This window comes from Schistocerca piceifrons, chromosome 8 (genome assembly GCF_021461385.2).
Source record: "Schistocerca piceifrons isolate TAMUIC-IGC-003096 chromosome 8, iqSchPice1.1, whole genome shotgun sequence".
Taxonomy (NCBI): Eukaryota; Metazoa; Arthropoda; class Insecta; order Orthoptera; family Acrididae; genus Schistocerca; species Schistocerca piceifrons.
In genome coordinates, this window is record NC_060145.1 from 85204882 (window position 1) to 85276970 (window position 72089).

Below are 72089 nucleotides of genomic sequence, written 5' to 3' on the forward strand. Positions count from 1 at the left end.
TGAGATCTGGACATGGTGGAAGATGGAAAGAATAAGTTGGATGGACAGAGTAAAAAATGAAGGGGTACTGAGAAGAGTGGGAGAGAAGAGACAGTTACTAGATGTAATAAAGAGAAGAAAAAGAAATTGGATTGGGCATACATTAAGAAAGAATGACGGACTGATAAAAACAGTTTTAGAAGGTTATGTAGAAGGGAAAAGGAAGCGAGGAAGGAAGAGATTCCAGATACTGGATGACATGATGGACGGTACAACATACAGCAGCCTTAAGAAGGAAGCAATGGATCGCAGAAAATGGAGAGGCAAAGGACCTGCTAATATAGCAGATAACTGATGATGATGATGAGAAATGAAATTACGGGAATGCATTTGTCTAGGTGACATATTTAAGTGATTAACATTGCAAGATCATTGGCTAATGTAAGCGCAAGATAAGCTACTGCGAGCGTGAAATGCTGATACATTAGTAACTGGTGTAACAGCCTGAACGTTGAATGCAAGCAAGCTAACATGCTTGCATTGTATTGTACTGGTGCCGGATGTTTGTTTGTTGAATGGAGTTCCGTGCCTGTTGGACTTAGTCGGTCAACACGGGGACGGTGAATTCTGTTTGTGAATGACGCTAGAGTTGACGACCGATGATTTCGCGTAGGCGCTCGATTGGAGTCAGATCTGGTGAGTCAGGAGGCAAAGGCAACACTCTCTATAGCACGTTGGGAAGACCTGGAATGCTTATCATGAATGGCAGTACAACAGGTCGAAACACGAGATTGACGGACAAATTTTCAGTCAGTGTGTGGAATAGCCACGAGAATGCTACTGCTGCAATGCAGTACCGCACCCCAGTCCACAGCACCGTGTGTAGGTCCAGTGCGTCCAACACGCCGACAGGTTGTTTGCTGGAACTCAACCGACCCCCTTTTAACCGTCACACGGCATTCACTGCCACCGAGGCAGACCCAGCTTTCATCGGAAAAAACAACAGACCTACACCCCGCCCTCCAACGAGCTCTCACTTGACACCACTTAAGTCACAAACTGCGGTGGTTTTAGGTCAGTAGAACGCACGCTAAAGGGTGTCTTGGTCGGAGCTGTCCGTAAAGTAACCGATTTGTGACAGTTCGTTGTGTCACTGTGGTGTCAACTTCTGCCAAAAATTGCTACTTCAGATGCAGTAGGATGCGCCAGAGGCATACACGGAACACGATGGTATTTCCTCTAGGTAGTGAGACGTAGTCGTCTGGAGACTGGTTTTCTTGCTACCGTACATTTTCGTGACCACCTTTGGCAGCAATCATGTACAGTCGCTACATTCCTGCCAAGTCTATCTGCAGTACCGCAGATCGCAGATGGGACATCCAGCTTCTCGTTGCCTGTTACATGCCGGACGGGGTGGCTTAGCGGTTCTAGGCGCTACAGTCTGGAACCGCGTGACCGCTACGGTAGTAGTTCTAAGTTCTAAGTTCTAGGGGATTGATGACTTCAGAAGTTAAGTCCCATAGTGCTCAGAGCCATTTGAACCATTAATTATTTTTTTTTTTTTTTTTTTGAAGGCTCAAACAATGTAACACTTGAAAAGCAAGGAACTATAATTTTAAAGCGGCTGAACGCCCATGACTTAAAACACCACTAAAAACAATTCAACTTTAATTCAAAACCAAAACCAAAACCAAAATGAGCCATACAGTTACACACAAGAGAATATAAGAAAAGGCAGTGCAGCTAACGGCGCTCAGAAGTTTTGGGGAGTTGAAATACTAACGTTCACTTAGGTGAGACAGGCAGTCGGCCAAACCATTCTCGATCCACCAACAAGGTAACTCGCGTTCCACTTTACCAGCACCAAGCGGGAGTTCAATCCAAACGTAAAAGGCATGGACGCCCACAACCACACACCGTACTGGGTAGCAACACGGTGAGGAAAGGACACTTCCTAAATTACGTCAACGGCCAGGGCAGGTAACCGGAACGTTAACGGCCACAAGGCAGAAAATTCCACTGATGCACTTCAATTGCAAATAACCAAATACAGTTAGACTCAACTGGACGGTGGCTGAACCTTCACCAACTCGAACACACACGTTGTTGCTCGTGGTGATGTCCCCAACAGCCAACGACGAGAACCAAACGGCACAATGTGAACAGTCTTGAGTTGCTGGTAAATTAAATCCAAACTCAACTTTCGTGTCCAGGGTCGGTGAGACCTTGTAGCAATGGGAACGGACCCACACACTCTGACACTGCGTAGAGACTGCCAGCGGGCCCCGCCAAACTACGGCCCGCGGAGATATCTTTGCTGCTGCACGCCAACCGACCGACTCCATACATCAGCACGGAGACAACACAAAAATAACTGAGCAGTCGACATCACAAGCTACACACAGTTTCACGAACACTAGCACAATGGAATAGACAACCTAACGGCAGCGAGTGTGCAATAACAAGGACGAATCACGAGTCGGCACGCGCAGGCAACCAATAAGCGATCGCCGGCCAACATACACGTCGTCCGACATGATGACCGATCGACGACCAACCAATGTGGTCCGCGCTCAAGTGATATGTGTCGGCAACGGTCGGGCGGGTCATGGCTGTCGGTACCTCACTGCAGCCGCGCCCCGACTGAACTTCTGCCGCGTCGTACGTCAAACACTGCCAGGTCCGAACTGCACTGCTAGCGCCTCCCAACTCGCTGGCAGATCCGAACTAACTCCGAATACACGGCAACAGGATGAGGAGGATATTAGTGTTTAACGTCCCGTCGACAACAAGGTCATTAGAGACGGAGCGCAAGCTCGGGTGAGGGAAGGATGGGGAAGGAAATCGGCCGTGCCCTTTCAAAGGAACCATCCCGGCATTTGCCTGAAGCGATTTAGGGAAATCACGGAAAACCTAAATCAGGATGGCCGGAGACGGGATTGAACCGTCGTCCTCCCGAATGCGAGTCCAGAGTGCTAACCACTGCGCCACCTCGCTCGGTGTACGGGAACAGGGAAGTAATAGCAGTCAGCAAAGATAATACGGCCAGGGCTTATATCGATAAGCGCCGCTGCTGCCGCTCACGGGCAGGCAAGGCGGCAACTCAGTGACACCAGTAATTGAAATTAACATAAAGACGTGGTCGTACGGTAAAAACAGGATGTCAAATGAGATGTGGCACGAACACGAGCCAAGCACGGCTCAGATATGACTTTTATCACCGAAGTGTATCAGGTAGCTTTAATGGCTGGCCGGTGTGGCCGAGCGGTTCTAGGCGCTACAGTCTGGAACCGCGCGACCGCTACGGTCGCAGGTTCGAATCCTGCCTCGGGCATTGATGTGTGTGGTGTCCTTAGTTTAGTTAGGTTTAAGTAGTTCTAAGTTCTAGGGGACTGATGACCTCAGCAATTAAGTCCCATAGTGCTCAGAGCCATTTGAACCATAGCTTTAACGTACAACTAATACTAACTGTATTTGACTACATGTGATGGGGTCGACACACCAACTGGTCACCAAAGCTCTTGGCATCTAAGACTTTTAAGCACCACAACAGTTCTGCTCTTTCCTCAGTTTCTTCAGCACTGAAAGAAAGACGGATGCGCAGAGATGAATGGATTTCTACGATGGGAAATACTGGTTTAGGTGACCTCTGACAAGCGTTTTCACAAGTGAAATATGCGAAAAATGATAAACAGAAATCTGAAGCCTGACCCGTGATAGAACCCCAGGCTTCTTGAATATGTAGTCTTGTAGTTTGTCGCTAAGTTACTCCGTTGTTGTGGTCTCCAGTCCAAAGACTTGATAGCTGTCCTTGCTACCATATACCGTGCCAGCCTCTTCGTCTCCGAGTAACAACCGCAACCTACATCCCTCTAAATGTGCTTACTGTATTCATCTCTTGGTCTCCCTCTACGGTTTTTAGCCCCCAGCTTTCCCACCAGTACTAAATTGGTGATCCCGTGCTGCCTCACGATCTGTCCTACCAACCGATAACTTCTTTCAGTCAGGTTTATCACAAAATTTCTCTTCTTCCAAGTTTTATTCAGTACTTCCTCATTAGTTACATGATCTTCCCATCTAGCCTTCAGCATTCCTCTGTAGCCCCATATTTCAGAAGCTTCTTTTGTCACCTTGTCTACATTATTTATCGTACATATTTCACTTCCATACAAGGTTACACTCCAAACAAATACTTTCTGAGAGGACTTCCTGACAAATCTATACTTGATGTTAACAAATTTCTCTTCTTCAGAAACGTTTTTCTTGCCATTGGCAGTCTACATTTTATATCCTCCCTCCTTCAACCATCATCAGTTATTTTCTTCGCAACTCATTTACTACTTTAAGTGTCGTATTTGCTGATCTAATTCCCTCAGCATCATCTGATTTAATTCGACTACATTCCGTTATCCTCATTTTGCTTTTGCTGATGTTCATCTTATGTCCTCCTTTCAAGACTCTTTCCGTTCCATTCAACTTCTCTTCCAAGTCCTTTGCTGTCTCTGGCAGAATTACAATGTCATCGGAAAACCCCAAAGTTTTTATTTGTTCTTCATGGAATTTAAGTCCTACTCCAAAATTTGTTTGTTTGCTTAATCGCTTCCTCAGTATACAGGTTGAATAATATCAGGGATCGTCTCCAACCACTGTCTCACTCCCTTTTCCACCACTGCTTCCCTTTCGTGCCGTTCAACTCTTATAACAGCCATCTGGCCTCTGTAAAAATCGAAAATAGCCTTTCGCTCCCTGCATCTTATCCCAGACACCTTTAGAATCTGAAAATGAATGTTTCAATTAGCATTGTCAAAAGCTTTCTCTATGTCTACAAATGCTATAAACGTAGATTTGCCTGTCCTTAACCTATCGTCTGTGAGAAGTCGTCGGTTACTATTGCCTCGCATGTTTCTACATTTCTCCGGAATCCAAACTGATCTTCCCCGAGGTCGGCTTCTACAAGTTTTTCCCATTCCTATGTTGAGGATTCGTGTTAGTTTGCTCAGACGCGACCTATTAAAATGAGAGTTCGGTAAGTTTCACACCCGGCGGCAACTGTTTTCTTTGGAATCGGAATTATGATATGTTTCTTGAAGTCTGAGGGTATTTCGCCTGTCTCATACATCTTGCTCATGAGATGGAATTGTTTTCTTATGGCTGGCTCACCTAAGGCTATCAGTAGTTCTAATGGAATTTTGTCTACTCCCGGGGCCTTTTTTTGACTTATTTGACATATTTACCCTCTGATCTTCCATTTCGATAATACTACCCTCAAGTACATCTCCCTGATATAGACCTTCTACCTACTTCTGTCACCTTTCTGCTTCCCCTTCTTTGCTTAGGACTGATTCTCAATCTGAGATCTTGAAATTCATACAGATGGTTCCCTTTTCTCCAAAGATTTCTTTAGTCTTCCTGTAGGCAGCAGCTATCTTACCAATGGTGATATATGCTTCTACAACCTTACATTTGTCCTTCAGCCATTTCCACTTAGCCATTTAGCAGTTCCTGTCGATCTCATATTTGAGACGTTTGTACTTCCTTTCGCTTGCTTCATTTTTTGCATTTTTATATTTTCTCCTTTCATCGATTAAACTCAATATCTCTTGTGTTACACGAGGATTTATACTTGCCCTCGTCTTTTTATCTGCTTGATCCACTGCTACATTCACTATTTCATCTCTCAGAGCTACCCATTCTGCTTCAACTTACTTTCCACTGATCTTGCAGATCGTCCCATAATGATCTCTCTGAAACCATCCACAACATCTAGTTCCTTCAGTTTATTGAGGTTCTATTTCCCTGGATTCCTGCCTTTTTGCAGTTTCTTCAGTTTTAATAATAAATTGTCACCATAGTCCATATCTGCCCCTGGAAATATATCAAAGTTTAAAATCGAGTCCCTAAATCTCTGTCTAACCATTATGTAATCCACCTGAAACCTTTTGGTGTCTCCTGATCATCTCTTCCACGTATACAACCTTCTCTTCCGATTCTTAAACCCAATGATAGCTGTGATTAATTTATGCTCTGTGCAAAATTCTACCATGCGGCTTCCTGATTCATTCCTTTCCTCCAGTCTATATTCACCTACTGCTTTTTCTTCTCTTCCTTTCCTACCATAGAATTCCAGCCCCCATGACTATTAAATTTTCGGCTCCCTTAACCACCTGAATAATTTATTTTATCTCATATATTTCTTTTATATCACACATTTCCTCAATCTCCTCCTCATTTGAAGATCTAGTTAACAGATACACTTGTACAGTAGAACCAGAGTCAACTATAAGTGTTACAGAATTTTAAATCATAAATTGACGCAAAGTAATAAATCAAGCGGGGTTTAATGTCCTATTACACATTTACATAGCAAAAGTTCGTCATTGGAACAGCGACAAAAAGGAATTCAAAAACGATCTTTGTTATAAAGACTTCTATAAAATTCCATTTAGGTCATCAAGAGTTCAAAATATTCACCATCTGCTGCAACATACTCTTACGGTCGCTATTGCAAGCATTTTTGGACAGACTGATCAGATCCCGTTAATATCGTTGTGTCCGCTGCAATAGTTGTAGAAAATTGCACACATACCTCATTTATGCCGTTACCACAGAGAATAAACTCTAGTGAAGTTAAATCAAGCAAACGGGCAGGCCAGCTGGCTTCAGGTCCTATCCAGAAACTAGGTAACAGATGGATGACTGCTTTCCTAACCACAAGGAGGCAGTCAGAGAGACCTCCGTTGTTATTGGATCGCATACCACATTTCGTCGAATTTCATGTGCTGCTCCCTGTTGGAGAGAGGGTATCATTTCTCCAAGAAATTCTGGACGCCATTATCTTAGGGTTTCTTCACTGATGTGAGTGATAATTATATAGTCTCCAGAGTTGACAGTCCACTTCCTCTGATGTTACTTATTTACTTATTTTACCTTACAGGGGCAAAATTTGAAAAATGAGAGTGAAATACGTTATGTTTACTTTATACACAGAACTGTTATTGTCTCCCACATACAACACGCGGAGTGCGGTTCTAGGCGCTCCAGTCCGGAGCCGCGCTGCTGCTACGGTCGCAGGTTCGAATCCTGCCTCGGGCATGGGTGTGTGTGATGTCCTTAGGTTAGTTAGGTTTAAGTAGTTCTAAGTTCTAGGGGACTAATGACCACAGCAGTTGAGTCCCATAGTGCTCAGAGCCATTTGAACCATTTTTTTACAACACGCGGAAATGCCAAGATGAGAAATTTCGAGAAAACGGAACTAATACGAAGGCTTACCGAGAATCAGTCCTCCCATGCACCATTCGTGAGTGGAGCAGGGAGACGAGTCATTGTGGGCAGAAATACACTGAGGTGGCTTGAAGAATGTTGATGTAGACGTAGAAATCTTCAGACTACCCTTCATCGTACTAAATACTGGCCTGAATTCATGCCTAAGGACACCACCACAATCTCTGCAAGATGCTTCTACTTCGAGACCCTCAGAAAACAGAAAGCACGAATTCGAGAAGTCTGCTTCTGGGTATGCGTCACAAGCCAATTTGGGAGTCTGTCTCGACCATGATGTGATCCAGGTACAGTCCTCCAGGGTCCACAGGTCTTTTCTAAGTACTTTTGTCCCTCTTGTAGTTTTTTAACAGCATATTCGCTATTACTATCTGAAAAGTATTGCACAACTCAGTTGCTCAATCTGCTCTGTCAGTCTTATCACGTAGCCCATAATATCAACATAATTTTGAATTCCTTCCCCTACCACAGCATTCCCATTTCTAATGATTATTAGAGTATCATCTACTTCAAATACTGATTTGATCGTTCAGCGCACTCGTATACGATCCCTACCTTCGCATGTAGTGCTTATGGCATCGTCATGTTGGTCTGAGATGTGGCAGTGACGTGTTATGTCCCAGTATACGCTCTTTCCAAATCTACCGTTACATAACCTTGCTATTTCAGGAGAAGAATAAATGGTTGTAGGAAATATCATAAATATATGCTTTGTGGATTTTATAATTTGTTCAAGCAATCTGCCCCTAAATCAGACAATTTGTTCAAGACTTCAGTGAATTTTCATTTGTTAGGACATCAGGATGCATGCAGGGTAGTGGCAGTCTTCCTCGGCCAACTGTCACATGAGGTGCACACGCAGGAAACTCGAGTCCGCCAAGTGGACGCTAGGCAAATCCCAAAGTGGGGAGAAAACAAAGTGTCCTGAACGTTCTGGAAAGTTGACGTAGGAATATTTTGGTCAGAACTTGAAAGGTGAGACGCAGTTTCATTGTGAAGACATCTCTTAGCAAAAGCAGGACGAACTCGTCTGTGGCCCAGAAGACTGGAGGGAACAAATTGTTGACGTATTCCAATCTCTTCTGGTTCACGTCAGGAGCGAGCTGTCGAGGCACCCACTGTGCATACAGTTTTCTGTGCCGTAGTTCTGCAGTGATGCCCTGTACATGCACTCGCAGTAGACCACACTTATATGTGATACTCGGCGATTTTCTTTCGTGAGCTCGTCAACCTGACTCCCACGAGTCTGTCGGTTGCCGTACGCGGTCGACCAATCCAAGCTCTGCCACACACGCTGAGATTGGCACCACCGTTCCCTTCATTACGAGCACGAACAGCACATGTCACACGCTACTAATGCCGGTACAATCATCACCTTACAGAGCTTTCATTCTCCTTTAGACACCAGTTGGCGGTACTTCAATTGTAGGCATGTTTTCTGCGGCTAGCAACGATTACATCACGCTGTTTGTCGCGCACCGTCATAGTTATGTTACATGCCGTCATGTTACACGCTACAATTCTAAGCTCTCTTGCGGCACAGTATTGCAACTTGGGTCAGCGAAGCGGGAATGTCGACCAAGCAATATTTTAACCTATACTGAGAACAGAATAAATTATTCGGAGGCATTACTTTTCAACACGCCCTTGTACACTCAAGAGCCAAAGAAACTGGTACTCCTGTCTAACATAGTGTATGGCTCCCGTGAGCACGCAGAGCTGCCACATTACGACAAGGCATGGGCTGGACTAAAGTATGATGTAGTGCTGGAGGGAACTGACGCCATGAAGCCAGCAGGGCTGTCCGCAAGTCGGTAAGAGTACGAGGGAGTGGAGATCTCTTCTGAACAGCACCTTGCAAGGCATCCCGGATACGCTCAATAATGTTCATGTCTGGGGAGTTTGGTGGCCAGTGGAGGAGCTTAAAATCACAAGAGTGTAGCAATTCTGGACGTGTGGGGTGTTGCATTGTCCTGCTGGAATTGTCCAAGTCCGCCGGAATGCACAATGAACATGAGTGGATGCAGGTGATCAGACAGGATGCTTACGTACTTGTCACCTGTCAAAGTCGTATCTAGACGTAGCAGGGTTCCCCACACCATTATAGAGCCTCCACCTGCTGACACTTGTCGATGACCCAGCAAAAAAATTTGCAGCAATTTGTGGAAGGGTTGCACTTCTGTCACGTTGAACGATTCTCTTCAATTGCCGTTGGTCCCGTTCTTGTAGGATCTTTTTCCCGCCGCAGCGATGTCAGAAATTTGATGTTTTACCGGATTTCTGATATTCACGGTACTCTCGTGAAATGGTCGTGCGGGAAAATCTCGACTTCATCGCTAATTCTGAGATGCTACGTCCCATCGCCCATGCACCATAATAATATCACGTTCAGACTCGCTTAAATCTTGATAACCTGCCATTATAGCGACAGTAACCGATCTAACAATTGCACCAGACACTTGTTGTCTGATATAGGCGTTGCCGACTGCATCGCCGTATTCTGCCTGTTTGCATATCTCTGTATTTGAATATGCATGCCTATACCAGTTTCTTTGCCCTTCAGCGTACATACTGCTATTGCACTATTTTTTATTTGCATTATATAAATTACATGCTTATCAACTAGACAGAAACAAATTATATAGAACCTTCTTAACAGTTGTTAAGAATTCATTTCGCTGTAACCTTAGAGAAATCTTTGTATATTATGTTCTTTATATTATTTAAAAATACATTAACAGCTGTATACCAATAAGATTGTAACAATGAGAAGCCTTTGCTGTTAGATTTAGAAGCATCCGACACACCTTTCATTTCAAGGTCGTGGGTTAGTCTGTCATGTTAATTAAATGAATAAATGTGGCACATTATTGCAGCTGACATTCTGGTCGCCATTGGGTGTGTTAATTTAATAGTAATTGAGTATATTAGGAGTCGAGGCTCTAAGAGATATCAAAACTGTCCTGACGTTTTACTTACTAAACCGCTAGTCGCAGCTTATTTAGTTTGATATGCCACTGGGGTTTCTAGATCTTCAGTGTTACTTTGGGAAGATGACTGCTATAACGTTGCTTTATTAGCTTGGTAATTACGTAGTAAATAATAAACACAAGCTAATCACTTAACTGGCACCATGTTTCTCTAGTACGAACGAAATTAACATTGCAGTGGAAAGTATCTGAAGACATTATCATGAGGCTCCATGTTGACGACAGTAGCTTGCATTTATTCTTACGAAATGTTTTGTTGTCCACGGTACCACGGTATATAATAATCTGTGGATTTTCTCCTGAAAGGGGGGAGAAAATGATGATCTAACTCTGGACATGAATCGCGCACTCGGAAGCTTCCGTTTCGAATTGAGTGAGAGATAGGCAGGTCTGGCTGTGTAACTGTAACCGCTGTTACCTTAGATTTAGCTCTTTATGGTTTGTAAAGCTTGCTTCATGAATCTTTTCTCAAAATCGAAAGACAGGGTTCCATGTCTCTTCTCAAATCCCGCTGGTTCATCTGTTACTTAAGTGACGCACAGTATGGAAGGGAACTGTTCGAGCACGGAAAGTTAACAACGCTGAATTGACTTATCACAGAAGCATTCCTAAATTGTCTGCAGCTTTTGGATAGTAAGTAACAGGAGTCCGAACACCTAAAATTTTTAAAAGAATTACAATACTACGTTTCATAATATCTCCATAGGCTCTAATTTTTGTATGTGCCCGTTGACAGTACACTTTCAATGCGCTTGAACAGTCAGATTTTGCTGCTGCTGCTTTTGATGCAATACGAGTGTGTATTTAAGTATCAGATTAAGTGAGCCGATATCATAGAGAAAGAGTCGTTCTGAATGGCGATAAAACGAAATGTGTACATTTACACCTAATTAGAAGAAGATAAAATTTCTTAGGTAAACCGTTCAACACAACAACAGACATGAAGGAGCGCAAAATGGAGTGATAAGCATTGCTATCAGCACTGTCAGTTCTGGTAAACAGAGCGGAACGTGATAATAAGACACAGATAACGAGGAAGTCTATGTTGTGATGATAAAGCAAATAGGGAATGAGAGTGTCATCATTATGAGAGCATTTCCACACGTGCTCATTCTGCTCTTACTTGAAAGACATGTGCAGTCATCAGAAACTAGAACCTGCAAGAAACGATGACTTGAAGAATACTGTTCACGCGTAACTATTACCAAACATTCATTTTTGAGACTAAAAATGTTGAGGATATGTGGTTATAGTACAAGAGTATTCTTTGACGCTCCCTAGACAGTTATGTGCCTCGTGTTTTGATAGTCATATAAAGTGGCCAGTTATAGAACACTTAGAACGTAGGATAATGGAGCAATTTTTTTCTGACCTTCACAGAACTTCTTCGTGTGTTGGCTGATGATCTTCGTCTGTTCATTTGACATCACCCTCCTAAGTTGCGAATTCCGTTGCTGGACAGGAGCCGGCCGCGGTGATCTCGCGGTTCTAGGCGCTCAGTCCGGAACCGCGCGACGGCTACGGTCGCAGGTTCGAATCCTGCCTCAGGCATGGATGTGTGTGATGTCCTTAGGTTAGTTAGGTTTAAGTAGTTCTAAGTTCTAGAGGACTGATGACCACAGATGTTAAGTCCCATAGTGCTCAGAGCCATTTGAACCATTTGTTGGACAGGAAATTTTTTCAGTATTGATCAGAATTCCGAAACTTTCCCTGTTCAGAATGGTGTCTTCTGCGACGTAAAGTTTCTGAAATCTTTTCTTGTTACTTAGAGTACGAGCTCTATACAATGTCCTGACTTACTGATTCACCATCTCCCACAGCAAACCATTAAGGATAAAAACTTGAAACGTGGAGATGGTGTTAATCTTATATTGGCATCGTTCAATAAGGGGTTTTCGAAATTCCACTCCTAAGGGATGAAATAGGGCATGAAGATTTTTTGGAAATATGTCACTACTAAGGCAATTTTGAAGCTAGAGCAACCGAAAATTCGTCTTTGGAATCTCGATCAGACATAAAGAAGTACATGTTTCAGCACTTTTGAATCTTTAACCATCATGGCGGTACAACAGTGGGTGAAATACCTTTTTTTAAAATTAAATCACTGTCAAAGAAATATTAGAGCGTTTTTACAACTACATCTACGAAAAATAGTAATTGACCTCTCGGTTACAAGTCAAAAAATAAGTGTTTCAGTGTTTTTAGAAATTCATCCTCTGAGGGGTCGAAATAAGGGATGAAATGTTGTATGAAAACATTTCGTTACGAAACCATTTCCAAGATAAATCTCGCCTACAGTTTAAATATTACGTGTTTCAGTAATTTTGGAAGTTCAACCCCTAAGAGGGTGAAACAGGGCCTGAGTGATTCACTGATTCATCATTGCCCGATCTAAACTGCTCATGATGGGAACTTGAAGTACTGAGGGTGCTGACCTTATAAAGTAGGCATCGTTTAGAGAGATAGTTGTAGTTCCTTCCCTCAGGGGGTGAAATAGGGGATGAACGATGTTGTGAAAAATGTTGTTAGCAAATGAAATTTTTAAGCTAGAACTACGAGACATGGTATTTGGTTTCTCGGTCAGAAATTTAGAAACACTTGCTTCGGCATTTTTGGAAATTCAGGGTAAAATAGACAGTGACACATTAGTTTGAAACTAAATCGTTACTAAAGCACTATTAACGCATTCTGATATTTGACTTCACGGATAGAATTTTAAAAAAAGTACGAGATCAGTGCTCTTTGGCAATACAAAGGGATGAAAATTATTACGAAAATATCTCACTACGGAGGAATTTGTAAGGCTAAGACTATGAAAATTTATATGTTGCTTCTTGATTAGAAATTAAACAGAATTTTTGGATGTTCAAGCCCCAAATGTGGTGTAATAGGGAATGAGGAAATTATGGAAACATTTCATTTCGAATGCATTTTTGAAAGAAGATTTCTGAAAATTTGTGTTTGCCTTCTTAGTGGTTATACAGTAAAAACCACATTATGTTTCAGTGGTTTTTGGAGACTGCTACGGTCGCAGGTTCGAATCCTGCCTCGGGCATGGATGTGTGTGATGTCCTTAGGTTAGTTAGGTTTAAGTAATTCTAAGTTCTAGGGGACTGATGACCTCAGATGTTAAGTCCCATAGTGTTCAGAGCCATTTGAACCATTTTGTTGCTTTGGAGTTCAACCCCCATGTTGGTCAGATACATGATGATCATTTTTATGAACATATTTCATTGTTTTAGAACATATTTAAAGCCAAATGTACAAAAACTGGTAAAATGTGTAGGGAACGAAAAGTTTTATGGAGCTGTCCGGGGGGAGGTTCGAGTCCTCCGTCGGGCATGGGTGTGTGTGTTTGTCCTTAGGATAATTTAGTTTAAGAGTGTGTAAGCTCAGGGGCTGATGACCATTTCACACAAGTTTGAACATTTTTTTGGAACTGTCACTTGAACTCAAAAGGCAGGATTCACGAAGACCTCCAATTCTAGTTAGCAACATCACATATTGTGCAGAAATATTGTCGGAAAAGGCAATACATCTATGCCCTTAATTAGCAGAAAAATTTTAGAACATGAGCAATTTGAGAACAACGTAAAAATTCGATTAAAATAAGATATCTGTGACAGACTATAAGAAGCGAGCAAAGTAGCGGGACTAAAGCTATTACGAACTAAAAATCAATGGAGACAAAATTGAGGTAAGGACGGCCATGGTGAAGCAGAAAGTTAAATAGAATTCGGTTCTGTGTTAAATCAGTAAACGGATCAAAGCCGTGTGTCTAAACATACACTGATCAAATTCAGATGGCTCCAATCACTATGAGACTTAACGTCTGAGGTCATCAGTCCCCTAGTCTTAGAACTACTTTAAACCTAACTAACCTAAGAACATCTCACACACCTATGCCCGAGGCAGGATTCGAACCTGCAATCGAAGCAGGAGCGCGGTTCCAGACTGAAGGGCCTAGAACCGCTAGGCCACAGCGGCCGGCTACACTGATCAACCGGAACATTATGACCTACCTAACATGCGGTTTGTCCACCTTTGGCACGGATAACAGCGGTGACGCGTCGTGGCGTGGAAGCAAATTGCGAAATTAAAGAATAATTGAACGTTTTTGGGGATATATACTCCTGGGTAAGAGTAATTTGGTACATAATTGCTATGCAGTGAACCTTTTCAGTGCATTTGTAGCGTAAATTCGCAGAGAGTGGATTAAATTTGCAAAAGAGTAACATTTCCTAAAGAAGGTCTCTCACGGGGTAAATGGTGTGCAAGGATTGAAATCCTTTGCCAGATATGAGAGGGAAATAGAAAATGAATGGACTGTTTTAACAAGTTTTGTTTGGGGCTCGTGTAGTTGTTTTCCGAAATGTTGAATGATTTCTCTAACAAGCTTTGAACGAATTTATTTTGCCCGTAACCCGTATACAATAAATTACTTGATAACATGAGGTTAATCCAGTTGACGGGTTTGAACCTGTCTCACAAACATGAACTGCTGTTTATAGCTATACAATCGAGTCTATATGGATATTTCACACTTCCTGTTACAGGCTTCTAGTGATTACACGTTGGAGTTAGGAATGCAATAGACATTCTGGACCAAATTCGGCATTTGATCATCGGATTGCCTCCATGCTGTGGCATGAGCTTGCCTACGTGCAGGGGCAGGGGAAAACCACGACATCAGTGGTGCTTCTTACTTATGTTAGGTGGCCAAAGGTGCATATTACTGAAGTTACATGGGAGAGAGAGTTACTACCGATGCTGCGTGGCAGATGGTGCTTCATACTGAACTTGCTCTCTGGGGACTACTTTCTGCTAACGTTATGTGCCAGAGAGTGTTTCATAGTGATGTCACATTCCATAGAGTGCTTCAGGGATATGGTGTGTGGTGGAGGGTGCTTCTTACCTAATTTACATATCAGAGGGTGCTCTTTAGGAGGAAGCCTACACAGCCTTCACCCCCCCCCCCAACACACACACACACACACACGCAAGCACACAGACACGCACGCACACACACACACACACACATACATACACAAACACACACACACACACGCACACACACACACACACACACACACACACACGCACGCACACACACATACACAAAATGGTTCAAATGGCTTTGAGCAGCCGGCCGCGGTGGTCTAGCGGTTCTAGGCGCTCAGTCCGGAACCGTGCGACTGCTACGGTCGCAGGTTCGAATCCTGCCTCGGGCATGGATGTGTGTGATGTCCTTAGGTTAGTTAGGTTTAAGTAGTTTTACGTTTGGCTGGGCCCGCTGGCAGTCTCTACGCAGTGTCAGAGTGTGGTTCAAATGGTTCAAATAGCTCTGAGCACTATTTGACTTGACATCTATGGTCGTCAGTCCCCTAGAAAGTTCTGCCACCAGCCACGCCGAGTCAGCAGGGTCCGGGCGCTGAGGCAGTCCACGCCGGCGCGATGGCACGGCTGGCACAGATGTGTCCACTTGCCTGTCGCTGAAGCCGCCTATTAGTCTTATTCGTAGCTTGATGCACTAGCCACCTGTCTTTTCCTTTCCACTAAGCCGGATAGTAATCCCTTTAGGTTGTCTTACAGCATATGATGATAGAACAGTTAAGGTGAAATGTCAATGCGTCTAGTGACAGTAATGATTTCCTCGAGTTTCAGTTTCGACCCCAGTGTTATTTGCTCTAATTGTGTCATTTCTGTGAATATCACTGTCAGTACCACATGGTTCTGAAGACATACTGCAAGCATCATTGATTGGGTACACTTGAAATGATTAGTCATCCCCCAACCAAAGGTCACCTTCTGATTCTACCTCCAAACTTCCTATTATTTCCTCATCGCTAACAGCCTGGCGATAGTTCTTACTTCGTTCTTTGTTTGAACGAATTCTACTGCCCTCGAATAACTTGGCTGGATAATATGGCCCGTCTTTCATCCTAAGAGAATAATACAGCTTTACCGACTTTTGGGATATAACTACGCAAATATTATTCATTATGTATGCATATGAAATTAACTGTCTGAGGTTTGCCAAAAAGCAGTATCTACGTGTAATGTATACCAGAAACGACTACATGACTGACTGCTATATGAGAAAATATGGTGTTATAAAACCATAACGACGAGGAGAGTCAAATTTTATATCAACTAAAAACAAAAAAGGAAAGTCATCTTATCATAGAAAGCCGTCATTCACAACTAATTGTCACGATTACATCAAAATTTATACCATTTAGATATCTAAAAACCATATAAAACAATCTATAATAATAAACTTATTACAACACATGCTCAGAATGGTTCAGATGGCTCTAACCATTATGGGATATAACATATAAGGTCATCAATCCCATAGACCTAGAACTACTTAAATCTAAATAACCTAAGGACATCACACACATCCATGCCCGAGGCAGGATTCGAACCCACGACCGTAGCAGCCACGTGGTTCCGACACAACACATGCCTATGCAAAGGCAGCAGTATTGTTAGCATAAATCAATGTGAAACTATCACAGCACATCTTCCTGGCACACCAAGACTGGAATAACGAAACTAATTGTCCGCCGAGGCCAATGAGAAAGCACCTCACAATATGTGACCCGGCACGTCTTACGACTGCAAACAGCCGTCTCTGGCGGTGGGTTGGGGGTTGAAGGGACCAGACTACAAAGGCCATCGGTCCCTCTCCGGTGGGGAGTGAGTATTTCAGGCGAGTTTAATAGTTCTTGACAGCACGTTGAAATCCATCCAAGTTCCCGATAGCACGCGACAGAGTGAAGACTTTAAATGGGCACCTTTCCAATTATATTTTGATTTCTCGTGGCCCATGCAAGGGGACGAGCTTTCGCAAGGAGTGGCGGTTACACAACTGGCGTGACATCGGAAGTTCGTTGAGGGGCTGGTATTTACCATGGATGTTCCCGTTGGCCCCGGCTTCACATGCACCAAACTGATGCACTGCCATCTTGCGGACATTCTTGAAACTATTCCTGGTCTTCATACAAGGTAAGGGGTGACCAGTATTGAACTATATGAAATAAAATAATCATAACTTCTGAATGGTTTGCGTTACGACGTTCAAACTGCACTGTTGACCGCGGGGCACCCTAGGAACTGGTATGCGCGTTATGGTTCGGTTTAGCGACGAATCTCGCTGTCATTTGAATGGGTATTTTAATAAGCAAATTTGGTGCATTGCAGGGACTGAGAATCCGCGTTTCGCGATCGAGAAGTCTCTTCAACCTCCACGGGTGACTGTGTAGTGTGCGATGTCCAGTCACGGAATAATCGGTGCGATATCCTTTCATGGTACGGTGTCTACCGAGCGGTATGTGAAGGTTTTGGAACATGATATCATCCCCATTATCCAAAGTGACCCTGCTTTCGACAATATGTGGTTCATGCAAGACGGACCTCGACCCCACGGAAGCAGGAGAGTGTGTCCTGGAGGAGCAGTCTGGTTTCGACTCTTGAGGAAGAATGGGCTGCCATTCCTCACAGACATTCAATTACGTCACGAAAGTGACTGCAGCAAAGTTCACGTCATAAATAAAAATGTCGCGTGACTGGTTCCTCCCGTCATTTAGACAGTTCTCCAGATGCAAGTCTTTCGATTTGACGCCACTTCGGCGACTTGCTCGTCGATGGGGATGAAATGATGATAATGAGGACAACACAACACTCTGTCCTTGCGCGGAGAAAATCTCCGACCCAGCCACGAGTCGAACCCGGTATCTTACGATTGACATTCTGTCGCACTGACCACTCAGCTACCGGGGCGGACATTTCATGTGATCATAAAGTATAAGGCCAGACAAGTGTTATATTAATGGTCACTAAGAGGAGTGCGGTTACTTTTGAACATGTAGTACATATTTATCAACTTAAAACACAAAGTGTGAAAATGAGTCTTTGATCGTATTGTGGCACTTCATTTTACAGGTCCGTCTTTATTATACAAACTTTTACACGTCACTTTTACTGGGTCGGGTACTTCCTTCTTCAGATCATAAAATATTCTGACTTAGGGATCAACGTCAACACATACATCCAGGTAGTTAGTACGTGTTGCTATGCCTACACGTTCAATTTGAACATCAGAATATTTTACGATCGGAAGATAGTAGTGCATACTATCCATAGATGGACCAAAAGTGTGTAAAACAGCCCAACTAAATTCCATGAGAAGTCAAGACGTCATGCATAAAATTCGCGAAGTACCTGAGAAGATGAAATTCGACATTGTATACTTACAGGCACTGTATAGAAAAGGTGAATTATTCTCTGGAATGCCAGTAAGAGCTCAGCTAATCGTGTCGCGTGCCTGTACGTTGTTTGAATAATATTTTGATCCCGCATCAGGGGCAAATGTTTATAGCACAGAGTGGAGGAGCCGGAGGTAACGCCTGCGCCGGCAGCTGCTGCGTTCCCCCACCTCCTACCGGCCCGGCACTGTGCGCCAGCAGCTGCAGCTGAATCAAGAGGCCAAATCTGCACTGCACCTCCAGCACCCCTCCGCCACACCACGAGTACGGTCTCAGTGTACTAAGAACTGCATAGCTGTCCATCACGGTAGTATTTGCTATAACGTTAGAGTAACAAGAACTTTTTTTTTTTGGGTGCAATGTGGCGTAACTTGGACATACTTTATGCGTGATTGCAGTCACGCATTTTGATGTTAGTTGTATGTTGGTGTACGTTAACCGGGGACCTAGAAACGATGGAGCGGCTCCGTCCCCGCTGCAGCCACAGTGGTCCACAACTCCACGACGACTACCGCAGTCCACTTCACCCCTCCGCCGCCCAACACCGAACCCAGGGTTATTGTGCGGTTCGGCCCCCCCCTCCCCCCCGCCCCCTTCCACCCCAGGGAACCGTCTCACACCAGACGAGTACAACCCCAATGTTTGCGTGGTAGAGTAATGGTGGTGTACGCGTACGTAGAGAACTTGTTTGTGCAGCAATCGCCGACATAGTGTAGCTGAGGCGGAATAAGGGGAACCAGCATTCGCCGAGGCAGATGGAAAACTGCCTAAAAACCATCCGCAGACTGGCCGGCTCACCGGAACTCGACACAAGTCCGCCTGGCGGATTCGCGCCGGGTACCAGTCGCTCATTCCTACTCCGGAAAGAGTGCGTTTTTTTTTATTGTTTATGGCAGACGATCTACCCGACGTTTCTTTTTCATTGATGAGGAAGGGAAAATAAACGTTTGCTCCAATTTGTAATTAGAATACAATAAACAAAGTATATATCATTTCCAGGCTGCCGTTGCGCAATATAAGAAATGAAATGTCTTCTTGAGGTTTTTTTTCCTTTTTTTTTTGCCAAGTAGTAAACAGAAAATATTATGCTACACAAAGGACTATCACTTCGTTGGAGAAGGAAAGTTGCTCCGCTCCTCTGCGAGAGAAGGAAAATGTTAAAACAAAAATGGGAGTGAAAAAATGCCTTCTGCATTGGTAAGCGTCTGGATATTACCTCAAAATTCCGACAAGAACCAAAGTCCCAGGAAGCAATTAGGATTCATACATACAGATCACTGGCAACCTCTGCTATCCGAAATATTGGATTTGAAATACTTAACCGTTAATTATGATTTTCAGCATACTTCCAAATATCCTCCTGTAGTCACAATATGGCCTCATTTTAAGGTGTTCAATTTCTATGTAAGAATAATAGTCTAGGAAAGTAGCATGCCTATTCTGCGTAATAAACGATGCTGTGTGGGCCATGATCCACGTTGCAGCGCTGTTTTTTGCTCGTGGATATCTCAGTTTTTGTGGCTGAATGATCTCTAAAATGTCTACACCATTAGGCATCGTACGGTCTATCACCGACAATCGGTGACGAAGAAATGTTGTAATTTCTTCTGCATGTCCGTACGTGAGCCTATGAATAAGCGTATAGACTCTTCCGTATGCGTCTGAGTTGGGCTTTGGATGAAGGCCTATCTTATGTAGCTTTTCTTTCGTTGCTGCTATATCGTTTCGTTAGACCGCTCGGCTAACGTTGAGTCTTTATTGCGTTGAAATGATAAATTCCATAACCACGTTCTTTTTAACGAAAATCGGTAAACAGCACTGGGACACATTATCATGCTAGGCATAGAATACACTTAATGTTAGTGGCAATGGTGTTTGAATGGGCTACACATTAAGAATGCCGACTGCGACGACTCGAATGAGCAGTGGGGGCGGTGATGTTGGTGGGGGAACTACCAATAGCAGAACAGTGCGGGCAGTGTGGTGGGGAAGACGTCATTCTTTTAGTTATAAATTACCATACCTGAAAATGCCAGTTATCACTTATGCTAAAAGCATTAAACACCTGCATAAACATGGAGCCAAGTCCCCCACTAGGTAGGCCTCCTGACCATTAATTATGGTAGTTGTCATGACAGTTATTGACCACTAATTACTGATCATTAATCATTGCCTAAATATACGAAATACGCCACCAGGTGAATAGTTTGTTTCAATAAGGATCATTAAAATAGGCTAGCGCAACTGGATGGTGTGTTTACTTACTGAGAACAATGCCCCACTCAGGTAGAACTAACATACTCTCCTTGTTACCTATGTCTTCCATATCGACTCCACTTTCTTCTTCTGTCACATTATCAGACAAGTCCTTCCCCTCATAAAGACCTGCAAACGGACTCTTCCCACCCTCTCCTTGTTTGTTTACTCTTAATTTCACCAAAGGTTGTTGCTACCTTTCCGTATATTGACTTAGTCCTCCCAACAATAGTTCCCTTTTTCGACTTCTTCACATCATTTCTGCAGCCATTTTGCCAGGGCTGTCTTACAGTTTCTATTTATTTCATTCCTAAGGGATTTTTGTCGCTATATTCCTCTCTTCTGTGAGCATTCTTGCTTCTTTCTTTCCTTGATCAACTGATGTACTTCTTCTGTTCCCCAAACCTTCTTCACACTTACCTTCTTTGAATCTATGTTTCTGTGTCAAACAGCCGTCACTATACTCTTTAGAGATGTCCGCTACTCTACAGCTGAACCGATCACCCTATTATTCCTTATCGTAGTATCCACATAATTAGTGAATTCCAAAGGCATCTCATCATTCCTCAGTACTCTAGTACACCGCTTCGTTCCGCACTGATTCTTCTGGACGATTCTCTTAAGCTTCAGTCTATTTTTCTTCATTATTAAGTTGAGACCTGAGTCTCTATTTGCACTTACATACGCCTTACTCTCCCATATCTGATTTCGGAATCACTGTCTGACCATGATGAAATCCAACTGGAATCTTCTGGCGTCTGTAGGTCTTAGAGAAGTATCTTGTTATCTGGAACAGATAATCTGCTATTACCAAGTGAAAAATATCGCAGAACTCAGTTAGCCTTTCTCCTCTTTCAATTATGCTGTCAAGCCCATATCAAGGAATAAAATGGTTCAACTGTAAAATCCCTTTAATCTTAGACACTGCCAGTTTCGCAGCACTTCCAGCTGCATCTTTAGGTGTAAACTGGAGTCAAGTCGTGTTATTCATAACATATTGTGGAAAAATTGAATTTTCATAGTCTGTCCCACTCAAGAGCTGAGGAAAATCAATTGCGTGGGACTGGCTATGAACGCAGAGATTTTCACACAGATGTTGCGTATAGAATGACTTACTCCAATTAACACCTCGAGAAGCAGCCGTAAGTGCTGTGAAATGAGTAGTGCCTAATAGTAAGTGTGTAACGTCCCCTTAGAAAAATTTATGAATTACTATGCAGGTTAACCCCTTACGTTATTTGAACGTACTCAGACATTTCGCTCTTTATTTATTCTGATCAACACTAAACTGACACACAATAGTTTTAGCGCAACGCAATCTGACTTTCAATAATCCCTACAACAGAATGGCCCTGACTAACATTAACCTATACCTTTCACAAATCACTTACCTCACAAAAATCTTGGTTACTCGAACTACTGCAATACAGCTAGCGCCACTACTGCCAGCTAAATAAAAGATTCAAACTCCTGAAGGCACTAACTACCGATAGGCATAGTTAGCAAATGAAAGATTTTGATGGAGAAAAAACAATGTATTTATCTTAATAGTGTTCAAAAGTCATAATATATATAGCAGTTCATGATATCCAGTCTTACAAATGTACTGATGGACACACGTCCAGATCATCCGCTCTCAAAATTCCACCATCTCTCTCCCCACATCCACCACTGCTGGCGGCTCACCTCCAACTGCACAACGCTACGCGCTGTTAACAGCCAACTGCCCAACACTACAATAGCCGACAACAATGCAAATCAGCCACAGACTGCACGCAGCACAGCCAGTGATTTTCATGCAAAGCGCTACATGGCGGTGGCGTTACCAATATAAAAACCTAAACAGCCTACTTACAGGTGTTTTACAGCTGAAGTCGTTTTACTTTTCAGCGTGATATATCGTGGCTATTGTTGCCCAGACTATAAGGTCCATTTTCTCTCGTAACCCTTTCTTCTGTTCTTTGCCCTCCAACCATGTTCCAGTAACCAATGATTGTTATATCTTGATCTCACTGAACAGTCCGCTCAGTATCCTCACGTGTTTCCTCTACCACTTCATCTTCTACTTGCGACGATGGCACGTGTACCGGAGCTAATGTTGTCGGTCGTGGTATGCTGTCTAATATTGTGATAGCAACCGTATCAGAGTAACCCCCTCTGCGCCCTACTTTCCTATTGATAACGAATCTTACTCCTATCATACTCTCTTATGCTGCTGTTGATATTACTCTGCGTTCGTCATTCCTTATCTTCTTTCCGTTTTACTTCCCCCTTCCCCCCTCCCCCACTATACCTAGACTCAGTCTTTGCATTTCCCTTTTAGGATTTACTAGTTTTTCTACTACGTTCAGACGTCTGACATTCCAAGCGCGGACTTATAGAATATTATCTCATCGCTGATTGTTCCATCTTTTATCTAACTGAGGTTGATAGTACCCTACGAGTGATCCAATGTGAGACTAATTCAGAATCGTTTGCCAATGAAGAGATCATAATGACACTTTTTAATTACAGACCACATGTCCTCTGGATATACATTATGTGTCTACAGTGCTACGTTTTGCATTGCCTTCTGAACCCTCGTGTCGTTGATTATTTCTAATGCTTCCCCCTATAGGAAGTAGTTTCCCACCCCAAGACAGAGAGAGTGCCCTGAACGTCTGTCTGCTCCTCTGCATTCTTTGAGAAGACCATCAATTTGGGCGACATCTTGTGCTGGAAGTCTTTGGCTGCTACTGCTTACGATCTTTATTCATAATTTCAGGAGTGGCTGCATTAGAAATAGGGACCCACGACATTTTGGTTACTAGCTGAAAGACGGCTAACTGTTCTGGTTAGCCACATTTCGTCATTGTAGGTGTAAATGGAATGGATTAGTACGTTAATAACTATTAAATGCGCTAGTTGCATTTAGAATGTCAAGGAGGAAAACGACAGTGATTTCAGTGGCATTACTAACTCTCTGTGCTTTTGTATTGTGATGAGGTATGATATGATATATAATGACGTGTAGAGACAGACAAGGTGCTTTCAGGGGCGAGTGATGGTGGGGGTTGCAATGTGGGTCGTTCCCTTAGGACATGCTGGATGGTGCACTCACGCTCGCAGGAGAGCAGAAGGACGGGGTACTCCGCAGATGGCTGGGAAGTCGCCAGGCTGTCCGCAGACCGCCAGGGCCGAGGACAGTATCAAAGGGTCGTGGTCGTGGTGCTAAAAACGCAACACCCACTGTTCCTCTACAATCAAACCAGCGTGCCCCTACAATGGACCCTCAGATTAACGAGAAAAGCTTGCCAAGTGGTGAGAGTGAGTTCAGCTGACTCCAAGATAGTAGAATGATTTTTTACTCTTTTGGGGAAAAACTCACTGGCAGCAAAAGCACGGTCAGGCATTAGCTGACGGCCTGTGAGACAGGTCCTGTTACGCTTTTTACACTGGAAGGGACGGTAAAGAAGTTGATTGAGGGAAGAGTTTTATGGAGCCACTTGAGGAAGCACGATAGACGTTTATACCTCGCTCCAGCGTTGCTGGACAATCTAGTGATTGAATTTTATTATATTTTATAAAATTCTTTGAATGTTAAGTGATTCGAGGATTTGTTTCGTTGAATAAGTGATTTGTATTAGCCAATATTCTTACTTTATGTCACTGAATGACGTTACCTGTATTTCATAACTTGGTTACCTGATTACCTCACATTCGTCTTCAAACAATTGACGTCTCCGTTTATCCGTTCTGAAAAATGCAAGGCTGCAGATAAAAACATATTTGCCACAATTTCGCATCTGTGTGTGGATTCTACGGTTACGTGATAGATAAATGTAACCTAAAAAAAATCTTTTGTATGACATGTAATTAAGTCGATTTCTGTGTGTAATCTTTACACACTCATGGAATAAGATAATATAAGTGGTAGACCATGTTCTTTTCTTTGGAATGCGTTTCTTGGAATTATTTTTGTCTGTATTTTCCAAACATTGCTACTTGGTTCCGTAAGTTTTCTTTGCATAGTGCGGTTTGTGCTATGTGTTTTGGTTAATGCAAGATACATACGTGGGTGGTTTTTAAGAAGAAGTTTTGCATTTTTCTGTGCAGAATATTGTTGCTAATGAATTTTAAATGTAGGCATTGACCTATGTCGTTGTTGGTTCCTGTTATCACTTCCTGCCCATCTTGGTGTAATAAAAGGGAGACCTATAGTCACAGAATTGCTTGTCATAAATTATCATCTGGTCCCACTGACCTTTCACGGATAACATAAACTTAAAATATTTCTGAAATTTGTATTTTAATTGATCATTCATCTGTACAATATGTCAATAAGCTTGTCTCTATACATCCGTATGTAAAGTTAAGTCGCAAATGAACTTAGCTATAATATTTTCCTTAAGTCTGGCGTGCCATTAGTTAATAAGTTCTTTGCCTGTCAATATTTCATGATACTTCAACTAAGTCTCGCACGCCGGCATTGAAGGTAATGTAATTTGCACATAGCTATCGATAGGTTTCCAACGTTTGGAAGTAACTGCATCTCTGAGAACATCGTAACAGCTGTTTTAGCTGCCAGGCAGCAACACTTAGGGTATGTTAAGGTTCAAAATTGGTTCAAATGGCTGTGAGCACTATGGGACTTAACAACTGAGGTCATGAGTCCCCTAGAACTCAGGAATACTTAAACCTAACTAACCTAAGAACATCACACACACTTATGCCCGAGGCAGGATTCGAACCTGTGACCGTAGCGGTCCCGCGGTTCCGGACTGAAGCGCCTAGAACCGCTCGGCCACAACGGCCGGCGTATGTTAAGGCGTAGTACGACTTCTGGTTTTATGTGCGTGACATAAAAGAATGCGATGAGTGTGATACGTACTAGGCGTGTTTTTTAAGTAAGTACCATTTTGAAATTAAAAAAAGACGTGCTAAAATAAATCAGTAACTTTATTTTTACATGAAACGCTGTACCTTAATCTACTTTTCTACATAATTTCCGTCAATATTGAGGTACTTGTCATAACGTTTTACCAGTTTTTGAATACCCTCCTAATTGAAGTATGCCGCCTGACTTGTTAACCACTGCATCACCACTGTTTTGACTTCGTCATCGTATTGAAGACGCTGACAGCCCAGGTGTTTCTTCAAGTGCAGGAACAGATGGTAGTCACTGGACGCAAGATCGGGGCTGTACGGAGGATGATGTAGAGTTTCCCATGGAAAGATGTGATGAGATCTTTGGCCTGATTCGCCACATGCGGACGGGCATTGTCTTGCAGCAAAACGGTGTCCTTGCTCAACTTGCCACTTGTTTTGTTCTGAATTGAAGGACGCAGATTGTGCAATGTCTTACGTAAGCTGCTGCATTGATTGTCTCATTACAAGGCAGAAATTCCACAAGCAATACTCCTTTTCTGTCCCAAAAAGCTGTGCACATGATTTTCTGGGCAGAAATTGTTTGCTTCGCATCTCTGGGCGAATCTGAATCGCCATTCCATGGACTGTTACTTTGATTGTGGTGTGACACCATCGCCCGTAACGGTTTGGCTTAAGAAATCATCACCGTCGTTGTGGTACCACTCAAAAAAAGTCAATTCAGTGTCTAAACGTTTGGTTTTGTGCACATCCATCAACATTTTCGGTACCCAACGTGCGCACAATTTTCCGTAATTCAAGTGCTCGGTCGCAATGCCATACAGAACACTATGAGAAATATTAGGGAAGTCATGCCGCAAGAAGGAAATCGTAAAACGTCTGTTTTCTCTCACCTTATTGCCTACTTCCTGCACCAAACTTTCATTGACGACCGAAGGACGCCCATTCCATTGTTCATCATGCACGTTTGTGCGGTCATCTCTAAATGCTCTCACCGACTTTCTCAACATTCGATCACTCATAACGTTTCCTCCGTAAACTGCACAGATCTAACGATGAATATCGATCGCTTTTAGGCATTTAGCACTAAGAAATCTTATAACAGCCCGTACTTCACAGTCGGCGGGACTCACGATTATCGGAGGCACCTTAAACACTCAGTACACAACGTAAACAAGGAAGAATCAGACTGTAATGGCTTCAGTGTGTAGACAACAGATGTAGGTACCCAGCGCGCATGCACAGAACCCCGACCGCAGCGCTTAAAAAACACGCCTCGTAATACATGACATGGCAAGTGAAAGCAATATAATTGCACCATACTCTTGTTACTTTATTGGGAGTTATGGAAAGCTTCATTTACACATGACGATCTATGAAGTCACGTAACGCTCTTCCACGTTGGTTTATTTTAGGCAGTCGAGGCTGAAATTAGCTAGTAGCAAGATTTAAGTAAAGCACAATACAACCTACATCAGAAAATGTATTGTTTTATTCATGCTGGTGACTGGCTGGAAAGTTTAGGTACGCGAAAGAATGACACCGATGGGTGGCAAGTAAATTTCAAGATGTTCAGTACACATATTCAGGCTTGAACATCGAAGTGCAGAGATTCGAGCGTTAACATTCTGAGTGGAAATTTGGGAACTAGATTCGGAGGCGGTCTGAGTCAGAGGTGTACACACCTGATCAGCAGAGACGGGTGGCCCCCACCATTTAAACCACTGCACTTTGAGCAGCCGTACTTAACGATCAGAACACATCGCAACAATAGCATAACAGGGATGAATAGATACAGTAACTTATGATGTGGCCAAACCTCTATCGGTCGTTCTGTCCCGGTAACACGTTTGTTTTCACTTGATGTCATCGCCACTTGTTGCATTCGCTGCGTGCTCGTCATGTAACTTCGCAATTAAACAGCGGTGCTAGTGAACTGTAGCAAACAAAATGCTACTCCAAACCGTCTCAGAAGGTAAGTTCCATAGTGCTCAGAGCAATTTGAACCATTTTTTATCCTCTACATCTCCTGCAAACTAGATCCCCTCCATCCTTTGGTTTCCCCCATCCTCTCCCACCCTAGCCCGCTCCACGCCTGTACCACAGATGATGTCCTCATGCCTTCCATCTACCCCTCCTACCAGATCTAATCCCTCCTTCTTCTCCACGCCCCCCCCCCAACTCAGGGCTCCCTCTCTCCCTCCCTCTGCCCCTTCCCTTCTTCCTCCTTTGCCTTTGTTGACCACCTTCTTTCTCCTTTTCATCCCCTACCCCCCCCCCCCCCCCCGGCTTCCGGCTCCTTTCCCGCTCTTTTCCTTCTCCCCTACACTGCCCCCTCATACCATCCTCCTGGTTTCCCCTACCGTCTCTCCCCCCTCCCTTTTCTCCAGCCCCCTCCTCCCTTCACCCATGGTAGGTCCCCTTCGGTGCAGTGATTTTTTAACGTTTTCGTTGTTTTGTCAGTGTTTCGCCAGTGCCCTGTGCAGTGCTGCGTTCCACCAGCACCAACAGTGTCGGCCGGCTGCGGTGGCCGTGCGGTTCTAGGCGCATCAGTCCGGAACCGCAGGGCTGCTACGGTCGCAGGTTCGAATCCTGCCTCGGGCATGGATGTATGTGATGTCCTTAGGTTAGTTAGGTTTAAGTAGTTCTAAGTTCTAGGGGACTGATGACCTGAGATGTTAAGTCCCATAGTGCTCACAGCCATTTGAACCATTTTTGAACCAACAGTGTCATCAGTGTCACTCATCTGTGTTTCCACTGTGGTACATCTTTGTTTTCGTGTCGACTCACAGTGTTTATTCTCTGCATGTGTGTGGGGCTCTCATCTATGTTGTCTTTAAATCTACCATTTCTGTTCATTTATTTTTGTTCTAGTTTATTCATCAATTTATACCATTCTATGTTATGTGTTCTTTCCTAATTTAACTTTTTTTTTTTTTTTTTTTTTGCTGCATAGGGGCGTACTGTGCTGCTGCCAGCCCACCCCATTTTGGGGAGTGAAATGACAATAAAAAAACCACTTTTCACACCTAGTGTGTGCTGTCTCCTCTAAATCATTTTGCAACTTACTTCGACCATCTGATATCTGATTACAATCTAATAGGCTTAGATTGTGTCCTAAATAGTTTATGTAGACCAGGAACAGCTGATGGCCCATAACACTTACTTCGTGAATGCCAGATATCACTTCTGTTTTACTCGATCACTTTTCATCGATTACTACATACTGTAACCTTTGAAATCCACTCGTACAACAGAGACGGTACTGCAGAGGCACATAATTTGAATTAGAAGTCCCTTGTGAAGAATGGTGTCAAAGGCCTCTTGGAAAACTAAAAGTGCGGAATTAATTTGAATCCACTGTCGATAGCGCCCATTAATGCATGCATTAATGCATGAAAATAAAGAGCTAGTTCCGTTCTACTACAACGATATTTTCTGAATGTGTGGGGTATTCGTCAGTCAATCGCTTTCTTCGAGACAACTCATAATGTTCAAACACAGTGTTTGTTCCAATATCCTACCGCCAATCGACTTAGCGATATGGGTATGTAATTCAGCGGATTATTCCTATATCCTTTCTTAGTTATTGGTGTGGCTTTTGCTACTTTCCATTCTTTATGTAGCGATCTTTGTATGAGCGATCGTTTGTATATGATTGCTAAGTATGGATCTATTGGGTACAGATACTATGTAAAGAGTCTGACTTGGATACGCTCTGTAGCAGAGGCCTTGCCATTATGGTGTGATTTAAGCTGCTTCGCTACACAGACAATATCTACTTGCAAGGTACTTATTTTACTAGTTGTTCTAGATTCGAGGAATATTTACTTCTGCATCTTACGTGTATTTAGTATCTTTGCGGTAGTGGTACTGTCATCCGTGACACCACTATTGTTATTGCACGGTGAAGGTACTGACTGTGTCTCCTGGTGTACTTTGCACACGACGAGGATCTCTTTTTGATTTTATGCGAGTTTTCGAGACAGAGTTATTAACACTGTGTATTTATACATGTATATAATCTATGTTCCTCCAAGTAGCGAAGGAGTATTCTAAAACTAAAACTGAAAACTGAAACCCGTCGCAATTTGCTTAGGAGGACCCAACGCTACGTAGCGATCACCGTGATATCCCTAGCCAGTAGGCATCACGGGATGTGGATATGGAGGGGCGTGTGGTCAGCACACTGCCCTACCGGTCATTGTCAGTTTTCGCTACCGGAGCCACTACTTCTCAGTCATCTAGCTACTCAGTAGGCAACAAAAGGTGTGAGTGCACTCCCCTTGCCAACAGCACCTAGCCGACTCCGACTTTCACCCATCCTGGAGACCGTTAAGCCCAACATCGTTTAACTTCGGTGATGGGATGGGAACCAGAGTCACCATTGCGGCAAAGCTGCTAGCGTGTATTGTATAACAGCGGTTGTTTCTTATAGGCTACAATTTCACTATAACCTCAGCGTGTGGGAACCTGCTTATAGCCAATACAGTAGGAATACCTACGAAGAGAAGATAGTATATTTTACACGTGGCTCACATCAAGCTGAAATGTGTCACGTGACTTCAATATAAGTGTGTTTATTTTGATTTTGCACTGAAAGTGAAACACTAATATAACTTTTATACTTGACAAGATTGAAGTATGGAGATAATATACAGTATGAGGGACAAAGAAGTAAAATGGTGCAACAAGCATGGTTGTTAATTATATTTAAATTTTGACTAGCCGAAGGCGGTCATCAAAATAAAATAGTAGCTAGCGATCTTGCCTGTTGAAGTATTTCCCTTGAATGAAGCACTTGTTTATCCTATTGTCATACATTTACTTGTTAATAAGAACAATTGTTTTCTTACTGCCTCTATTGCTACTCGAAACAATGAACAGTTACCTTTCGCAGGAAAGTATCACAAAGTCAGATAACTTTAGAGGCTGTCGTTTGAGGTTGAAAAATCTACTTTCGCATCTGAATGCTCAATCGATACAAATTTCTGTTTTGTGCTAAGTGATATTCTAATTATTTTGAAGACTACAAGTACTTTTTCAGAGAAAGTTTTTCACATAATAGGTCAGAAACTGACTTTAGTGTGAAGTGTGTCTGTAATTAACTCTTTCCATTGCTTCACTTCTGTTGCACTACGTTTCTAAATAATTGAAGCAACGACGAGCAAACTGTATGAAATACGAAATTCAACAAGGCATCTAAGGTAGAGAGGATGGAAATAATGCGTTAAACTCACGAGGGGTAAGGAATTTATCAGATGTTTTTATTACAGAACATCAAAAAAGTACACGTAACTGAAAACAATACAATAGAATTCTTGGATCTGGAAAAGGATCCGTATTATGCAAACAAATCAATATTGCAAACACAATCAGACTCAATGATACTGTTTGGCTAAAGAAAGGAATACGGCAATCACTTTGCCACGCCCAGGAAATTACTGAGGTTTCCGGTAAAGGATGTAGCAGCTACACTCCTGTGAACTGCTGACCATCATGAACAGCTAGTTTTCTTGAAGAGTAGGGACAGATTTACAGCTGGAGTTCCGACAAGCCTGGACGGATGGTAACTCAAAGTGGTAGGGGTCGATGGCGCTGGGTGCACTTCGAAGTTGTTGAGAATGTGCACGAGAGCCGCTTTCACTTGCATGTACGCGAATCTCATGCCTGAAAAGAACAAAACAACGGGGTTATTGATAGTAATGGGAGCACATTATGTATCACGAACAGTTCACTGTGAAAAGACCTTAGATACTAACGCTGCGTACCATTATAATGTGTAACTAGTGCTTATAATCGGAATTTCATTACTGACTAGATATGAACTTATTGAATAACACATCTGTAGTGTATAACCGATGTTCATATAACTCACTAAAATAGATAAGCACTGGACTTAGAAAAGAACTGGTCATCAGGTACAGCGTCCTAGACAAACAGACGGACAGCTACAGCGATGTATTAAACTGGAGTGCAATTCATTGTGAAGAAAAGAAGTGGAGTAATAGGACTCAGACGACTGGAGGTGTAGATCTTCTTATTCTGTTCCCATACCAACCATATTCCGTTGATGGAAATTACTTTCTAGTGTCAGGTTTCACATCGACTACTTCCGGCTCGAGTGACTGATCACTCTTCTATTCCTTATTTGTCTACACCTCCCGTTGATAAGAGCCAGGTCTCTCACCTGGCGCCTGAAGCGGTCGTTTGGCTTTCTCTTGAAATACCTGTTGACTTTTTTGGTCAGTTACACTAACAAGTTTTGATTCTTCGTTGCTCCTCACTTCGAAACAAGTATTTTTTTTTAATAGCTCTGTTCTTTGTGCGTAGCCGGCCGCGGTGGTCTCGCGGTTAAGGCGCTCAGTCCGGAACCGCGCGACTGCTACGGTTGCAGGTTCGAATCCTGCCTCGGGCATGGATGTGTGTGATGTCCTTAGGTTAGTTAGGTTTAAGTAGTTCTAAGTTCTAGGGGACTGATGACCTCAGAAGTTAAGTCCCATAGTGCTCAGAGCCATTTGAACCAGAGCCATCTTTGTGCGTAAACAGTGTTTAAACTGGCACAGTCTCCTCATTTCACAGAACGTTTGATGTTGCTGGGAAGTAGGTCATTTGCATCTTAGGAAACTAAATTTTTTTTAACGATATATGACTTAATGACTGTAATTAGAAGAATCAGATTTGCCATTGTATTCAAGACACCTTTGCAGATAGAACTCAACACGTCACTCTTAGCAGAACAAAACCGCCGTATGTAAAGGTAGGCTAATTTATGGAGTGCCCCAAGGAAGTATGAAAGGACCGTTTAGAGTGTACGTAAATGATCTCGTAGAAAGTGTCGGATACGGTTGTCTGTAAGGAAGTGGGAATGCAAGAAGACAATACCGATTTGCAGAATGACCTGCAGAGAACCGATGAATGGTGCAGGCTCTGGAAGCTGAGCACTAACCTAAATAAAAGTTACTTATTGCGCATGCATAGGTAATACAGTGCAACTACACAACTACACTGTGGGTGGGAAACTGTTGGGAACAGTATCTACCGCATAATATCTAAGTGGAATGACCATATAATACAAATAGTAGGAAAAGCGGTTGCCAGACTGGGATTCTCAGCTTTACTACACATATTGGAAGAGACCACTTTCAGGGAAGAGCCGGAAAATACTGTACAGGGTGACTGTCATTAAACTTTAAAAACACTGTGGAAACAACACCATTGGTCATAATGAAGTCAAATTGCAACATAATATTATCGGAGAAGGGGGAAACCATATGACAGGATAAAAAAACAATAGTGTGAAAACTGATCAATAGATGGCGCTATATGTGTCAGTATGCGTAAATTAAAACACCTGTCATGCGCACGACCTATGGAAGTTGATATAAACACGCCCGGTGCAAGGCTTTTCCTACTTTCGTGTCTGCGACGTTCGCCATGACTGTCTCAATGAAAGATCGCGCTCTGCAGAAGTTCTGGACACTGAAGTGTTTGGAAAATGGCATTGGTCCGATGACTGCCGTGAGTCTGGACAAAGTGATTCGGAAATTCGAAAAGGCGGGTTATTTTGGTGTGCTACGTGTTAGAGGGGGGAAATGAATTGATTCGACGTAAGTGGAAGCAGTGGCCACAGCAATGCAAGAGGAGGCGAATGGTAGTGTGCGAACGTGAAGTGCACGGAGAATTCCACGAACATTGGACGTACCCGTGATCACGGCGCGTAAAATCCTATGAAACATCCTCATTACCTATCTATTCAAAATTACTCACGTGCACCAGTTGCTTCCTGTTGACCTGCCACCAAGAGAGACCTTCGCTTTAGAATATCTTGTTCGAATTGAAGTGGACAGTGATTGGCCGTGGAAGATTTTGTGGACAGATGAAGCCCACTTCCATCTGACAGGATATGTCAATACACGTAATTGTCGAATACGGGCAACGGAAAATATACACACTAATCAACCAGTATCACTTCATTTTGAAAAGGTGTGTGGTGCTGGTTTACGGTATCATTTATCATCGGGCCATATTTTTTTCGAAGAGACAGGTGTTTCCGGTCCTGTTACCTGTACCGTCACTGGTAAGCGCTATGAGCGTCATTTGCGTAACCACGTCATTCCAGCTCTCCAAAAGCGTGGATGTGAGGATGGGATCATTTTTATGCAAGATGGCGCACCTGCGCAGATTGAAAATCCTGTTAAGCAGCTGCTGCAGTGCCTTTTCGGAAATGCTAGAATGATCAGGCGCCATTTCCCTACAGCCAGGCCGTCCCGATCACATGATCTTAATCCGTGTGACTTCTGGTTGTGAGGATATCTGAAATATGTTGTGTTCAGTGTTCCGACTGCAAAGTTAGCTGCATCGAAGGCACGTATTGCGGAACACACTCCGAACGTGAACCTGGAAACACGTCGATCAGTTGTGGAACATGCTGTTACTCGATTTCAACTTGTTGCGTAAAACGGTGGACAGCACATTAAACATGTTTTTCGCCACTCTCACGTAAATTAATAATGCTATTTTGATTTTAACTGATGCTTTTTGAGCTGTTTTTGTTCTCAGAACAATTAGAACCCGATGTGACTGGTGCTTTTTATGCGGTTTTCAGCCTCACGACAATTAAAAACCGATTTTTCCCATCCGATGTGATATGACCTTGCCCTGGGGGATGGGCGTACGTAACTAACAGTATCACCCCAAGCCACGCTTGTCACTGAATGTTGAAACTGATACTTTATGAGCTGTTTGCCCATTGAACCACTTTATTTTTTATCCACTATTCCCATTACGTTAGATGGACGGCTGGTGGCACTTGGGAACTTACACACTGCGGTGACAAAAGTCATTGGATACCTCCTAAAATCAGGTCGGACCTCCTTTACCTGGCGTAGTGCAGCACCCGTCGTGGCATGGACTCAACAAGTCGTTGGAAACCCCTCTAGAAAAACTGAGCCATGCACCCTGTACAGCCGTTCGTAAATGCGAAAGCGTTACGGTGCAGAGTTTTGTTCACGAACTGAACCCATAAATGTTCGATGAAAATCATGTTGGGTTATCTGGTTGGCTGAATCGTTCACTTGTACTGTCCAGGATGTTCTTCAAAAGAATCACGAACAACTGTGGGCTGGTAACATGGTGCATTGTCGTCCATAAAAATTCCATAGCGGTTTGGGAATACGAAGTCCACGAATGGCTGCAAATGTTCTCTAAATAGCCGAACATAGTGGAGGACCCACTACGTTCCATATAGACTCAGCTTTCACAGTGCTTACTTGCAACTTGTCCCACGGCTTAGTGGTGTCTGCGCGACACTCGATCTCTGCCATCAGCTCTTGTTAACTGAAATCAGAACTCATCTGAGCAGGCCACGGTTTTCCAGTCATCTAAGATCCTACCGATATTATCACGAGCCAAGGGAAGCCGCTGCAGGCGACGTTGTGCTGTTACCGATGGTACTCGGGTAGTTCGTCTGGTGCCGTAGCCCATTAACGCCAACTTTTGCCCCAATGTCCTAACGGATACATCCGTCGTTCGTCACACACTGGTTTCTGCGTTGATCCCACGCAATGTTGCTTGTCTGTTAGCACTGACAACTCTACGAATACGACGCTGCGCTCAGTCGTTAAGTGAAGGCCGTCGTCTGCTGCGTTGTCCGGGGTGAGAGGTAATACTTGACATGTGGTATTCTCGGCACACTCTTGACACTGTGGATCTCGGTATATTGCATTGCCTAACACTGAATATGTGCATATTCCATGACTTACGTCAACTCAGTGTAGTCCCTCCACTGATTTCATGCGATTTTTACAAGCAAGCTCTGCATTGCTCGACGGTTCCTCTCCGTCTGTGCTTCCGGTCGGTCTGGTCCTGGTTTAGCAATCATTGTTCTTTCGCGTTTCGACTTCACAATTACGCTACCAGGAGTCGACCTGGGCACCTTTGGAAGTGCTGAAATGCCTCTGGTGGATTTATTACTCAGGTGACATTCGCTGACTACTTCACATTAGGTGCCACTGAACCCTCTTAACCGGAGCAGTCTGCTGTTAGTGTTTCTGTAATGGAAATAGGAAACACCCCACCTACTTTAATAGTGGCGGGCCCACCTCCCATGATATCTGTTTGTCAGGTCCTTACTACACGGCAGTGAACGGAATATTTTGATCACAAAGTGTATTCTTTTCAACCCTTCATTTATAAGGGGAGACTGATACGCAATGCTCGATAGCCCGTTTGGCTTCTAATCCTTCAGTATATTTGACCATTAGTGATTGTCTATACTACCCAGGTCACCGGTTGTAACAATCGCAATAGCATCATCTATGTCTGTTCCAATTTACGTGAGATTGTTCTTCGTCTTCAGAAATAGAGCTTAGCAGTGCATATTTATGCCCAAGTCGATGGTAATCATCTTACAAGACCTGCACCTGTTTCAGCTTACGTAAATCTGCTTTTCTGCCGGATCTATAAACGTCTGCTACAAGTGCAAGCGAGTTTCAGCCCTATGTGGCGTTACTCGAGATATACCGCTCCCTAACCGACCTCGGAGAACGTAGGTAAGGTCGAACTGAACCTAAGTCCAGAGATTTTCAATGATTTATGACTCTCGATTGGTTTCTCCTAGCACGTGTCAAGAATGTTCTACATCTACATCTACATTTATACTCCGCAAGCAACCCAACGGTGTGTGGAGGAGGGCACTTTACGTGCCACTGTCATTACCTCCCTTTCCTGTTCCAGTCGCGTGTGGTTCGCAGGAAGAACGACTGCCGGAAAGCCTCCGTGCGCGCTCGAATCTCTTTAATTTTACATTCGTGATCTCCTCGGGAGGTATAAGTAGGGGGAAGCAATATGTTCGGTACCTCATCCAGAAACGCACCCTCACGAAACCTGGACAGCAAGCTGCACCGCGATGCAGAGCGCCTCTCTTGCAGAGTCTGCCACTTGAGTTTGCTAAACATCTTCGTAACGCTATCACGCTTACCAAATAACCCTGTGACGAAACGCGCCGCTCTTTTTTGGATCCTCTCTACCTCTTCTGTCAACCCGACCTGGTACGGATCCCACACTGATGAGCAATACTCAAGTATAGGTCGAACGAGTGCTTTGTATGCCACCTCCTTTGTTGATTTTCTAAGGACTCTCCCAATGAATCTCAACCTTGCACCCGCCTTACCAGCAATTAATTTTATATAATTCCACTTCAAATCGTTCTGCACGCATACTCCCTGATATTTTGCAGACGTAACTGCTACCAGTGTTTGTTCTGCTATCATATAATCATACAATAAAGGATCCTTCTTTCTATGTATTCGCAATACATTACATTTGTCTATGTTAAGGGTCAGTTGTTACTCCCTGCACCAAGTGCCTTTCCGCTGTTGTGTGTGTAATAGAAGGTAACAGCAGTTCTGAGCTGACTATCGGTATTATTTATCCATTTCCCACACTGAACAACACTAGAAACATTTAAGCAGCTACTACTGCTAAGACCTAAGACCTATTGTAAATTTATGGTGACATGCCTGTAATAATGCGAAGGCTGAGTATTGTTGTTGACATCCACCAACAAACGTACATGGTTTTCATACGACTGCCACGTAAAATGTGTCACAGAAAGACTCTTTGCTTAAAAAACAAATCATTCTGCAACCTACTGTTCCGCAAACTCCAAAAGTTTACGGTGGGGTCATAAGTAACCGGTGTAACTGTCATGTGGAATTGCGTTGTATATTCTATACTAAAGTTCGGTTTGCTGTACAAAGACGCGGTTGGAAGCGGAAACTGAGTGTCTGGGGACTCACCTATGCACGTCCTGGGGCCCTCGCCGAACGGCATGAACGTGTGGCTCGGTCGGTCCCTGGAGTTCTCCTCCCTGAAGGGGTCCGGCCAGAACCTGAGCGGCTCCCGCCAGTACTTGGGGTCGGAGTGCAGACCGGCCACCGACACGAAGACTGCGGTGCCCTTGGGCAGCACTATGTCCGTCCCTTCTATCCTGTAGTCGCGAGACGCCTCGCGGTTCAGGAAATTCGCTGTGGGGTACTTCCGCTGCGTCTCTGAAAACAAAAAATAGGTCATGTTATTATTGAGGGGGCTGACGTCTGCTTCACAAACAAGGTGCGTAATAACAAGTGACAATCTACACCATTTGCACCTCTCTCCTTCCGCCTCCCTCTCGTTCCCCAAGTTCCACTTTTCTTGTAATATTTGCACTTTCTACGTCACATTGTGTCCTTTTGCGGCGTTCCTTCATGCCAGGGTCAAGTTAACACATGAAGTACTGCACCTCTTCTTCAATGATAGTTTTTCTTTCAACCGGTTTTCCTTTTACGCTCATGCTTCTTGCAGTTGCATATTGAAGCACACGTGCTTCTCGTGCGTTTCTTTTCTTTTTTTTTTGCATGTATTGTAGTGAGTTTTCTCTATTTACTTGAACCTGCGACCTCTTTTGTAAGACAAGCCATATGGCGTTAATGGCATTCTATTATACAGCTGATGGCTCTCCATAATCGCAGCTGCGAAAACGTTTCTTATATTCACTACAAGTTGAAAAGAACTAGACGGGGGGAAGTTAAAAAAGTCTGCCATTAAAGTCGTATGACAAATTTTTTTAAGCCCCTCCCCTCCACCTCTTTTCAACTACTAATGAATATAAGAAACGTAGTGCAGCTGCGGATACGGACAACCATCTGCTGTATAATAGAATGACGACAAAGCAGATTTGTGCCGGACTGTGTACCGAATCCTAATTTTCCGCTTATCTCGAGCGGTCGTTTTACCATTCGGCTATCTGGGTACGACACACTGCCAGACACAAATTTCCGCATGTCATCAACTACGTGCCTACAACCTCTACTCGTACATCCAATATGTTTATTCCCCTATAGGGGAGACATTTTACATCAAGACGCTCGCCGTTGTACGTGAATTAATATTATGTTGGAGTGCCTGTGTTATTCTGAATTACGTTGCAAATCTCATTCGGACACGAATGCATGCACGGCGCCTCGATACAGTTGATACAGTTTATGATTTAGTCAGCGCAATCGCTATTTCTCTTACAGAAGGACAATAGACCCAACGTAAAAAAAAAAAAGTTTTAATATACATCCCTATAGTATTGTCTACATCCGATGCCCCCCCCCCCCTCCCCCCCCCCCCCCCCATGAACCATGGACCTTGCCGTTGGTGGCGAGGATTGCGTGCCTCAGCGATACAGATGGCCGTACCGTAGGTGCAACCACAACGGAGGGGTATCTGTTGAGAGGCCACACAAACATGTGGTTCCTGAAGAGGGGCAGCAGCCTTTTCAGTAGTTGCAAGGGCAACAGTCTGGATGATTGACTGATCTGGCCTTGTAACATTAACCAAAACGGCCTTGCTGTGCTGGTACTGCGAACGGGTGAAAGCAAGGGGAAACTACAGCCGTAATTTTTCCCGAGGACATGCAGCTTTACTGTATGATTAAATGATGATGGCGTCCTCTTGGGTAAAATATTCCGGAGGTAAAATAGTCCCCCATTCGGATCTCCGGGCGAGGACTACTCAAGAGGACGTCGTTATCAGGAGAAAGAAAACTGGCATTCTACGGATCGGAGCGTGGAATGTCAGATCCCTTAATCGGGCAGGTAGGTTAGAAAATTTAAAAAGGGAAATGGATAGGTTAAAGTTAGATATAGTGGGAATTAGTGAAGTTCGGTGGCAGGAGGAACAAGACTTTTGGTCAGGTGATTACAGGGTTATAAATACAAAATCAAATAGGGGTAATGCAGGAGTAGGTTTAATAATGAATAAAAAAATAGGAGTGCGGGTTAGCTACTACAAACAGCATAGTGAACGCATTATTGTGGCCAAGATAGACACAAAGCCCATGCCTACTACAGTAGTACAAGTTTATATGCCAACTAGGTCTGCAGATGATGAAGAAATTGATGAAATGTATGACGAGATAAAAGAAATTGTTCAGGTAGTGAAAGGAGACGAAAATTTAATAGTCATGGGTGACTGGAATTCGTCAGTAGGAAAAGGGAGAGAAGGAAACATAGTAGGTGAATATGGATTGGGGGGAAGAAATGAAAGAGGAAGCCGCCTTGTAGAATTTTGCACAGAGCATAACTGAATCATAGCTAACACTTGGTTCACGAATCATGAAAGAAGGTTGTATACCTGGAAGAATCCTGGAGATACTAAAAGGTATCAGATAGATTATATAATGGTAAGACAGAGATTTAGGAACCAGGTTTTAAATTGTAAGACATTTCCAGGGCAGATGTGGATTCTGACCACAATCTATTGGTTATGAACTGCAGATTGAAACTGAAGAAACTGCAAAAAGGTGGGAATTTAAGGAGATGGGACCTGGATAAACTGAAAGAACCAGAGGTTGTAGAGAGTTTCAGGGAGAGGATAAGGGAACAATTGACAGGAATGAGGGAAAGAAATTCAGTAGAAGAAGAATGGGTAGCTCTGAGGGATGAAGTAGTGAAGGCAGCAGAGGTTCAAGTAGGTAAAAAGATGAGGGCTAATAGAAATCCTTGGGTAACAGAAGAAATACTGAATTTAATTGATGAAAGAAGAAAATAAAAAAAATTCAGTAAATGAAGCAGGCAAAAAGGAATACAAACGTCTCAAAAATGAGATCGACAGGAAGTGCAAAATGGCTAAGCATGAATGGCTAGAGGACAAATGTAAGGATGTTGAGGCTTGTCTCACTAGGGGTAAGATAGATACTGCCTACAGGAAAATTAAAGAGACCTTTGGAGAGAAGAGAACCACTTGTATGAATATCAAGAGCTCAGATAGCAACCCAGTTCTAAGCAAAGAAGGGAAGGCAGAAAGGTGGAAGGAGTATATAGAGGGTTTATACAAGGGCGATGTAGTCGAGGACAATATTATGGAAATGGAAGAGGATGTAGATGAAGATGAAATGGGAGATAAGTTACTGCGTGAAGAGTTTGACAGAGCACTGAAAGACCTTAGTAGAAACAAGGCCCCGGGAGCAGACAACATTCCATTAGAACTACTGATGGCCTTGGGAGAGCCAGTCATGACAAAACTCTACCATCTGGTGAGCAAGATGTATGAGACAGGCCAAATACCCACAGACTTCAAGAAGAATATAATAATTCCAATACCAAAGAAAGCAGGTGTTGACAGATGTGAAAATTACCGAACTATCAGTTTAATAAGTCACAGCTGTAAAATACTAACGCGAATTCTTTACAGACGAATGGAAAAACTGGTAGAAGCGGACCTCGGGGAAGATCAGTTTGGATTCCGTAGAAATGTTGGAACACGTGAGGCAATACTAACCTTACGACTTATCTTAGAAGAAAGATTTAGAAAAGGCATACCTACGTTTCTAGCATTTGTAGACTTAGAGAAAGCTTTTGACTACGTTAACTGGAATACTCTCTTTCAAATTCTAAATGTGGCAGGGGTGAAATACAGGGAGCGAAAGGCTATTTACAATTTGTACAGAAACCAGATGGCAGTTATAAGAGTCGAGGGGCATGAAAGGGAAGCAGTGGTTGGGAAAGGAGTGAGACAGGGCCGTAGCCTCTCCCCGATGTTATTCAATCTGTATATTGAGCAAGCAGTAAAGGAAACAAAAGAAAAATTCGGAGTAGGTATTAAAATTCATGGAGAAGAAGTAAAAACTTTGAGGTTCGCCGATGACATCGTAATTCTGTCAGAGACAGCAAAGGACTTGGAAGAGCAGTTGAACGGAATGGACAGTGTCTTGAAAGGAGGATATAAGATGAACATCAACAAAAGCAAAACGAGGATAATGGAATGTAGTCAAATTAAATCTAGTGATGCTGAGGGGATTAGATTAGGAAATGAGACACTTAAAGTCGTAAAGGAGTTTTGCTATTTAGGGAGTGAAATAACTGATGATGGTCGAAGTAGAGAGGATATAAAATGTAGACTGGCAATGGCAAGGAAATCGTTTCTGAAGAAGAGAAATTTGTTGACATCGAGTATAGATTTAAGTGTCAGGAAGTCGTTTCTGAAAGTATTTGTATGGAGTGTAGCCATGTTTGGAAGCGAAACATGGACGATAACCAGTTTGGACAAGAAGAGAATAGAAGCTTTCGAAATGTGGTGCTACAGAAGAATGCTGAAGATAAGGTGGGTAGATCACGTAACTAATGAGGAGGTATTGAATAGGATTGGGGAGAAGAGAAGTTTGTGGCACAACTTGACTAGAAGAAGGGATCGGTTGGTAGGACATGTTTTGAGGCATCAAGGGATCACAAATTTAGCATTGGAGGGCAGCGTGGAGGGTAAAAGTCGTAGAGGGAGACCAAGAGATGAATACACTAAGCAGATTCAGAAGGATGTAGGTTGCAGTAGGTACTGGGAGATGAAGAAGCTTGCGCAGGATAGAGTAGCATGGAGAGCTGCATCAAACCAGTCTCAGGACTGAAGATCACAACAACAACAACATCCGATGTGGGAATCGTTGAACCCGTGTAGTGCACGCATGTTTCATCCACTTAATGACCAATTAAAACACCCTATTTAAGTAATGTGTTTTAATTAAAATAAATATAAATAATTTGTTTTAATTAAGACACTAAAATAATTTGCCAAGAATTCCTGTAATTCTGCTTTTATAATGATACCATGCTTGTTCCACACACACAGTGTTGTAATATTTGTTAATAGGTGCAGTACGTACTGAACCAGACAGTTTGGTAACTGTGGAAACCATCGTAAAGGTTGAATAAACATTAAACACGGATTTTCCAACTAGTTGGCTGTTACTCCCAATCTGTCTTTTTTGTGTTTACAACACAATTCGCTGCTACAAACTCATGAAGTATTACTCTGTGTAATGGAGCATATCAGCACAAAAAAGCAGACCACGTTCAGGCCACAAGTGGTCCATCGGGACCATCTGACCACCGTGTCGTCCTCAGATGACGATGAGGATAGGAAGGGCGTGTGGTCAGCACACTGCTCTCCCGGTCGTTACGACGGTTCTCTGTGACCAGAGCCGTTAACTATTCGGTCGAGTAGCTCCTCAATTGGCATCACGAAACTGAGCGCAACCTGAAAAACGGCAACAGCGCATGGCGGACCGGATGGTGACCCATCCAAGTGCCGGCCACACCCAACAGCGCTTAACCTTCGGTGATCTGACGGGAACCGGTGTATCCACTGCGGGAAGGCCGTTACCCATATTAGCAAAAACAACTGTAATAAATTATGTAATGTTACAGTCGTGTCGTATGGTCTTCCGACGTTATTGATGGAGTTACGGAACACAGAGAAATGGAACAGCACGCTGCAAATAACTGGATAATGTAATCACTGTGGCTTTTGATACTGAACTACTTTGGCGTGGGTACCCCAAAAATAACGTAGCCAAGTATGGTTATTGTCCCACAGCAAACTTATTGTGTTTCAAAGTTATTGACGTCAGAAAGTTTACTTGTTGAGATATTTTGACTGCTGTAAGGACACTGAATTATTTTTGTGAGAAGCAGTTTTGCGTGAATGACGGTAACTGCACACAACACACTAGCGTCAGAATATGATGATCTCTATAACAAGAAGAATTGAAATATAATTTTTTACGGGGTCCTCTTCTCAAGCACTCACTACAAATTTTGAATATCTTATCTCTAATACGCATGCTCATACACTGAACTTCAAGTTGTGAAACGTTTTTTCCGCATACTGCTGAGGTAATCGAAACGTTTCAATAAGATGACTTCCATCGTACCTGTTGCTAGGTAGCACTCACCACTGACGACGTTGGTGAGGTCCGTCATCTCGTTGACGGCCTCGTACATGATGTGGCCGCCGTGTTTGGTCAGCACGTGGCGCACGTGCTGGCGCACCTCCTCCTGCAGACTCTGGTTCCACGCCAGCTCGAACAGGGCGAAGGCCAGCGTCGAAGAGGAGTTGTCGAAGCCAGCAGCCAAGAACGACATTAGCTGGCCTGCGATGAACTCGTTCGTCAGCTCTGCAACAATACACGCCGTCACAGTCTGGGATCAATATTCAGCGTAGGCGAAGTTAACTCATTGCTCAGATCCATTAGCTATCATGAGGACTTGTTGCGGCGGCGCGGTTCTTTCCGTCCCTTTTATGGCGAACCTGCACCTACCTGTGAACATTGTCTCAGCATATCATCAGTAGGAAAGTCGAGAAAATCTACTGTACTTCGACGTGATCCATGCTGCAAGTGAAGTCACTAATCTACGTTTCGGGAGAAAGTTTTCACACAAATGAAAGGTTGGAAATTTTGTCCTCAATTAATATATTCTGAAACTTTGGTGAACGAGTATCACTGCCAAGCCCGTGCTAGTCTTAACACAGTCACTCATAACCCCTTTCACTCACTTTAGCAAGATTATGGTGTTGCATTTCCCGAAAACGTAATAGCTACAAAAATACTGATTGTTTTTTATTTAGAATGCTCGCCAAATATTAAGTCTGTCGGTACCAGATGCAGTCACAGTTTTTAGCCACCGACCTGCTCCATCCGCCACGCGGAATTTATGTCTTTTCTCGTCACAAAATTCACTTAAAAATTCCGAAATTTCTACACACACATAGGAATAATTATGCCGTCACTTTCCAACACTTTTGATGTATGAAACACTGCTAGATCCGGCAACTTATCATTTCCATCGGAACTAGTACTGCAGACGTCCAATCTGTTTCATGGCTAGGATTCGACTCCTCTCTAGAATACTCTACGTCTTCTCTAACAGCAGAGAAAGGCGTGCGAAAAATATTGCTTTACCATTGGTCAGTTTACTCAACAGCCAATAGCAAAACAACATTCTCCCGCGTCAGTCCGCGCTTTTCATTAATAACCAATGGCAAAATAGTAAACCTAACGACTGCACCTTTTACTGACGTAATTATCTAATATGCTGAAGTTTTTTATGCATGAAGTTATTTGCTATTGTTATTTATACCTGAATTAACTTTCCCTTTACCATAAGCTTACTTTACAAATCTATTCCACAAAAATCCCCTTTGTTCATATCCATACTTCTTCGAAATGTTCACACACTAAATCCTACTACACAACTCGTTAAACAATTATCTTCATATTAACCTTAAACCACACTCACGCATCATTCATACTGCCAACACACATTTATAACAATTTACATGCACAAAAAGACATAATAACACTTCATGAAAATATTAGAATAGTTTATGAAAAATATTATATTACTTTAGTACACTCTAGTGGGCACAATCGAAACTAAAATCGCAGTTGCCCTATCCAATACTGTCCTCTATCGGCTGATACATAAACTACGTGCGCGTCCAGTCTCGTGTCACCATCTGTCACTATCCAGTTCGGAGACAAATCTCCCACTTAACCGCCTCCGAGGCGCTACGCCTCATTGTAAGCAGCCTATTACCCGCTGAAGATTCAGCAATGCTGTCATATGCCTAGGACGACCTTCAACGGCTCATGGATCAATCTACCGCTGCATCCAAACTCTTTTCAGCGTCTCCGAATGTGAATAAGACCGTGATTATGGCGCCAGGATAAACGGATATGCGTGCCACAAGAGCAGATGGCTCCTTACGAATTACAGGCGACAAATTCTGCTACCTCGGCACTCTTTATCAGTTTTCTGGACGACGAAACAAACGCGAAAACTGGGAAACCGACAAATGCCAGGCGAGCTCTTCAAAATTGTATGGAACGATAAAGATCTTACTGTAACCACAAAAATACTTAGCACACTCGTGGTTTTTGCTGCGGCTTGGACATCGTAAGCTAAACAAGAACATAAACTCCTTTCATATACGGTGCTTGCAAACATTCTATGTTGGCCGGATCACGTGACAAATGAGATGGTCCTGAATTCTGGGAAGCTGCCGAGTAATACCGTAACTCTCAAGCAACGTCGCCTGCGGTGGCGAAGACACTTACATCGTACTGAACACGCGCTGTTTCCCTGACGCACTCTAGACAGCTCTTACCGAGAGACCACGTGGATGACCGTCTCTGTGTTTAAAGATTGCTCCAAGAGTGATATGATTGGATTCAATATTGTCTGCGAAGATCGCAGCAGATGCACTAAAGTCGTCAAGGACGGCAGCAAGTGCCACGATGGCACATGACCCAAGAACTTATTTGCGAAACGAGTTTCTAGACAAGTGCCTCCGACGAACCTCTATTTCCGGGTGATACGCGTCTACGTTACTGGTGGGCGCTTATTTGGACTCTCTTCACCGGACTTCACAGTGACCAAAGAAAGTGCCTACTTGAATCTTTCGTTAGTAAGTATAGGCCATTGATGATGATGTTTACGTGATGTTGCAGAATTCTAAGAAATGGCCCTGACCAATTTACGCTGGTGAATCAAATGTTCAAATGTGTGTGAAATCATATGGGACTTAACTGCTAAGGTCATCAGTCCCTAAGCTTACACACTACTTGACCTAAGTTATCCTAAGGACAAACACACACACCCATGCCCGAGGGAGGACTCGAACCTCCGCCGGGACTAGCCGCACAGGCTGGAGAATTACTTTAAATGTTGGACTCTCTAAATTTCTTAGTTAAGCTTATTATTTTCGTTTGAAAATGACAATCTTATTCCTCTTATGGGATAGTTAGACATCGCAGTACATCTAAAGACGACCGTAATGTAAGCACGTAAGCATGTTAGCGCTCTACGCAACGTTTTTATAAGATTGCACTCAGTTGTCTTTACTTTTGAGACTCATATTTTTAAGTTACGCTATCGATTTGAGACGCAAATAGATGTAACCATAATTGTCTAAATTCGAACTTGAACCTTGCGGAAACAGATATTGTACTTTGGTTAAAACAAAAGTCGAGATCGGAATAACATTTGTTTATTATGACGGGTTTGGGCTTATGTTAAAGTCATCTTCAGACGACGACAGTGGACGATCGTTGCATTACGTGAGAAACGGAGGAACCGTGAGCACCAGTAATAGGGGCCTAAAAAATCTGAGGATGATTTAACACAAGCCGAAACCGCCCATAATAAACAAACGTTATCCCGATCTCGACTGTTGTTTTAACCAAAGCATGGCACCAGATCGCTGTGCTCCATGGACAATATTGTCTAAATTTATGAGATATTGTACTCACTGAGTTGCTCGTTATCGCCCTCTGGCTGCTCTTCCTTGATTTTCGTGAGCATGTCAATTACGTCGTTCCGAACAATCCCAGTTTCCTTCCGGTGCTCTATTAGCTGTGGAAAAAATGTGGGTGTTAATAGAACTTGTTTGCCGGGGTTTTAGGAGAATAAGTCAACAAGAAATTTATATTTTATTTTTGACTAGAGCATTAACCTAATTAACGAAAATCACAGTCGTGTAGTCTAACGTTCAAATGTGTATGAAATTTTATGGGACTTAACTGCTTAGGTCATCAGTCCCTAAGCTTACACACTACTTAAACTAAGTTATTTTAAGGACAACCACACACACCCATGCCCAAGGGAAGACTCGAACCTCCGCCGGGACCAGCCGCACAGTCTTCGACTGCAGCGCCTGAGACCGCTCGGTTAATCCCGCTCGGAGTGTAGTCTAATATTACCCACTTTTCAATAACTGTAATTAAACGTGTCTATAATTTTTAACTTGCAGAATGCACATAATTAGCTGATGTCCACAAGTCTGGTAAAACGTTCAAGTTCGTGAACACATGAAAGAAAAACAAGTGTGCCTTCAGAAATTGTTTAAAATTCACTTCAAGTTACGGTAATGAAATTTATTTCAATGCTTTCAATGTGAGGGTATGCGAGAAATTTATTGTAGTTTGCTTTCATATCACTTGTGTTCGATGTAAGTGTCTTTGTATAATAACACGCTGTATAATTTCCGAATGATCTTCACGAATGAACACTACAGAAGTTTGTCTTCAGGATTTTCGTTTTAGTCACACCAGTCAACTGAGTAACATACTGATGTATCTTACGTAGGAGGTAAGTTTCATTTTGCTCTCCTTCTGGTGATTCCTACTCACCATTCGTATCACTCACTGGGTCAGACAACGCCTAAAATAGGTGTATGAAACATTTATGTTTCATTAGTCATTACGTGTAAACATCACAAATCTTGCGAAACAGTAGTTTCCAGAATAGTACCTTCAAATCAACAGATCAATCACGGTCACAGTCTAAAAGACATAGGAGACAAAGAACTAACTTCAGATGTTTCTCAAATAATACTAGCGCCACTGTCATATATATATATACCATGTTAGCTTCTGCATTTTACCACGTAATTTAATATCCTTACGGAAACGAATACTGACATTCAACTGCCTACAAGTGCTGCAACTCAGCATTATCTTTGCTACATAAAATCCAGAGACTGGTGCTCCAAACCCTACATTTATAACTTTTCTCTCTCATATATTACTTAAAATACAGCACACATAAATAAATAACAACTTTACCACTGAGTCATTGATTCCCATTAACTGAACTACGTAGTGCGCACTAGTTCCTCTCAGGGTAATAAGTGTTCATAGATGAAATCAAGTCCCCATGCGTTGAGCAGGCAGTAGACTGTAAAATATCATACGCGGCAACATCTGAGGCCCAACTCATTTCTCGGCTTCCATCATCAAAGTAAGTTATACCTTGTACTCGTAAATGTAGCTTTGTCTTCACTTCCCAGTTTCTTCCAGTAAATCACTTATTGTGATTTTTATAGAAAAAAGGTAACGCAAGTTTTATTCTATTTTCTCCTTACCTCCTTCAGTACCTTCTTCCATCTTGTTTTTGGTTTTTATTGTATGATTTGTCTTTCACTGAATGTAATATAAATCAAAATTTTACCCTCATGTATTAACCGTTATCTAAAAATATGAGCAGGGCGTAACACTGTAGGTAACCTCTTTCAATCTCTGCTGGCAACAGTTCGCTATACCTTGCACAACTATGGCTTCAAATAAAAACTGGTTTCCAGAATGAGATTTTCACTCTGCAGCGGAGTGTGCGCTGATATGAAACTTCCTGGCAGATTAAAACCGTGTGCCGGACCGAGACTCGAACTCGGGACCTTTGCCTTTCGCGGGCAAGTGCTCTACTGTGGCTAAGCCATGTCTCCACAATATCCTTTCTTTCAGGAGTGATAGTTCTGCAAGTTCTGCAGGAGAGCTTCTGTTAAGTTTGGAAGGTAGGAGGCGAGGTACTGGTAGTAGTAAAGCTGTGAGGACGGGGCGTGAGTCGTGCTTGGGTAGCTCAGTCGGTAGAGCACTGGCCCGTGAAAGGAAAAGGTTCCGAGTTCGAGTCTCGGTCCGGCACACAGTTTTAATCTGACAGGAAGTTTCAAAAACTGGCTTGTTCGATTGAGCAGAAGGGCTGTGGGCTTGCATCATATCATAATGCACCAAGTGAACAAATAAATGTTCCTGTCCCCTCGTCTGGTCGGTACTTAAATGAATCTGAGTTAGTAGTGCGTACCTTAACTGTGTTTTGTACAAAGAAGTCCTCTACTTTCTTGCTGCCGAGTCGGATGCGGAGTGTGGACAGGATCTGTGGAGCAAAGAACGCCAGCGTGGTGACGATCCTTCCAACGACGGTCTCTCTCAAGATTCCCCGCACGTGCTCTCGCAGCGGTGACTTTGGGTTCTCGAGAGAGTTAGCGTCCACACCCATGAAAATGGAGCAAACCGCGTCCGTCATATAACGAGCCATGACGTCCTTCAGCTCCACTTCAGTGCCTAAATAACAAATACATCACATATTTTACATATTTAAGTTCGTTTCTTTTTACCATTAAAACATCATAAAGACGTCATAAAAACATTATGGAAAAATGGTAAGCACACTTCTACTCCATTAGATGAGTGAAGTGACCATTAGCATTAAACGTTTTTTCTGAATCTCTTAAAACCACCTTACTTAGACTTTCCGAACACAAAAAGACCAAACCTTTGGAGGCTGCGGACTCAAGGTGATTGGTCAGTTTCTGTCCAGTTTCGTTCAAGAGGTGAAACATGAGCTTCATTTTGCCTGAAGTGAATGCTGGGGTTAGTGAAGTACGTAATTTCCTCCATCTGAAACAAAACAACAAAAACACTCCCTTTCTCTCGTTTGGTGGCTTAGCGTTTCACAGTTAAAATCAAAACCTAATCGCTTTCTTCCTGCATATTGGACTAACAAACGGGTGTTTGGATTAATAAAACAAAATTTATATACTTACTGAGAAAACTGGGCACCACAGTAAACTTGTTATTAAAATTTTGCATAATTGTGAATTAAACGGAAGCTTCCAGAAATGTCTTCACCCATTGATACAATAATGTACAGACAGTACAGTTATTTATAGATGCCTGCAGTTACCCTATATTAACAATATCTCAAGATTCAGCACAACTGCTGAAGACTTTTAGCAAACATATTTCCTTTCTGTGAGCAATAAAAACCTTAATAGAAAGGGTGGAACAAAAAATTTTACAGTAAAAAGGACTGTATCGAAAATTGTAATAATAATGAGGTACAGGAGGGTAGTGAAACGGGGACGCCTCTATGTAGGTGAGTTATACATTAGATGTACGAAAAATAACAGAAAATCTCAAGAAAATGGCTCTGAACATTATGGGACCTAACAACTGAGGTCATCAGTCCCCTAGAACTTAGAACTACTTAAACCTAACTAACCTAAAGACATCACCCACATCCATGCCCGAGGCAGGATTCGAACCTGCGACCGTAGCAGTCGCGCGGTTCCGGACTGAAGCGCCTAGAACCGCTCGGCCACCGCGGCCGGCAAAATCTCAAGAAAGAAGCGATCTGAATTTTAAGGAGAAATATACAAAAAATTAATTGAAACAAAATAGAAAAGAAACTTGGTAGTTTTTGGGAATTTATGTAGAAAGAATAATTAACTCTCACAAACAGACCATTTAGTATCTTTGGTAAAATAAAAATTATTTCGATCCAGCGAGTTAGAAAAGGTATAGTAACACGCAATATAAACTCAGAGGATGTAGCAGGAAGAGATATGTTGAGAAAGATTGTCTGAGAAAGAAAAAAAAAGACACGATGGGAAAATGAAACAATTGTATTAAAAGAACAAATTTGAAGGAATTGGAATAATGATGTTGTTCCTATCTGGTGAAAACAGAAAATAAAAAGGAAGGAGTGAATTAAAGGGGAATGCTCTTCTTTTACTCTGGAGTAATACACAGAGTCTGTACGGTGATTTGAAATTTTTTATCTTTGCAATTAGCAGGTTGCCTTCCTGTTCCATGACATACTCACCCTGCACCATGTTGGGAAAAAAGAGAGGTGGCGAAGACCGGGTCAGTCACTGGGTCGATTTTAGCATTTGTGGCGTAGAACGTGGAGAAGTCAGTGGTCATGATGCGCCCTATGAGAGCGGGGTCCTTCACCAAGAGGATGGGCTTGTCGAAGGCGAACATGCCCATGAACGGAGCGTCTCCGGCCCTGCGGTAGCATTCGAAGACTGGTTCCCCCATGTGCTTCCGACCGATTACCACGCTGCCCATATTGCCTACGTAGGGAATGGGCTTCATGTAGGGGATTCCCAGTTTCTTCCAGTGGTCGAAGTTCCGCGTCGCGTACCAGTAAAGCAGGGGTACCAACAGCAACGGCAACGCAGCGTCCAATAGCCAACTGCCCGTTACCAGCGTCATGACGTTGATGTTTTATTACTTCAGCACCTGGCGATAATCGTATAACATCAGTAATAAACAGTAACTGTAGTAAATCTGAGAAAAATATAGAATAGTGTTATAATTACTCACGCCATTTTAGTGTATATCAACGTATTGTAATTATCTACATCTACATATACAGTACTACACTGCAGTTCACACTTAAGTGATTGGAAGAGAGTTAGTAGGAACATTTTTAGCTTTTTTCACATGCATTTCGCTCTCGTACGGCCGGCTGGAAAAATAGGCATTGTGCGATATCTGATCTCGTATTTAACTAATATGGTCATTTCTCCCTATTTATGGGGAAGTCAACAAAATATTTTCTCGTTCTAAAGAGAAAGTCGGTGAAGGTAAGTTTTGAAAAGATATCACCGCAAAGAAGAACGCTTTTGTTTTCATGATTGTTACCCGAAATCGCATATCGTATCTGTGACACTGTCTTCTCGATTTCGTGCTAACAGAGACTAGCTACCGTTTCTTGAAACTTTTCGTAGTCGTCCGTCATTCCTATCAGATACAGAACCTAAAGGACGCAGCAATACTCCAAAAGAGGACGGAGAACTATAGTGTAGCTAGCTAGTATAGTTGTTGCGTCTGCTAAGCGTCTTGTCCGTCAAACGTAGCCTATGGTTTGCTTTCCCCATCACATTTCCTATGTGTTTGTTCGAATTTAAGTTGTTCGCAACTGTATTCCATGGGTACTTAATGAAATTACAGCCATTAAATTTGTGTGAGTTACCGTGTAAAGGAAATCTAACTGATTCCATAAGTACTGATGGGGTGGCCCAAACACTTTTTTTAATATGTTGAGTCAATTGCCACTTTCACATCTTAAAGACATCTAGTGTCAATCATTTTGCAGTTGGTTTTGATCTTCTAATGACTTAGCCAGACGGAAAGTGACGACCTCATCTGCAAACAATCACTTTTTTTCTACATCGTTTACGAAGATTATGGAAATACTTCGTCTATAACACACACGACTTAGTGTATATAAAAACAATAATGATATTTCCTGCATCCTTGCTGCATATGACCCTACATATCGTTTTATTCGAGGTATTTCGTAATTGAGAACACGGTATGTCTTGCAATATGTTTGTGTAAATCTATGTCAGTGAAATGGGTCTATAATTCGTCTTGTGTATTGGTGTGACCCTTGCAAGTTTCAGTTCTTTAAGTACGGACGTTTCCTCGAGCGAGTGGTTGTACATGATTGTTAACAATTGAGCTATTTCATCAGCGTGCTCCAAAAAGTATCTAATTGGTATGAAATCTGGTGAGGAGACTTTTCTGTATGGTAACTTAAATTGTTTTACTACCCCGAGGGTTCTACTTGTATGTTACTCATGATTCTAATTCAGGAATATTTACTGCATCTTCATTTTAAGAATGAATTCCGTAAACACTGCTTAATAACTCTGCTTTACCATTGCTATTACGCTGTGAAGGTACTGATGGTGCCTTGTCGATGGTGTATTTAACATTCAGCCAGAATCTCTTTGGATTTTCTTGCAGATGTTATTTAACGATTTCGTTGTGGATACCATTGAAAACATTGAGTTTCTGTTAAACATCATCAAGCCTGGGGATTTTGTGATTTTTCGTTAATGCTGCAACAGTGTTCCGACCTATTTCCTGTACTACAGATGATCAGTTCTGCCTAATATTACTTTAATTGAAACGAAAGCCTCAACTATTTCCCTGAATTAAAGTTACATCTCCTTACATAGTTACTTTGGAAAGGATGGAGATTGTCTCTTACGAAGGCGTCAAGTAAAGGTTTACCAGCATATTTAAATAGCTATTATTTTGTGGATTTGGGTGTTTTAACTAATTCTCAAAAGAAATTTAGGAGAAAACATTTACTGCAATACCGGACGATGTTTTAAGCCTGGCTTAGACATGTCTTATGACATTTATTAAGACATTTATTTTTTCCAACATATTGAAGGTAGATTGACGTCCTAATGAACTATAGGTGTGTGAGTTGCAAACCTATTTGAAATGAGGCTAAAATTTTCCTTGAACGTTTCAGCAATTATTACATCTGTGTTGCGGTTCAGTAAAAGGAACCAATAATTATTTTGAGGTTTCTAGCATTGAAAATTTCTGTCTTATCGAGCGACTGATATAACAGCACACAGTAGTAGCAATTCACATACAGACGTTAAATCTGAATGTTTTACTACTTGTCATCATGTATGGACGAAAGCGAGTTATGTCACTTGGTTTCCTGAAGTTTCTTTATTTTAATTTTGTTTTATATGGTGTATTTAAATGTTAGGAAAAATTAGTGAAATTGCAGCAATACCCACGTATGTCTTAATAAATGGCGCCCTAAGGCAGCTGTTGGCCGTTTTAATGTACAGAAATGTAGCTTGCAAGCTTGCCGTGTCCTTTCACTACAGGGATAATATGTCATAACTGAAGCCAGTCACATCACGCTCATACCATAGTGAAAGAAGAGAGAATACGTCTTAAAACGGCTATGCTACTGATCATAGGTTTCAGGGTGACTGTATCAGAAGTCGTGCAGAACAGCAGCTAACACACACGAAAAGAAAAGTTGAAAACTGACTCTGAACATTCAGCGGTATAGGGGCTAAAAAGTTTGAAATATAGAGACAAAAACACAAACTATGTTGTCTTGCAAATGCGATTTATTCGTTACATTTACTTATGGTACACTTAACAATACGATGTTTAGTATGTTAAAGAGTCCATTTCGTTACTTTGAGGAGAAGACCCTTTGGAGATAGGAAAAATGACAATGTAAAAGCGTGACGACAGAGCAATTAAAGACACAGTTAGTAGTTAGCAGACTTACCAACTCGAACCGCTCTGGTGAGGGATCCTTACTGCACTGAGTTACCGCAGATCACTGGCCTTTATGTACCATTCTGCAGCGGCTGACCCCCCCCCCTCCCCCCTACTTCACTACGGCGCTGTATAGCACTGCCACAGTGACGAAGCGCCTTTGATAATCTGTAGTAGAGTGCAGATGTTTTGGAGGCCACGGCACCAGCAAAGTTCTTACGACAGCCGCTACCACCGAATTTCACATAAGAAACGCGTACAAAGTAGGAAATGTGTCTGGCTTACTACCATCGTCATGAGAATGTTTAGCCTGTCTGTTGCATATATAAAAATAAGAACATAAGCTCCACTTATGTGGGCCCAGTTTTCAGATTTTCAATGAGAATAGCAATGTCATCAGCAGATCTTAACAATGATATATTTTCTCCCAGAATTTTACTTTGCGTACTCCGATTCTTGAGTCTTTAATTTCCGGCATCGCTTCTTCGATGAACAGACAGAATAGTAATGACAACTGCAAGGCTGCATCCCTGATCGTACACTCAATGTGAGCACAGTGTTCCACGTCTTTCCTTCGTAATGTTCCCTCGAGGTACCTATAAATACTGTATAATACCTGTCAGTCTCTATGGCTTAGTCCCACTTCTCTCAGAATTTCGAAGCTTTTTCAGATCGATGAATGAATGTCACAATGTCAGAACAGCCTCTCTGGGGCACTTCCATTTCGGAAAGCCAAACAGATCGTTGTCTAATAAATCATTAGTTTCATTTTCCATTCTTTTGCCTACTATTCTTCTCCGTAACATGAACGTATGAGCCGTTAAGCGGATTTTTCGATAAGTCTCGCGTATATCTGCCCTTGGTATCTTGGAGATTTTGTGAATGATATTTTCCTCACGTCTCATTGATTCTACACACCTGTTTAAATACTCTGTGGGACGTCACTTCTGCCTATGATTTCAGAAATTCCGAAAGAATTTTATATATAATTTCACAACACTTACGGAGCTCTATTAAATTCAGTCCCTAATAGTGACTACCCTATGCCTTACATATTTACTACAGATTGCTCTTCAATAACGTCAACAGACAAGTTATTCCCCTCGTACAGGCTTTCCTATAACTATCCTGTAAACGCAGGAATTGCCATTGAACTCGTAACGATGATGTTCATGGTTTTAATTTCATTAAAAACTGTTTCGACTTTTCTATATGCTGGTTCGGTCTTCCTGACAATTTCGTTTTTGTATATCTTCACATCATCTCCGAAATTCTTTCTTGGCCTCCCTGCACTTCCTAATTATTTCATTCTTAAGTGGCTTATGTTTCTGTATGAATTCTTATATTTGCTTCTTTCGTTGATCAGTTAAAATATCTTTCCTGTTGTCCAAAGTTTTTTCGCAATTGCCTTTTTTGTATCCTTGTTTGTCTTTCTAACTTCTGGGACTGCCCTTTCTAGAGATGTCTATTCCTCTTCAACTGAACTGCCTACTGTAGTATTCATTACCACAGTATCTATAGAATCGGAGGAATTCAAACGCATCTCATCATTCCTCAGTATTTCAGTATCCCACTTCTCTGCTCTATGGTATTTCGGGAAGAGTCTTTTAAACTTCAGCCCACTCTCCATAATTATTAATTTGTGATGCGAGTCTATATCTGCTCCGGGGTACCCTTTATTATCCAGTTCTGATTTCAAAATCTCTGTCTAATATTATGTAATTCAGCTGCAGTCTTACCATGTCTCTAGCCCTTTTGTTCATTCTGTGATTTTTGGACAGTATTTTCGCTATTGCTAGCTGAAATTTCATTAGTCTATCTCGTCTCTGGTAACTGTTTCTTCTATTCCTTCCCTTACTACCGCGTCACCCATGATCATTTCATTATCGTCTCATTTGCATAAAGAAATACCAGTTCAGCATCCTCTAATGCTTCTTCTTCCTCTAGTGTAGCATTCTCGTAATAATTTCGCTGTAGGCAGATAATATTGGAAGTTTATCACGGAATGGATTGTGTCTGATGCTGGATGGGTCCTTAGCTTTGCACATCACCGTTGTTAAGACAGCACGTCCAAAAGGAAAAGTCACTTGTGTTTGGTGGCCGCTTACGTAGAGTCATGTTCAACAAGGACGTGTCATGGAACATCTAGGCGGCAATTAAGATATATGTGAAGTTGCGTTGTCTGTGGTGAAGTAATGTACAGTAGCAAAAGGTTACATGCGATTTGTGGCCTGGCTCATTTATGGTTCACCAGCGATTTTTATACATAGCTACAAATACTTGGGCACTGGATGCTTAATAGTAAGGGCCCCTCAGACACATTAACACACACTGGAGTACAGCTCAAAATTTATTTGTTACTTTTAACACTACCACCCGTATTAAACCAAATCACATCTGTTAACTAAGGAGGAATTGAAAACTATTGCAGAATTAAGGAAGATCAAAACGTTGTAGCTGCAAATAAAGAATATTTCACAATGCCATGGACAGTATACAGAACGCATACAGCCGTTGCAATTAAGAAATTTAGATCCAGTAAATAACGAATCATTCAGCTTATATGATTATTGTTTTTGTGACAGCTCTCCCCTTCGGCAATGGACCACTGACATGTAAACTTACTGTGAAACACGGTCCATAGTCTTTGTGGTGCATCTTTTCTTCCTAGCAGATAAAAGTGAGAGAAATGTCTCAACTTTGGTAATAATATGCAATGCATCAAAGAAGGTTTACATGAGGTAACACACGTTACAAATGCTACGGCACGATATTGTTAGGAATATTATACTCATCGAGACACAATTAATTTTCTACTTCACTAAATTAGCGTTTTTTTAATTCTTAATCATCACACATCCTTTTCATGTACAGACAATGGCTGTTACTGAGGATCACCATAGCTCGAAGGCTCGTTGACCGCAAAAATACTGTAACGACTCCGACGTAAAAAGTGGTAATGTATATGATTTCAGACTTCGTGAAAATAGACTCGCAGGTTTGTGTAGAATAAAATACTTCTCGACATGATAAGCGGGAGGTCCTTTTGTCTACAATTGACGTGTACACAATTTTCTGGTACGTCTACCTGAAAAATATAACATTATGAAATAAAATTAATCAGGTAGTAGGAGAGCGTTGCTACATTATCTGCGGACACCAACATTCGTGAATAACATGATTTTTATTTGTTAAATCAGACAATACGCAGGAATGAAAACTAGTACCTCCTAATCCATCGAGTGGTAGAAAAAAGTGAGTAGACAGAAAAGGAAGTCTCTGCTTCCTAATACACTGTCTGCTTCACAGAAAAAAAAATCTGAAACGGATGTTACTTGTTAGGCATACTGTTTGTGAGTTACAGTTAATACATGTTCTTCTATCACTGATGTTCCATTTATATTTTGTGATACAAGAGTTTCTTACAGGTTGAAGGTATCTTCGTAAATTTGGTAATAAAATAATAACAACTTTTTATTAGATACGCTTCACGTTGTGTAAGTGGTGAATGACATTTTAGCACCATAGGTTGCTGAACGAGACTATACCGTTTTTTTGTGGCAAAATGTTCATCAAACGCTCTGATCTCCTTATGATTATGTGCAACTAGCATCCATCAGTTGTTGCCTATTTGAGGCGATGACTACCTTTAACTTTACTTCGCGGTACACATGACACGAAACTGAGTCTCAAGCTTTCTCTGCCCCTACAACGCAAACTCTTTATTCACGCTGCCTCAGTTGGGTATATCCAGTAGCCAGTCGTCATGATACGCCGCAATGCGGTGCCCCCAAACACGAGCTGGTAAATTTCTCTAGGAACTGCTTTTCATTGCACGTAAGGCATTGATGGCCACTTTACGTACTACATCTATAAAATTCTGTGTAGTTTTTAAAAATATACAATGTTCTACTTTGACTGTTAATGGAGTTGTGTGTGTGTGTGTGTGTGTGTGTGTGTCAGAGTCCGTCTTCAGGCCACTTTCACACCGCGCTCTCGGTCGTTGTGATGGTTTTCTTTGACCGGAGCCGCTACTATTCAGTCGAGTAGCTCCTCATTTGGCATCACGAGGCTGAGTGCACCCCGAAAAATGGCAACAGCGCATGGTCACCCATCCAAGAACCGGCCACGCCCGACAACGCTTAATTTTGGTGATCTGACGGGAACCGGTGTATCCATTGCGGCAAGGCCGTTGCGCTATATACAGGGTGTTACAAAAAGGTACGGCCAAACTTTCAGGAAACATTCCTCACACACAAAGAAAGAAAATCTGTTATGCGGACATGTGTTCGGAAACGCTTACTTTCCATGTTAGAGCTCATTTTATTACTTCTCTTCAGATCACATTAATCATGGAATGGAAACACACAGCAACAGAACGTACCAGCGTGACTTCAAACACTTTGTTACAGGAAATGTTCAAAATGTCCTCCGTTAGCGAGGATACATGCATCCACCCTCCGTCGCATGGAATCCCTGATGCGTTGATGCAGCTTTGGAGAATGACGTATTGTATCACAGCCGTCCACAATACGAGCACGAAGAGTCTCTACATCGTGCACGAACCACATGTTGTAAAGGTAAGTGTTGTAGCAGCACAGGTACAGTATCCCGTATGAAATCATGATAACGTGCTCCGTTGAGCGTAGGTGGAAGAACATGGGACCCATTCAAGACATCATCAACAATGCCTGCCCAAACGTTCGCAGAAAATCTGTGTTGATGACGTGATTGCACAATTGCGTGCGGATTCTCGTCAGCCCACTCATGTTGATTGTGAAAATTTACAATTTGATCACGTTGGAATGAATCCGTAAAGAGAACATTTGCACTGAAATGAGGATTGGCACATTGTTGGATGAACCATTCGCAGAAGCGTACCCGTGGAGGCCAATCAGCTGTTAATAGTGACTGCACACGCTGTACATGGTACGGAAACAACTGGTTCTCCCGTAGCACTCTCCATACAGTGACGTGGTCAACGTTTCCTTGTACAGCAGCAACTTCTCTGACGCTGACATTAGGGTTATCGTCAACTGCACGAAGAATTGCCTCGCCCATTGCAGGTGTCCTCGTCTTCCGAGGTCTTCCCCAGTCGCGAGTCATAGGCTGGAATGTTCCGTGCTTCCTAAGGCGCCGATCAATTGCTTCGATCGTCTTCCTGTCGGGACACCTTGGTTCTGGAAATCTGTCTCGATACAAACGTACAGCGCCACGGCTATTGCCCCGTGCTAATCCATACATCAAATGGACATCTGCCAACTCCGCATTTGTAAACACTGCACTGACTGCAAAACCACGTTCGTGATGAACACTAACCTGTTGATGCTACGTACTGATGTGCTTGATGCTAGTACTGTAGAGCAATGAGTCGCATGTCAACACAAGCACCGAAGTCAATATTACCTTCCTTCAATTGGGCCAACTGGCGGTGAATCGAGGAAGTATAGTACATACTGACGAAACTAAAATGAGCTCTAACATGGAAAATAAGCGTTTCCGGACCCATGTCCACATAACATCTTTTCTTTATTTCTGTGTGAGGAATGTTTCCTGAAAGTTTGGCCGTACCTTTTTGTAACACCCTGTATATGTGGATATATGAAATTTTTAAGTAAAACTGTAGTAAATTGCCTTAGAGTCACGAAATATATTTTTCTGTATTTTCTTTTTCACATTTTATAGGATCACTACATCGAAACCCCGAAACTGTATCCGATTTTAAAGGATGAAACCGAAATTTCACTAAAAGGTGGCCACAACGTTCTTCTGCAACGGCGCCGAAGCATGGATACCAGCGACGTCACCTTCTGTCTCGGCGACGCTTCAAACAGCAAAGTGTCGACAGATGCGAAAAAAGGCCACAACTTAGAACTTGATGTGAGCCGCAAGGTAGGTTAATGATGTCATTTTGGCACCAAATTTCACCGCAGTTCTGCCCAACGCCACCGCGTCCGTGTCACGCGATCGAAAGATCGTCACAAGACCTCTTGCTGGTGACCTTAGAAGGACCCTTTGCTGTTTTATTCACGCATGTGTCAGTGTTGCACACCTCCGTGATCCCGCTACAGGTGGATGGAAAGAAAGAACACTGTGCTATTAGGGATCACATTCAGATTTCATATAAAAGGACTGAACGGCCTGCTGTGATTCCAACCCGTACATTGGAGCAAAAATTGCAGTCGTGTTGCACTCTTAAAGTGATGCGATGACGTACAGTGCGGATCCAGCCGCACAGTGTCGTTGAAGAATGGTTGAACGTCCGAGGGTGTCAGCTCTGTCAAGGTATGCCAAGAACGTCTTCCTGTTGCCGAGTACACTGAAATCTGTCGGTTTCGACCGATAAATATTTGAAAATCAACGCCCAAGAGTAAGGGGTGATTTCATTGACAACCGTTGTGCCATTTCTGGTCGATTCAGAGAGGCGTTGTGTGTGAAACGTTTTCCAGGGAAAACCATAAGAAAACCGATTGATTTCAACGCTGGACTCTGGGCAATAACATCCATCGCAGAGGTGTCAAAAGAAATGAGTGAAAGGAGTTACGAGGATCTTCCCATCATGTGACGGGGGGGTTAGGCAAAATTGTAGTGAAATTTGGTCACTGAGACATCGTGAACCACCTCACATGAACTTCAGAGCTGTCTCATTTTTTTTATTTATTTATTCTTTTTTTACTTGCATGGGTCAATAGCTAAGCATGGCCGAGCCCAAAGGTGACTTCGCCGGTCACCACATACACTCCTGGAAATTGAAATAAGAACACCGTGAATTCATTGTCCCAAGAAGGGGAAACTTTATTGACACATTCCTGGGGTCAGATACATCACATGATCACACTGACAGAACCACAGGCACATAGACACAGGCAACAGAGGATGCACAATGTCGGCACTAGTACAGTGTATATCCACCTTTCGCAGCAATGCAGGCTGCTATTCTCCCATGGAGACGATCGTAGAGATGCTGGATGTAGTCCTGTGGAACGGCTTGCCATGCCATTTCCACCTGGCGCCTCAGTTGGACCAGCGTTCGTGCTGGACGTGCAGACCGCGTGAGACGACGCTTCATCCAGTCCCAAACATGCTCAATGGGGGACAGATCCGGAGATCTTGCTGGCCAGGGTAGTTGACTTACACCTTCTAGAGCACGTTGGGTGGCACGGGATACATGCGGACGTGCATTGTCCTGTTGGAACAGCAAGTTCCCTTGCCGGTCTAGGAATGGTGGAACGATGGGTTCGATGACGGTTTGGATGTACCGTGCATTATTCAGTCTCCCCTCGACGATCACCAGTGGTGTACGGCCAGTGTAGGAGATCGCTCCCCACACCATGATGCCGGGTGTTGGCCCTGTGTGCCTCGGTCGTATGCAGTCCTGATTGTGGCGCTCACCTGCACGGCGCCAAACACGCATACGACCATCATTGGCACCAAGGCAGACGCGACTCTCATCGCTGAAGACGACACGTCTCCATTCGTCCCTCCATTCACGCCTGTCGCGACACCACTGGAGGCGGACTGCACGATGTTGGGGCGTGAGCGGAAGACGGCCTAACGGTGTGCGGGACCGTAGCCCAGCTTCATGGAGACGGTTGCGAATGGTCCTCGCCGATACCCCAGGAGGAACAGTGTCCCTAATTTGCTGGGAAGTGGCGGTGCGGTCCCCTACGGCACTGCGTAGGATCCTACGGTCTTGGCGTGCATCCGTGCGTCGCTGCGGTCCGGTCCCAGGTCGACGGGCACGTGCACCTTCCGCCGACCACTGGCGACAACATCGATGTACTGTGGAGACCTCACGCCCCACGTGTTGATCAATTCGGCGGTACGTCTACCCGGCCTCCCGGCCTCCCGCATGCCCACTATACGCCCTCGCTCAAAGTCCGTCACCTGCACGTACGGATCACGTCCACGCTGTCGCGGCATGCTACCAGTGTTAAAGACTGCGATGGAGCTCCGTATGCCACGGCAAACTGGCTGACACTGACGGCGGCGGTGCACAAATGCTGCGCAGCTAGCGCCATTCGACGGCCAACACCGCGGTTCCTGGTGTGTCCGCTGTGCCGTGCGTGTGATCATTGCTTGTACAGCCCTCTCGCAATGTCCGGAGCAAGTATGGTGGGTCTGACACACCGGTGTCAATGTGTTCTTTTTTCCATTTCCAGGGGTGTATTTGCACCGTTACAGAGCCAAATTTCTTACTTACGCACCGCAATGTAGTTTCAAAACAGTGATCTTCTAATCCTTATGATCGGTATAGCAAGACGCTACATTCACAGATGTCTGCACGGATACGCACTCCATGGATACGCAGCAGTAATAATTACTTTGCGGATGGAACATTGCGTCGATTCAGATATATTTGGGAATATTCCTAATAATAACCTATTTATGCCTAGAGGATAATAATGGCTCTGACCACTATGGGACTTAACATCTGAGGCCATCAATCCCCTAGAACTAGTTAAACCTAACTAGCCTAAGGACATCACACACATCCATGCCCGAGGCAGGATTCGAACCTGCGACCGTAGCGTTATTGCGGTTCCAGACCTCACAACGGCCGGCGCCTAATGGTTAAAGGAGAGTGTCAATAGTACGATTTTCGGGTATGTGCCTTACATGCGATTGCATAGCGCCCAGCGCCCCAGCGTAGCAAAGGCAGCTAAAGTATATGGGGCGATATAAAACTTCGAAGGCCATACAACCCAGAATCGGTATACCAATCAGGCACATCATCGTGTTCATTGAGACATGCATCCCACCGACCCACCACGATGGACAATACTGTTTGGTGAAACACACTGTCCCGCTGAAAGAAGGCGTCCGTAATCGTCTGCTGTTCATCCACGTCTGTCTGGAGTCATCGACTCTTTGAGAGCATTTTCCATTTTTAAGGGAGAGAAGACGTGATAGTCGCATGGGGAGGGATTAGGTCAATAGGGCGTGTGCCTGCGTGCGCTCATTTGAGTAGCGGTAACTTCTGCGTTTCGATGTTTACGATATGGGAACGAACGATACCATAAAGCAGCAGCACCCACTAGCGCATCGTTCCGCGACGATGGTTTTCGACGGACAGGGTCACCCATATGCATTTTTCAATCTCCGATCGATGCCTGTCGGATTTTTTCTTCTGCAGCCAAGAAAAGAATATCAATACGCCAGTCCTGTTTGGATGCATTTGGTCACAGCATCGCCATTGTTCACGTTTCCACATCTACCGCACATGTGTCGGAAACAAATGTGCCACACTAATACCTTGCCTATATGTCTGTGCTTAAATACCAGCACCGGAGCCACGCTACGTTGCATATACACTGAAGCAACGCCCTCAAACAGAAAGTTTTTGATTGCTCCTTATACGGGGAGGGAGAATTAAAATTGGTACGGAGAACAGATTCCCAGGGTACAAAGAAACACATCATATATACTCTACTAAGCTGACTACAGTAGGTGACCACCAATCAGTTCTTGGCACTTTTGCGACCCAGGTCAGAAAGATGTTGAAGGCGGATCGAGTCTGGGCTGCTGGAATTGCAGCAGTATCATCTGAAATGTTTTGCTGCAGTTCTCGAGGACTGTGAGGGTTGTCACGATACGTCTTAAGTTGAGGGCTTCCCACAGAAAGTAAGCGCACACTGACAGATCAGGTGACTTGGGTGGCCAGCTGGGGCAGCGACAAGGCTCACCTCTGCTGACAACTCTATCAGGCGCGAAGATTGTGTAAATATGCTCGAAGTTTCGGCCGGCTGTATGGGCACCTGCTCCATCCTATTCGTGTGATTGTATGCATACATTCACGTTCAATCGTATCCACTCCTCCTGGCCACAATTATTTGCGCTACTCTGTACTACAGGAATGTTTGCAAATTCCACGGCTATTGGAGGTCCGTTTCCGTCCTTGTATCCCAGTCACTGTGCTTACCGCTGTCGACTGGGTGCGTGTCCTGGAGTTTAGCGGTTCAAATCCCCGTCCGGTTAAGGACATTTAGGTTTTCTATCGTTTCACGTAATCGGTTAACACAATCCTGAATTTATCTGTAAAAAGGATATGACTCACTTTCTCCACCAATTACAGCGAGTAGTCATTCCCCATCGTCGCAAGAAATTAAAGGCTGATATCTCCTAATTCGTTTGTAAAAGAGAGAACATAAAATTTGCGTACTAAATTTATATAAATGTAGGGACGACTAATTGACTCGAGCATGGAAATACAGTTGAGGATGGATTCCTATTATTTTAAAAGGTAAATCTTTAATTTTGATTATAGTTCGACTGTGGGCAAATGAACTATTCCAATGTGCGGTAAATGCGTCTTAATTTTCCATTCAGTGAAACCGTTGCAAGCCTGCCACTGTGGCCGAGTGGTTCTAGACGCTTCATTCTGGAACCGCGCGACCGCTACGGTCGCTGGTTCGAATTCTGCCTCGGGCATGGATGTGTGTGATGTCCTTAGGTTAGTTAGGTTTAAGTAGTTCTAAGTTATAGGGGACTGATGACCTCAGATGTTAAGTCCCATAGTGCTCAGAGCCATTTGAACCAAAACGTTACACAAAAGAAAATAACAAGTTTCCTCTTTGAGAGAAGAATTGTTATCAAGGCCTACAGCAAGAGAAATACTTTTCGTCGGCCACAGACAAAAATATTTTGATGGAGCTATGAAATAAAAATTCGAATTTACTGACCTCTTTTTATAATACTTATTCACGACATATTGTCGGTGGAACAGCGACCAATATAGTACTGAAAAAGCATCTGTTCGTGTCTAAAGTGTAAATTTATTTAATTTACCTCCTGGCCACCGGTTTCCGTGCACAGTACCATCCTCAGATCATCCTGTGATCAAAAAATTCAATTGCTTAGTTACAACAGTAGTTTCAGAGCAATTTACAAAAAGTATTACAATAAACGCATGGCACATAGTGCACCTTAGAATGTGTTGGTAGCCTCTTACCCCTGGCACACAGTAGTCACGCTTGCTACACATGTAGGTGTTTCAAATATTGAAAGAAGAGATGAGTGTTGAGCTTAAGATAGATGTCAATCGCGGCGAGGCGTGATAACAGTTCCCTTATTTACAGAGTGAATTTTAGCAAACGATTTGAAGCTAAAAATTTACGAAACAAAATAATCCCTAGTTTTTGTTATGAACACTAGTTTTTAATGGAAATGTAAGTATGTTGGTATACAACATACGGCTATTTAACGCCTTATATTTCAGTAATATTGATTAAATTTTCACTGGAAGTCGGTTTCGTCTAAGCAGATACCCACTGTGCGGGAGGTTTGATGAACGCACGAGAGGATGGATTTGAAATATTGTGACAAAAAGGTGTCAAACATTAATTTCATATGTAACTACAAGTTTTGTTGTTCTTAAGTTATACGTGCTAGAAACGTAGTTATATTACTAGAGAATATTACGGAATCTTACGGAATATTGTATGCAATGTTTTGGAATGTATCAGTTCCCATTTCACGCTCGTGTTGGACGAATATCAGCTACATTAACAATAAGGACTGGAGGAAATTCGTCAACCGTTTGTAGCAGATTTGGTACCGCTTCAACCTCGAAGATCGCGCAAATTTTCAGCTCCGATCTTTGGCTAAATAGTGTGACATTTATGCACACAGTTTAATACTACTGATTATTTATCAGATTTAATGCCCCGTGTTGTCTAACTTAACTGGAAGACTGCGCAGTGTATGGTAATAAGAACGTCTACAAAAATTACAAATGATATACATCCATACCAGAAGTGTTAGCAAAGCTATAGATTGTAGATTATTTGTCGTGTCCATCTTTTGTTTCCACTATTACAGTAACTTTCTTTTTGCACCTCTAAATGAGACTAGGTGCGATCATTGATATGGAACATAAGTGCTTCTTGCTCTATGTGTTGTACTGTTACTTTTGTAAACGGCAGAACTCGCTACATCTCACCTTTGCGTACAAAGTATCTTTTAAATGCTACCCACAATATCCTGAAGGACAACCTCTTAAAGTAACAGTGGCATTAACACAAACTGTAGTATCAAGAAACAGATCATTTGTTATAGCACCGTTGAGCTGCATTAAAACGACAGGGAAACAGATGATAACTTACTGCCGTCCAGACACGTGCTAATAGCGTGCGATAAGAACGTTTCCATCGGGGTTCCACGAGAGAGGCACTCAAGCGTATTATCCAAGATAACGTACACAGTTCAAAGCTAGATCACCCGTCTCAGTAGCCCTGTGAGCATGACATCGGTAGTTTATTGTTAGCCACGGATGTTCACAGTTCATGACGATTCAGCGAGTTTCTGTAACGTGGCAGCTGTTGACAGCTGACTCATGGTGAGAATCTAGATTTATCCTCTTTACCATCTGCGAGGAAACTAGTATGAAAAATCAGGAGTTTCAAAAGTGTTTCAGTATCACTTCCTCCAACTGTTAGCAACACGTACGATCTTCAGCTAAATTCCTGTCGAATAAAATACTCCGTAACTTGCGTCTGACACAAAGACATAAGTTCATTCCGGAGGAGACGAAAGACTTTCGTCGTATCGTTGACGCAACTTCTCTGTCAGTTTATCCACAACCTCATCCTCTCCTTCAATAGAGAGCGTATTGTCAACATGTTCGGGGAAATGAAATGTCGTGTGGCTAGGGCCTCCCGTCGGGCAGACCGTTCGCCTGGTGCAGGTCCTTCAAGTTGACGCCACTTCGGCGACCTGCAAGTCGATGGGGATGAAATGATAATGATGAGGACAACGTAACACCCAGTCCCTGAGCGGAGAAAATCTCCGACCCAGCCGGGAATCGAACCCGGGACCTTAGGATTGACATTCCGTCACACTGACCACTCAGCTACCGGGGCCGGACATGTTCGGGGAGGGAGAGAGGGAGAGAGAGGGAGGGAGAGAGAAAAGTTTTAGGTTCTCTGTTTTCTCGTACATATATTTTCCAACAAATCCACTGACGGAAAAAATTCTAACTCCAAGAAGGAGTTGTGGGACATAGACGAAAGATGACAGGCGTGTTTCTACATCTGACAGACGATGTCTATTTTAATTTTGCATCAGTCGCCCCATAGCTGCACTACGGGAATACAAACCACCATTGCTTTCAATACACGCTGTACCAGCCTTCGAGACTGGACGTGGTGAGCCGAAGTTAGTCAAGAATGTTGTTCAGGCGACAGAGACACCAATCAAGACATTACTGAGTTTGAAGAAGGACGTGTAATAGAGCTGCGAGAAGCTTAATGTCCCTTCTGCAATGTTGCAGAAAGGCTTGGCAGGATTGTAGCCACTGTGCATGATTGCTTACAGCGGTGTCCACGAGAAGGTACGGTCGCTAGAAGACGGGAATATGGACGGCCACGATACACTACCGAGGGGGGGGACCATAATGTTCAGTGCATGACTCCGGCACATCGTATTGTATCTGCAGCAGTATTGGGGTAGCAGCTGGTACCACAGTGACACAACGAACTGTTACAAATCGGTTACTTCAAGAACAGCTCTGAGCCGGATTCCCCGTAGCGTGACCCCAAGCCACCGCCATTCGGGACTTCAGTGGTGTCAAGAGAGAGCTCATTCGAGGGCAAGGTAAATTCTTGATGCGTTTTCTGGTGAAAGCTGGTTCTCCGTCATTGGCAGTGACGCCCGTGCGATGGATAGACGGATACTAGTTGATAGTCTGCAATCAACCTGTCTACGTGAATGAGGTTGTCACTCTGCAGCGGAGTGTGCGCTAATATGAAACTTCCCGGCAGATTAAAACTGTGCGCCGGACCGAGACTCCAACTCCGGACCTCGCCTTTCGCGGGAAAGTGCTCCACCATCTGAGCTACCCAAGCACGACTCACGGCTTTACTTCCGTCAGTATCTCGTCTCCTACCTTCCAAACGTCCTTTCTTCCAAGAGTGCTAGTTCTGCGAGGTTCGCAGGAGAGCTTCTGTGAAGTAGAGTAGCTTCACACCTTTGTAAAAATAAAGTTTTAACAAAATGACAGTTTGGTTTCCAGAAGGGTTTTTCAACGGAAAATGCTATATATACTTTCACTAATGAAATATTAAATGCTCTGAGTAACCGGAAGTCACCCGTTGGGATTTTTTGTGGAACCTTTTGATTGTGTAAATCATGGAATACTTCTAGATAAGGTCAAGTATTGTGGTATGAATGGGACGGTGCTCAAATGGTTTAAATCATACCTAACTGGAAGAGTGCAGAAAGTTGAAATAAACCGTTCACATAATATGCAAAAAACTGGTGATTTCTCAAACTGGGGAACAATCAAGAATGGGGTGCCGCAAGGTTCGGTCTTGGGTCCTCTGCTGTTCTTAATATATATTAATGACTTCCCATTCTATATTCACGAAGATGCAATGCTGGTGCTTTTTGCCGATGATACGAGTATAGCTGTCACACCGAACAGACTAGAATTAACTTTGAAATTGTAAACGATGTTTTCTAGAAAATCATTAAGTGGTTCTCTCCAAATGGGTTCTCATTAAACTTTGACAAAACACAGTATATACAGTTCCACACAGTAAATGGAATGACACCATTAATAAATATAGACTTCGATCAGAAATCGGAAGCTAAGGTCGAATATTCAAAATTTCTAGGTGTATGCATTGACGAGGGGTTGAACTGGAAAAAACTCACTGAGGATCTGCTGAAACGTTTGAGTTCAGCAACTTATGCTATTAGGATCATTGCAAATTTTGGCGATATACATCTGAGTAAATTAGCTTACCGCGCCTATTTTCATTCTCTGCTTTCGTATGGCATCATATTCTGGGGTAACTCATCATTGAGTAAAAGAGTGTTCATTGCATAAAAGCGTGTAATCAGAATAATTGCTGGAGCTCATCCAAGATCATCCTGCAGACACTTATTTAAAGAACTAGAAATCTTCACTGTAGCCTCACATTATATATATATATATATATATATATATATATATATATATATATATATATATATATATATACTTTTGAATTCGTTCGTATTGTTAATAACAAAGTTCGTAAGTAAGTAAATACATATGTATATATTTACTTATGAACTTTGTTATTAACAATCCGAACGATTTCAAAAGTAATAGCAGTGTACATGACTACAACACTAGGAGAAAAGATGATCTTCACTAATCAAGGTTAATTCTAACTTTGGCTCAGAAGGGGGTAAATTATGCTGCCACAAAAGTCTTTGGTCACTTACCTATAGCATCAAAAGTTTGACAGATAGCCATATAGCATTTAAAAGGAAATTAAAAGAATTTCTTAATGGCAACTCCTTCTACTCATTAGATGAATTTTTGGATATAGTAAGCGGGTAATAAAAAAAAAATATTGAGTGTCATGTAATATTTTGTCTAATGTAATATCTTGTATAGACACCTTTTATTAACCTGACACGTTCCACATCATTACGAAGTGTCGTATTCATGATCTATGGAACAAGTACTAATCTAATCTGGAAAGTAGGAGACGAGGTACTGGCGGAAATAAAGCTGTGAGGACGGGGCGTGAGTCAAGATTGGGTAGCTCAGATGGAAGAGCACTTGTTCGCCAAAGGCAAAGGTCCCGAAAAAAAAAATGGTTGAAATGGCTCTGAGTACTATGGGACTTAACTACTGAGGTCATCAGTCCCCTAGAACTTAGAACTACTTAAACCTAACTAACCTAAGGACATCACACACATCCATGCCCGAGGCAGGATTCGAACCTGCGACCGTAGCGGTCGCGCGGTTCCAAACTGTAGCGCCTAGACCCGCTCGGCCACTTAGGCCGGCTAAATTTCCCGAGTTCGAGTCTCGACCCGGCACACAGTTTTAATCTGCCAGGAAGTTTCATATCAGCGCAAACTCCGCTGCAGTGTGAAAACCTCATTCTGGAGTTTTAGCATTGTTCAACCATTTTCCACAGACGCTTACGACAGTAGCACGTGACAGGCGACAGCCTCATGGTGTCATGGTGTCAGTTCCCTCCAGCACTACCTGAGACTTTAGTCGAGTACATGCCACATCGAGTTGCAGCACTTCTGCGTGCTCGCGGACGCCCTTCACGATATTAGCTCTTCAGTGTAGAAATGTAGCGAGGGGAGTTTCACTTGTTAGCAGTGGGGAGGGAGGGGGGAGTGAGCGGGAGTTTCTTCCGTCTGCGGCACAGTCCAGCTGGTCCCATAGTATATAGACTGAAGCAGCAAGTGAAAATCTGTACGAAGACCGGGAACCGAATTTGGATCTCCGACTTACTACGTAGGTGTGTTAGCCACCAAGCCACAGTGGGACAATGGTTCACACAGCTCCACGGATTAACCTGCCACCCCTCCCTCCTCGATCCGAAATCTCACTGCCGCCTCATTCTACTTCAAATTCCCCCTTACGCACGAACAGAATGACCGCGGCTGTCTACGTTCTGCAGTAATGCCTCAACATCGAGCGTAAATGGGTGATACAGCCCGAAATCCAGGTGCAGGTACTTACCAATGAAATGACACAATTTCAGAGACTTCACTGATATCGTACAGTTATATTTTAGACTGGGGCGGCAGTCACAATTTGGAACGAGGAAGGATGCGTGTAAGGGTAATCCGTGAAGTTATGCTAATCGCTGTGGCAAGATGATTTAGTAGCTAATGCACCTGCCTAGCAAGCGGAAGACCCGAGTTCGATTCAAGGTCTAGGTATGAATTTTCCCTCGCTGCTTCAGTCTATATACAGAAAATTGGTGCGTTGTTTCCGTACGTATGTAGTTGATTCGTAGTAGGTATTTTACAGAAATACACTAGAAATCAGCCATAGCTTCTTAGCACGTAATCGGGGCTTTGTCTTCACTGAGCGTCACACAGAGCTGTATATACCTATGGTTCCTGAAGACAGGACACATGTGAGAGCCAAACCTCGGATGAAAAAACCGTTCTCTGTGACTGATTTGAGTGAACAAGACTTCAAAGACTGTCAGTGCAAGATGGCTGGACTAATAAGACGCTAAGTGAATATAACAGACTTCAAGTATCTTAAAGTGCCCCACGATGACCCTGTTTCACTGTGCGCAAAGTTTTCACGCAATTTTCTGCGTCCGTGGAATTCTCATCCAGTGTTTCCACAGACTTGAGTTACTTGACCATGATCAGCCACCGATCTTGGATCAGTCGTCGCTTTCAGTCACCAAAGAGAAGAAAGAGGATAACATAGATATGATTCAGCTAATGGATATACAAGAACATCGTGACTTCTACCGAATACTGCACTCCGAATGAATCTACTATGTGTTCTGTTTCAATGTGCGGAAATTAGATGAAAGGCTTATTTTCTTGATGTAATTAATTGTGCGGAACTTTACTCAGTTGATGAACAAATAAGGACATCACTACAATCACAAGAATTCGTTGCTCTGGTGGGAAAAGTTTTACCTGAGCAAAATGTTTGTTACGGAGGAACTGAGAAATGAAAGGGGTCAGTCGATGCTAGGACTTAGTAGAGTAACGATGGTTGGATAGGGAGCGTCTTTTAAATGGTGAAAACTACGATAATTTCGAAGAAAAGGAGTCAAGTTCTTGTGATGATAGCGAGAAGGTTTTATGTAGAGGAGAAAATGACAGCAATGAGTTGGGGGAAGTTGTTTGGTTATACCGAAACGAACAGGTTACAGAAGTTTTCAGAAACCTATTGTTGCAGTGTTCTCTGCAGCGGAATACTAGGTTTTAAAGGAGCACACGGATTCTGAAGATATTAAGGAAGAAGAGGGTACCATGTGGAAAAGATTGCAAGGGAGAAGGCAGCAAGAAAGAGCATTCAGTAGCTAAAAATTCGGCTGTGGAACAACCCAGAAGAACGGATAAATAGAAACAAATAAACTACGTGAAAGAACCACTTATCACTAAACCGAAGTATGACGTAAGTTCGCTAAGCCAGTATACTGAGCAATTATCATGTTTATTTAGGCTGAGTAGAGCCTGTGAACTACG

General features: G+C 43.0%; 1 protein-coding gene across 1 annotated transcript; it reads right to left on the reverse strand.

The window, feature by feature from the left end:
• Positions 1-30941: 30941 nt before the first annotated feature.
• LOC124711935 (cytochrome P450 6j1-like) lies at positions 30942-54164 on the reverse strand. The gene is made up of 8 exons (XM_047242194.1): positions 54136-54164; positions 50887-51308; positions 49555-49679; positions 49084-49343; positions 46758-46860; positions 43398-43619; positions 37444-37695; positions 30942-31312 (listed from the first exon to the last, which is right to left on the reverse strand). The coding sequence occupies exons 2-8, from the start codon at positions 51279-51281 to the stop codon at positions 31140-31142; spliced, it is 1530 nt and encodes a 509-aa protein (XP_047098150.1). The 5' UTR covers positions 51282-51308; positions 54136-54164; the 3' UTR covers positions 30942-31139.
• Between the last annotated feature and the right edge of the window lie 17925 nt (positions 54165-72089).

What these genes read in the sequence shown, in the direction of transcription:
- LOC124711935 (XM_047242194.1), bottom strand. Translation starts at nt 51,281, where the DNA reads ATGACGCTGGTAACGGGCAGTTGGCTATTGGACGCTGCGTTGCCGTTG. An exon ending in GGGCGATAACGAGCAACTCA is followed by an intron (nt 43,620 to 46,757) that starts GTGAGTACAATA and finishes GTATTGTTGCAG; the next exon opens with AGCTGACGAACGAGTTCATC. An exon ending in GGGCCCCAGGACGTGCATAG is followed by an intron (nt 31,313 to 37,443) that starts GTGAGTCCCCAG and finishes TGTTCTTTTCAG; the next exon opens with GCATGAGATTCGCGTACATG.